Here is a 72,089-nt window from a genome sequence, read left to right as displayed (position 1 = left end):
TATATACATGTACATAATGTGTGTGTGTTTTCATTATTTAGAGTTCAATTTTGAACATATTCGATCAAAACCTAGCATTTTTAGCGTTTTTTATCATCCGACCAGCATAATAATGAGCTGTAATGACAAAATCCGGAGCATTGGGATGCTTCTAGAGAAAATATATGCTTAGGGGTGAGTATAATAATTGTGGCTAATTTTTGCCAGTTAATAAGTATTTTCAATTTATTTTGTTTGATTTTCGTTAATAAAATATCAAAAATTAAAAAATATCGCTCACTAGCACTACAAGAGGCTCTTCATATTAGCGACGCTCACACAGCGACGCTCAAAAAAAAAAATCCCGGCGTCGCTATGAGCGTCGCTATAAGCGTCGCTATGAGCGTCGCAAATTTACAAAGAAATTTGCGACGCTCATAGCGACGCTTATAGCGACGCTCATAGCGACGCCAGCTGGGATAAAAAAAATAACCGAGCGCGCCCAAAAACTTAGATCTCAGATCTGAGTTTTTCGGCGCCCTCAAGCAAAGAGCAGGTAACGCTCTCCCTCTCCCTCTCTCTCTCTCTCTCTCTCTCTCTCTCTCTCTCTTTTTCTTCTACACACACACACACACACACACACGAGGAGAGGAAGGAGAGCCAGGTATGCTCCTTCCCTCTCCTCATTCTCATGTTCCCTTCCCCTCTTTCTCTCTCCCTCTCTCTCTCTCTCACACACACACATACACACACACACATAGTGTTTTTGAGAGAGAGAGAGAGAGAGAGAGAGTACAAACAAAAACAAAAACGCACACACATACATAAACAAAGAATGCACACACACATTGAGAGAGAAAAAGAGAGAGAAAGCATGCATAAACAAAAAACGCACGCATTGAAAGAGGAAAAGAGAGAGAGAACATGCATAAACAAAAAACGCACACATTGAAAGAGGAAAAGAGAAAGAAAACATGCATACGATCCAAAAAAACGCACACACATTGAGAGAGAAAGAAAGAGAAACTAAGGGAGCGTCGTAGGAAACTAATTAAAATTAAAAGACCTAAAGATCTAGCCGACGAGGAGTTGAACTGAAGACCTATTATTCAAGAGGGAAATGGCATAATCAATCTATCATACTTGGCATGGGTGATAGAAAGGTTATACCATTTATCTCTTTTTATTGGCACACACATCCACACACGCGCACACACACAGGAAGAAGAGAGTTATAACGTCGTAGGAAACTATCTTAAAAGACGTTAAAGATTAGGTTATATGTAGACTTACATTAAATTAGATTTAGGTTTATTTTTAACTAGATTTACGTTTATTTAAGCTAGATTTAAATTTACGTTATATTAGATTAGATGCAGGTCTCCATAGACTGCGATGCCTGCATGAAGCGGGTGAAGAAAGCCCTCAATGGAATATAGGGTATTGCTGCCTTCACTCATGGTGGGCTCCGTCGATCCAAAAGTACTGGTGAAATGTCTTCAGAAGACAGGGAAGAAGGTGGATCTTCAGGGCGGCAAGAGTCACTACATCCCCGACACAATGACCATCTAGACAACCTCTAGTCATTAGACTTACGTTAAATTAGATTTAGCTTTATTTTTAGTTAGATTTACGTTTATTTAGATTTACGCTTATTTACGTTAGATCGAGTCCACGCAAGAATTACTTACGGTTTAGGGTTTAGAGTTAGACGAACAGTGAAAAGATCTACTGTGAAAAGATGTTAAGATGAAGTGAAGTGCTACAGCTAGAGAAGAGGCAAAGGGATTTTGTCCACTACATGCAGTATCATGTAGACGTGGGTGTCTAGATTTCTTGTACCCACAAATATAGGTATTGACCAATAAAGACGAGATTATAACCCGGTGGTTCTGATCTCCGTGCACCTCTAGACCGAGGTGTGCGGGGATTGGACATGACTAGAGAATGTGAGGTAAAGAGAGAGAGAGAGAGAGAGAGAGAGAGAGAGAGAGATAAGACGAAGAATGCCAATAGAATATTAAATTTGTTGTCCAGGTTATAAGTTTTTTATCCTCATTATGAGTAGCGACGAGGATGTGGGACCGTCCAACCGAAACACCTATCTCTCAACGAGGGTCTTATGTCCTTGTAATCAATGCAAGCATGCTGTGCGACGGACAAGACGTGTTTCTTTGCAGCACGTTCACGAATTTGGCGAGTTCGATCCATCTATTATAGATCGAGTTGTTGCCAATTATAACTCGTCGGACTCTGACGCTGGCCAACAAGCAGCAATCTTGCAACCCAATAGACGTATTCGCAGGCGCTTTGGTCAAGCAGCATATGTGAGGCCACAAGATGTAGCCTCTGACAGCTCGGGGGATGATCATGCAGAGCACATTCCCAACGAGGCAATGTTTGAGCCCGAGATTGATGAAATGATCGAGACGATCATGGATTCAGAAAGGCTTATCTATGATGATATGAAAAGTGAAGCCGATACATCATTGTATAATGGAGCACGTATGTCTAGATTGAAAGCACTCCTGGTTCTTCTCAACATGCAGGCAAAGTTTGGATGGAGTGACACTAGCGTCACAGCGCTTTTCAGGTGATCTATTACAATTAGTTTACTTTAATAGAACTCTAAATGTATAATGATCTGATAGATTTTTACACGACTGTATCATATTTTTATGTTGTGTAGATTGCTGAAAGAGCACATTCTACCAGCTGACAATGTGATGCCAGATTCCCGAGATGAAGCAAGAAAGATTTTGCGAAACTTGGGGATGGATTACAATTCTATCCACGCTTGTCCTAATGACTGCATTCTTTTCAGAGGGGAATACACAGACATGGAGAAGTGTCCGAAATGTGATTCCGAAAGATATCGAGTAGATCTCCACGGGACAAAAATTCCACAAAAGGTTTTGTGACATTTTCCTTTGCTTCCTCGCATCAAGCATTTCTTCGAATGTAAGTCCATGGCCGCCCTAGCATCATGGCATGAGGAGAATAAATCTTCGGATGGTGTGCTACGAATTCCTGCAGATTGCGCAGCCTGGAAACATATAGATGGAACATGGTCGGATTTTGCCAGGGAAGCTCGAAATTTGCGCTTAGGCCTGGCTATGGATGGCGTAAATCCATTTGGTCAAAGATCAACATCTTACAGTGTATGGCCCGTTGTCATCGTCAACTACAACATTCCCCCGTGGTTGACTACGAAGAAGGGGCACCTATGGCTAAGCTTGATTGTGCCAGGGCGATATAAAGTGGGGAATATGGATGTGTATCTTCGTCCACTATTGGAAGAGCTACAACAATTGTGGATTGGCATAGAGGTGGTGGATATGAGCCGACACACAGGACGACGGAATGCTTTGATCAGAGGTATTCTAATGTGGACCATGCATGACTATCCCGGGCTAACAGAATGCTCAGGTGATCTATTGACACTCCTCTCTCAGACACTGTAAATCTTGTTTTTCCCCATAGTTGATCTATTATCATGTGTATACATGCAGGGCTTCAAACAAGCGGATACAGAGCATGTGTCACATGTGGACCTAAACTGAATGCACGTAGGGCACCCTCACTGAAGAAGCAAATCTACGAAGGTCATCAAGCGTATCTTCCGGAGAATCATGTGTTACGCGACGGCTTTTTGGGAAGAGAGCCACCAAGGATGTCTGCACAAGCATGGTTAGAGCAGAAGGAGATGTGCGATGACGGATTGCCTCCAGGGATGAAGAGACTATCTCTATGGTACAAGTTACCATACTGGCCCCGACTCGTGATCAATCACTTGCTCGATCCAATGCACATATTCAAGAATGTGGGTAATCTACTATGGGACCATTTGACCGGCAAGAAAGATACTTTGGGAGCCAGAGTTGACCTTAGAAATGTGGATCGTATGGAGCAATATTGGCCGCAAACAGCGTCTGATGGATCGATAAAACTTCCTAAAGCACCATGGATTTTCACAGGAGCCCAAGAACGCAAAGTAAAAGAGGCCATTCGATCGTTGCGGACCCCCACTGGCGTAATGCACTCGCTCCGAACGTGTTTTACTAAAGAAGGAAAGCTTACCGGTTTGAAGTCACACGATTGGCATAAAATGTGTCAGGTACGTTCATAGTGGACTTTAATATCATTGCATAAAATGTGGACTTTAATATCATTGCTGCACATACTTTACAGTTTATTTTACCGGTTGCCATTGAGGGATGTTTGTCTCTCGACATCCGTAACACAATCTACAAACTTGCAAAGCTGGTGCAATGGATCTCACAAAAGGAGATCGACGTAGACTCCATACCATTCGCCAAACTAAATGCTGCGGAGCTTGTGTGCATGTTTGAGAAACATTTTCCTACTACAATACTAACCATTCAGGTGCATCTTCTTGTTCACATAGTTGATGAGGTGGAAATAGCTGGCACAGTTCATTCCAGATGGATGTTCTTCTTAGAGCGTTTCATGAAAACGCTTAAGGGATATGTGCGTCAAAAGGCACGTCCGGAGGGTAGCATGGCAGAAGGTTGGTTGGTATCAGAGTCCCTAGTGTACATTGGAGAGTGGCTAGACGGATTTGATAAATCCCGGGACACGCTATGGCGAACCATAGATGATGAGCGCATATCTGGGATTGTCATGTGCAATCTCGGTGTTGAGAAGAAGATGACGGAAGATCTAGAGGCTAAAATCAACCGATTTTGCATGCTTCACAATCCAGTGATGCAAAAGTGGATTTCACAATATGAGGATGCAAAGCAAGAGCGACAAAGGGCACGAATCGAGTGGAGACGGGGAAGACGACCACCGATGCACTATCCAGCGGTTCTGGAGAGCCTACCAACCTTCATGAGCTTAAAATGGTTGCACAACCAATTGAAAAGCGCACAACAATGCGGTGACGAAGTGACTGAAGAAGAGTGGGAGTACTCTCGGGGTTGCGCGACCAAGGTAAGTTTGCAATGTATGACTAGCAAGTGACTTTATTTATAAACGTTTGAACGGCCACTCATAATCTTTGTTCGTTGTAGTATAAGTCATACACAGCAGCATGGTGTAAAGGTCGACATTTTAGGGTGGAACGAATCGACAAAAAGCGTTTTACTCAAGATTGTGGAATCATGGCAAAATTTGAACAGTCTAGTCGACGACGTTCCTCTGATGCAGATCCCGTGGTGGCGGAACTCACTTACTTCGGCACGCTGCAAGAGATTTTGAGGATCGATTATAGAGGATTTTTTGTCGCCTTGTTCGACGTGCAATGGTTCAAGATAATCATGGAGGGTCGAAACGCTATTGTGCGTAGAGGAGAGTCTGGTTTTCTTGAGGTGGATTCTACTAAGAAATGGACTGACCTAAGAGACACTTTCGTACTACCCGAGCATTGTGAACAAGTAAGTATATAAATAGTTAACATCCCCCTTTTACAAGTTATGTGCTTGAAAGCTCTCATGTAAGTTATGTGGCTCTGGCAGGTAGTATTTCATCCTACAAAGTCTACATCAAACTGGTGGTACGTCATAGAGGTAGCCCCTCGTAGTGCAAGGACGTATGAAGGCTACCATGTGCCAATCACAACGACATCAATGGAGGAGATCAGAGAAGATGCTCAATCAGAAGCCGCTGCGGTGGTGCCAGACGAGCATCAAGATGCTACTACTCTATATGGGGTGCATGCAGAGGAGCTACAAAATGAAACAGAGGATATGTGTTTAAACGGAGAGCTCTATATAGATATAGGAAGTTATGCTGAGTTATGCGAGGATGAGAGAGAGATCTCTTAAAGCCACAAATATTGTATTTGAACAATTTTGCTCCGTGCTGTAAAAGCTCTAGCTCTCTAAGTAGCTTCCATGGTGTGTAACGCTCTTTTCTACTCGCGCTCACATCTTTTGATTGAAAATTCTGAGTTTTCGACTTGCCTCTTCTATCACTCGATTCATTGCGTCATTGTATTTATATGCGTCATTACGTCATTGTATTTAATGGTCTTTGCGTCATTGTCTACTCTATTCATTCAATATTAAGTTTAAATATTCGTGTGTTTAATGCAGGTATGGATGATGAGGAGTTTCTTTCTTCTTTGTCACCGCAGCAGAGACAGTGGTACGTGGAGCGTCATCGCTCTGGCGCATCATCGCGCGTTCCTACACCATCCGCATCTCCCTCTCTTTCGGAGCATTCGGCGCGCTCGGAAGCTTCGGCGTCGACGAGACGAGCGTCACACTCGTCTAGACACCGGCGCTCTAGTGGTGGCGGTGGCGGTTGTTGTGGGGATTCCGCCACCGATGCCTCCACACCGCCTCGTGTTCGACGAGGCTCTTTACCCTCCCCTTCTTTGCCCGCCCCCACACCAGCCACAGCATCGCCATCTACGCCAGGTTTTGCACGGCTGACTGTTCCTAGAAGCTACACACCTCTACCTACTCCGCCAGGAGCCACCCCACTCGACACTCCTCGCTTCGGCGCCCAGACGCCGGTGGAGACACCTGACGTCCGTACCCCCATCGACACGCCGCTAGAGACCCCTGCCGGGACACCCAGGTTCACGCGTCACCGGCCAGAGGGCTCGCCTTACTCCGTCGACATCAGCGGCGGCATCATCATGGATGATGACGGCAAGAAGGTGATCTCGCGCATGCGTGGTCTTTGCTCTCAGCTGTTTAGACACTATATACTAAACAAATGGAGTGAAGTACCAAGTGATTTAAAAAACAGAGTCATCAGCATACTTCATGATGAGTTTCCCGTTCCAACACGGGATCAGCGCTTCAATGAAGACCTGATGAAGATTCGAATGCGCGAATACTGCAAACACAAGCGTTCCGAAGTGCAAAAAGCAATCAAGAATGGGTGGAATAGGCCAGATTGGCTGGCCAAAGAAGATTGGAAGAATGCGAAGAAAGCAGCGCGCGAGAATCCCGACAAGTGGAAGCAACAAAAGGATGCAGCCAGAGCGCGAGTAGAGGCAGGGAGCTCGCACCACTTGGGGAGCGGTGGATGGGCATCATTTGAGGCCGATTTTGTAAGTCTTTTCACATTGCTCTTTATGCATGTTCGATAGTTTAGGGTTTATGAGTTTTTTAGTTCTAACATAATGAAATCTTTGTATGTTTTGACAGTGGTCGATGACAGGACGTGATCCCACACCGTACGAGCGCGAGTACGCAGGCAGGAAGGGCTTAAACGCCCTGATGGACATTCTCAGTTCTCGCGGCGGCATGGTTAGTATTAGGGTTTACTCTTTTTTATTTTTTGTATTGTTTTATAAATGTCGTTATATGTTTATATTTACTGAAAACTGTCTTATTGTCTTTTTTTGCAGAATCCGACAGATACGCCGCTTGGACGCGATGAGACGTCTGATTAGACGACGTCAGTTTAGCCGTAGCTAGATAGCATTAGTTTAGGGTTTCTCATAGCTTATGTATCATGAGACGGATTTTATACGTCTTTTTGAACCATGTATATTATTACATTTGTCACCGCAATTCCTTTTGCCAATCAATTCTTTATGCCTATGATGTTGTACAATTGTCATTATTACATTTGCCAATCAATTCAGTTTGTCTATGATGTGTACAATTGTCAATTTTGCAAACAATGCGTCTTGTGGGTGACTATTTTGGGTCTATTATTTACCTTTGCACTTTTTTTAAAAAGTGAATCAAGTACAATATGGTTGATGGGTGGCAGGGCATTCAATGCCCTACCACCAAAAAAATATTCTCTCAGACGTCGCTATAAGCGTCGCTATTTATGGCTCTGTAGCGTCGCTATATGCGTCGCTATACTCTTCTGTGAGAGCGTCGCTATAGGCGTCGCTATGAGCGTCGCTATATAGCGACGCCTATAGCGACGCCTATAGCGACGCATATAGCGACGCTCTCGTAGCGACGCTATTAGCGACGATTTTAGCGACGCCGGGGGTTATAAAAACCCAGTGTATTTCCGTCGCTAACAGCGTCACAAGAGCACACAACCTCTTGTAGTGTAGTGTCGGAATCAAGTTCTGGAAGCAAACGCCGAAGTATCATGATAAGGTTATCAAGCATGAAAGATATGAAGCTAATCTGAAGATGTCGAATTTCAGCCTTAATGATCATGACTACATTTCGCCAAAATCGCATCAAATGGTCATACGACGCCGAAATGACAAGCGGTTCGACCCACAGGTGGTATGCAGATTATATCGGGATCAAAGGTAAGGAAAATCAACCCTATGTCATGAAAATCTCAGGAAGATATAGGTCAGGTAGGCCAAATTCTAGCTCATTGTTCATTTTCACATTTTGAGAGAGAAGAAAAGAGCTTCTTGACCTAGAGCGAGCTGCCACATTTTTACCCCGTACGGACGGTCGAAGCCAGAATTTCATGCCAGATTTCATAGGTGTGTTCCTTATCAAGTAAAGATCAAGTCTATTACGCATGCAAGCGCGAATCATTGCACAAACGGGCGAAGGGATCAAATCAAAGTCGGATCGGGTCAAATAGGTCAAGGGCCCTTAGAGGCATCCAAACAAAACTTTTTCCAGGCACATAACACATCAATGTGCTCCCCACAAGGTCAAGAACAAAGCCATATAATCAAATCACAGTTTGGTGGTGGTACACCGATCGCGATCGGTGTACCTCACTGACAAAATTTGGGACAGAATATGCAAAAAACCTCCCCTCAGCCTCGTCTACAATCTGCAGGTGTCAAAATTCATTTTGGCCTCTGTGGTACGATCATGATCAGCGCCCCCCAGATGCAGGTTTTGCAACTTTTGATTCGGCCCAGGCTTGGAACTCAATTAAACATACACACTCTTGAATTTTCAAGGAAAATGCACAAATTTTGCTCATGGAATGGGCCTAATTTGTCAAACACAACCGAAACGGGAAAATTTGACCTACAACTATCAAAAATCCGGTTAAAAATAATGATGGATAGTTTGAAGGGCATGCCTGTCCGACTAAGAGTCAGTCCATTTGTAGAAACCTCGAATGGATCTCAGAATCTTCTACAAGTACAGATATAATCATTTCAGTCTTGAATGATCACACAAAGGGAGAATTGGGGCCGAACCAATGCCAAAGACCAAAAGGTGACTTAGGGATGCTCAAATATCACATGGGTATCCAAGGAATGCTTGAAAAATGCACAAGTCTGGAAAATCTCCCAAGACGGGGTATGAAGTGCCTGATCAAGTCAAAATCAGATAGTGGAGTAGGCTGATGGTAGCAGCACATCATGGAAGCAGTGGAAGCTCTAAAACTAACTTCAACTAACTCCAGGCTCCAACCAAATTTCATCAGGAAAACCCAATATGGTTAGACTTAGTAAAATAAGGTCAAACAATGAAAAATTGCTCTAATTTGTTCATTTTAAGTCCAAACTTGGAAATAAATCATCAGTGGGCTAGGCAGGCATAGGGGTCCATGACCATCCAGTTTTCACCCAAAAAAGCCCAGGTACTACGATCGCAATTGGTGTACCTCAGCATCAGATTTTGACCAAAATCTAACAGATCCCTTGTATACATCTTGTTCAAGTCACCAACCAAGTTTCAAGCCATTTGGACATAAAAAAACTCATGAAAAGTCAAAGTCTAGTCCAAAACTCCCTTGTAACCCAAAATTGGGACCTATAAATTCAAAAGTGGTTCAAATGAAACACAAAGTGGACCAAAATGACCCTCCAACTATCAGCAAACCACTCATGTGATCAAATCTAATTTTGGCCTCTGTACTGCGATCGTGATCGGTGTACCTCAGGCCAGAATTGGCTCAGATTTTAATCGGTCATAGCTCTAGTCTTCCTAGTCCCATTGGTGAAAAATGGACAAGAATGGATGAAATTTGTTCAAGTTATGATCAGTTTTAACTTTTGAACTGCTTTTTACTAAAAGTCTAAATGCGATTGATTGCGAAAGGAAAATCCTGACAGCTTGTGATTCTACTGACACAGAATTCCTCGCCAAAAGAAAGAAAGACAGTGGACAGCAGCACCATATAAAGTGGAGGAGCTCGCTACAAATGAAAAGGCTCACATCTCGGATGAAATACTAGCTCAGATCCCTGCCCACATATTCATATCAAAGTTTAAGGATGCTGATGGTGACATGGTAAATACAACTATCATGCCACGAGAGATATGGAACCTCCACCGAAGGCCGGAGATAATAGAGGCAATGCGAGCTATGCATTTGGAGCAACTTTTTAGATTACAGCCATGGGGAACAGATTACATGAGGGCCCACGAGCTCATGAGCTCGATAAAATATGATGGGCAGGCAATGCTCACGGACAAGGATGGATCGAAGGTGAAAGTAAAGATCACGAAAGAAATCATCAACGAAGCTTTGCATTTCCTTCCAGGGCAACACGACTTGCTGGCAAAGACAAAGTCATTGGATAATGAGAAAGCATTCGTCAAAGCAAAAGGAAACAAATACAAATACAGTGACATGATATACGGTGAGCTGGAATTGTCGATGAGATTGATCTCTCAGCATTTCAGAGTACAAAAGCCTGCTCGCTACACCGAGCCAATCCTGCACATTGCCGTGGTCATGGCTCTAGCGGTAGCCGAAAATAGAACCATTCGCTGCGACTACGGTTCTTACATTTTGGAAAACTTGATCGAAGCAAATTTGAAAAGCTCGGCAAAAAACAAAAGCTACATGAACGCCGGGCCGATGCTAACAAGAATAGCATACCAAGCTTTGGGAATGATTGAAGATATGCCAACTGCCAGTTCTCAAACGGCCCTGATTCAGAAAGCAAAGCTGGTTGCTCATTCAGTAAGGACGACCCCTGGTGCGACATCATCGCACTCAGCAAAGGCCTCCAACAAAAGCTCGAGTGATGAAGAAAATACGAAGACTGATGAAGAAGGAAAATCTCAAGGGTCGAAAGACAAAGGGCCATCGGAGTTTGAAGAAAGCGAGGAGGAAGACTCCACAAAGCCGCTAGAGAGAAAAAGGAGGGAGAGAAGTGCAGTACCGCAGTCGGACCTTCAAAAAGCATATGTAGAAGCCCAACAAAGAATCGAGGAAAGAAGAACCAAGTTACGGGCTGACAAACAGGCAAGAGCTGCTGTAACACAACAAACACAAAAAACAAGATTCGAGAAGGAAAGGCAAGAAAGAATAGAAAATGCAGCTCGCATACGGGCTGAAAAGCAAAGGTTAGAAGCAGTGCAAAAGGTTGCAGAAGTGGACATTTCTTCGCAGTCCACTGAACGAACGAAGGAGAAAGATGTAGCTGATGAAACAAACCAAGCAGAGCAGCTAAAGAAGATTCAAAGAGAGAGGAATATGGAAGCGCGACAGGCTGCGGATCTGACCCGCCAAAGAATCATCAAGATTTTAAAGAAAAGAAAAGCGGAAGCATCTGCTTCGCAACGAGGGGAAGATGCTTCCAAAAAGAGGCATGTACGAGAAGAAGCAAGCTCACCTCCTCCCTCGCCTAGATCATCGCCTCCTCCCTCGCCCAAATCACCACCTCCTCCCTCACCGAAATCTCCTCCTCCTCCCCCTTCTCCATCAAACAAAAAACCACCACCTCCTCCTCCTTCAACCTCGCAAAAGGATTTTATACCTCCTACAGAAGCAATCGGATACCACAAAGCCTACCAGGCCATTGCTGGTTTTGATTACAGGCAAACTTTAAAGGAATTAGAAAGACAGTTCCAGTGCCAGCACGTGGTGCTGAGTGAAAAGGAAAGGCAGGACAGGAGGCCCAACAAAAGCAAGCATCTGGGCAAGAGGAGTTAGAGAGCCTGAATGTGCGACTAGAACTCACAACGGAGGAAAGAGACCTTGAGTGACAGCAGGCTCAGTCTCTGATCAGAGATTTGGTGGACGTCAGGACAGAATTCACCGCCAAAGAAAAGGAATGCCAAGAATTGACGGCAAGAGTACAGAAAGCAACGGAGCAGCTTGCTTACGAGAGCGCAAGATTTCAAAGAATTAACAGTTCATACAACACTTTCAAGAGCACTCTGACAACCTTGATGGCAAACCAGGAGCCTCTTGGAGCATTGGTCTCCACATCTGACAATGCCACAGCACTGAACACTATAGCGGCACTGAAATTGGAGTTAGAGCAAGAAAATCTTCAAAGACAGCTGCTCATATTAGGAATGGTGGCCCAGACGGTGGCAAATGAGCAAAAGATAAAAGAACTGGAGCAGCAACTAGCTCAAGCAAGTGCCAAATTAGAGACTCAGAAGTAGATCGGTGACACGCTGCTAAAGGAAAAAGAAGATATGATTTTTCAACAACAAATCAGAGCAGGCAAAGCCCAGAGTCAACCGCAACTGCTACCCGAACAACAAGTGCCTGATTTGCAGGAAACATCACACCAAGGGGAACAAGAGCATGAATTTGCTCAGCCAGATCTGGATATTAGAAATGAGCTCAGTGAGATCATTAAGGACATGCCAGAGGGACCAACAAAGGAGTACATGCTCTATGAAAAGAAGATAATGGAGTCAGCGGCCCTGGCCTACTTACAGCCAGAAGAGCAGGTGGAAGGGTTTGGCCATGAGTACCTACCATTTCCTCTGTTATGCCATGAAGAAATTCTGTGGAAGGAAAAGATGCGGCCAGCCCTGCCACGAAACAAAGATGGGGGTTACGAAGGCATTGCACTGACAGCGGAAGAATCCCAGATGCTTGTCGATAACCACCCAAAGTGGAGGCAGAAGTGGTTGGACAAACGGCCACAAGATCTAACTAACTACCACAACACTCCTCAGCATATACAAATAGATCCTACTTTCTGCCCAGTCCCTAGAAGACGCACGTGGAAGGAGTTCGCCACATGGAAAGGCTCAAGGCCACAAAAACTGAACTACCCAGTCTTGACAGCGCAGCAGCCCCCTACAGTAACCTACATGGTCAACACACTGAATTCGACAGTCACCTTGCTGCAGGATGTTCCCGACGTGGCTTGTCAAATGCTAGTAAAGATAGCCCGGATGATCGTCACCTGCATCCAGGTGTTTAAGTACACTGAAGGCAACGATCATCCGTGGAATCTGTTCTTGGAATGGCACAAAGGGATCTGCTGGAATCTCCAGGATTCACCGCCATGACACATTTTGATGGCAATGTACTCCACTCTAATGTACCTGCCCTCACACTACTTGCAGACATTCGAAGAGGCCTTCGTCACAGGATTCTTCGAAATTGACTCGAGGATTTTCCATCCTATGGCGAAGGACCTCAAGGCACGGTACGTAGCATACCAACACACGCTAAGTGAAAATCCATTCAGACAACATCAAGAAGCCCTGGAAGCTATCCTTCAAACAAGAAGCTTTTCAGCAACACTCGCTTCATTGGAGCCACATCAACGGCCAAAGCACTGAACATGCACGAGGGCGTGCAAGGATAAGGAAGGGGGGAGTGTTTGGCGGACGAAGCGACAAGCGGTCGTTTCCAGAGAAAGATCATATTTTTATGAGAAACCTTTGTAAAATTCTTTTGTAAAGAAGCATCTCTAAGCCGAGAACTTGTCAAAGGATTTATGATTATTCTTCTGGGAGAAATTGTATATTAGAGAGTCAGTTAGAAGTTTAGGAGCTTTTGGCCGGACAAACCATTTGTAAAGACCTAAACTATAAAGGTCATTTTTTCTAAGTTTGAACATCATCTTTTTGATGGGAAACTGAAAAGATAGCGTACATTTGAGAGCTCCTTCTCGCTCCAACTTGTAATCTTCACCATTGTGGCTACGGTAATCCAAATTCAGATTTGTTTATTGCATTGTGTTCCTCTTACCTTGCTCTTCCATTCAAGTGTAATCATTCAAAGTTCGGTGTAGGTATTCAACTACGAGTCTGAGACCTTAAATCCCTGTTTTGAGTGTCTATATGCGTGTTTCATGTTGTTTTGACCCTATAAGGGGCATTAGGGACCCTAAAACGACCCATTAGGATCACATGTTCGCTGTTTTTGCTAACTTTGGGACGAACGATCGCGATCTTTGTACCTTTTAAGAATGCTGTGACAATGATAGGATATGTTCTTGATAGTCCCCTGTAGCTTCCCTTCAAGTTTCATGCGATTCCGATATGAGTTGCATGGTGAACGGGCGTGATGACTGTAGAGCTGTGTAGAAGGACATAGGCAGATTACTTGGCTTTAGTGCCTTTGATTTTCTTGTAGAGTTAGTAGTTGCATCTCTTCGAGTTCACTTCATTAGGGTTAACATCCTAATGAGTTTCCATGCCTCATCCAAGTCGCTTCCCCTGTATCGATAATTGTATGTTGATGCTTGAGAGCTATGCTAAGGATGTTCGTCGCGGCGACCCGCAAACAAAGATTGTGTCCAAAGGTCGTCACTAGGGAAATTGGATGCTTTGTGTGTGTACCAAAAAAGTCTTCATTAATCCTACAAAGGAGGGGGCGAGCCCTGGAAGTAGGGGATGAGAGAGAAACACACACACACACACACACACTTATGCTCCTTTACACAAAGGGAATGAGGGACACCCCGGGGGATTCACCATGGAAAACTTACCGCACCATGTAAGTACAAGGGAGGGGTTTTTTTTTACAAGTTACATAAGCATATAAGTTAGGGGCAGGCCTCCAATAATTAATCTCCCAAGATTAAAAATAAGGGAGGGGGGTATCATTTTTATTTTTTTATTTTTTTTGGGGGGGGAGGGGGGGATAAGTGAGAAAAAGGGAAAATGAGAGGAAGTTTTTGTGTTTCAAAATCATAGCTTCCCAAAAGAGTGTGCACTCAAACTTGTGAGTTAATAGCTAGCTACAAAGATACATGCAAGAACTAACATTGCTTTGTATCAATTGCTTGTTTTGTGATTATAGTTCATTTGTTGAGGGATGAAAGCTATAAAGAGTTTCTATAGGTGCAAATTTACACAAAGAACCTAAAACAAATTTATAACCATATTTTTTACGTAATTAGATGGGTCAAAATTGGATGAGTAGCTAGAGTACAGGCTGATCACATACATAATTTGAAAGTCAAACTAAGACACATTGAGGGTATATCTAGTTATCAATAGAAGTGGTTTCTTAGTACGTTGCCAGTCACTATGCTACACACTCTTTGACTAGTTTTACTCAGTTAGATCATGTGAGACCTTGATTTTATATGTAAGATAGGGGTATGATAGCTTTCTTCATGATTGTCGTATAAGTGTAGAAAGGGGGGTCATATTCCCTAATATGATTCGTATATAGGGGTTTTATCAAAGTTTTCCGCTCGCAGGTGGCGTCCCGTTTTGTATATAGAGTGAATCCCCCGGGGAGGGACACATGTCAGCTCCCTAGCGCAGATGACCACAAGGTGTACTCAAATCCTATTGGATGGCCATGGATGTGGACCAATGAGAATTAGGCTAGAGCAAATCTAGTTTAATTAATTTAAAAACACTTAATAAAAGAACCAATAAGAATTAAGCTCTCTAGAAGACTATTGGACAGTCTCCCAAGGGGTCTAATGAGCATTTAGCAACCCAATGGCTTGCCTGATTCCTATTGGCCAGGAGACAAAGGGGTCCAGTGAGAGTTTAGTTGCATTAATTAATTACCTAAAGCTCTCACAAAAGGGGAATGTCAAAAGGCTATCACTTATGCTACTTAACTTTCATTGGCTAAGTTGGGAGAGGTCCAATGAGGTGCTAGCAAGAGCAAATAGCAAGGGGGGTCGACCAAGAGAGAGAGGGGGCTGAATTGAACAAGGCATTATTTCATACACACTCACACGAACTCGTGTTTGAAGCAAGAAGACTCTCTCTCCCCTTCTCAAGCTTTAATGGAAAGCTTATCACCTACTCCAAGCTTGTGAGAAGGGAGGCCTACACCAACAACTCTTGGCTTTGTGATGCAAATCCAACCAAGAGCCAAGATTCAATGCATGCTCATCTCCTCTACCATGCTAATTACTAAGCTATGATATGCTAATATGAGTGATTATGTGAGGAGATGTACATCTTTCTCGTAAGACTACTCCTTCCTCTGAATCTCCTCTCATACCCCGCTAGCTCTCACCGTCTTTGAAGGTGTGTGAGGTCTTGGGTGTGAGACCATGAGGGAATTGGTGTTGTGTTTTATAAATGTTTTGCTTAGTGCTTGAAGCTTCCATCTTCATTGCACTAGCTAGTATTGAAGGAACACAAAGGATTGTATTGTAAAATGTCTGTCTTGATGGGAGAAACCATAATACAAAGCCTTTTGGAGGGGGGATTGGCTCCATGTAAATCCGGTCCTCAACTGTTGTTAATAGCTTAATTTCTCTCTCTTTTGAAGTATTGTTCATGCTATCTAACTAGGTGTTATACTTTTTGTTGCTCTCTCCACCCAAGCACTCTTGTTATTCTCATTAGGAATCTATTCTAATGAAATGCTCACTATGTTCATGCTATTTTCCGCAACACACAAGTTACTAGGCCATTAAATGCTACATGATGCAACATGTTCTTGTGTCAAAGGGCATTTGGAATATTATGCAGGGCATTGATGTACGTCCTGGTTCTAAGGATGTAGGCGATGTTGCACGTCTTGTTGCAAGGATTGCTATTGTTAGAGTTGTTTTGCCTATGGTAGAACAAGCTCATTGGGATGTAAAGGATGCACAGGCTCATGCATTGATTGCATTGTGTGTGAAGCACACCATTACTCCCCACATTCGTTTAGTGAAATCTGCAAAACAGGCTTGGGATATTATGGCTGGTCTTTATGCAAGCCGCAATGAGGCAAAAATTGCATTGCTGCGTAAAGAGCTGGAGCCGAAGATTATGCATGAGAAAGATGATATGGACACTTTCCTTGCTGGTATCAAGGATATCAATGAGCAACTTGTTTCTGCAGGTGAAGTCATTTCAGACATTTCCCTTGTGCAAACTGTTCTTGATGCCTTACCAGATTCTTACCAGACTTTTGCTAGTACTTGGAGACTTATGACCCAAGGAAATCCTGAAGTTGTCAAGTTTGAGGCATTGTTCACATTGCTGTTACAAGAGTCACTTCCTAGAAAAAACGAGACTAGACAGCATGTAGTTGAACATGCTTTTATTGCTTCTCAAAGAAAGGGTGGTAACACCAATGCAGCCACTTCTTATGGTTCTTCTACGAATAGAAAAGCATATGTTCCTAATGCTTCTGCTGGCAACAATTCGTCTGGAAATTTTGGTGATAAGGGCAAAAAGAAGATGCATTGCCATTTTTGTAAAGCTAATGATCACTTGATCAAGCAGTGTCATAAGTTGAAGGCCAGAGAAGCTAAGAAGAAAGAGGGTGGTTCCACTGCAAATGTTGGTTCCACTACAAATGAAGCCATTGTTGGGTCTTTCATGAAAGGAGACTGTAATGCTGATGTTGATGCAGAATGGGATTTTAGTGCAGAGTGCACTTACAATCCTCCTGTCCATGATGCATGCATGCCAATTGCTGCAGATTCACATGTGTGGTATTTTGACAGTGGTGCTACAAAGCACATTACCTCACATCGTGAATTATTCACCTCTCTTGAGTCTGTCCCTCATGGGAATTCAGACACTTGTATCAACAATGCCTCTTACCCGATTCAGGGGGTTGGAAAGATTGTGCTTACTGTGCAAATGGCAGTTCTTTCACACTTGTTGATGCACTTTATATACATGGGATCAAGAAGAATCTTTTGTATGTATCTGCACTTGCTAGACTTGACTTGTAGTCAAATTTATGGATGACATATGTACAGTTCATGATCGCAGTTTTGGTGATGAAATTGTTGCATCTGGCCTTTTGTGCCGTGGACTGTATAACCTCACTTTGTATGACAAGTGTGGACAAAATTTTGCAGATGCAGTTGCAGATTCAAGGGCTGTTTCAGATGCAAAATTGTGGCATGCACGTTTTGGGCATCTGAATTTTTCCAGTTTGCTGCATCTGCAGAAATCTTATATGGTTGCTTCTTTGCTGCCTCTTGAAGCACCTGTCAAACATGTTTGTGAAGGCTGTATTTTGGGCAAGATGCAGCATTCAAAGTTTCTAAAGGATGGTTCAGTTAGGGCCACATGCAGGTTGCAGCTTGTACATAGTGATGTTTGTGGGCCCATGCAAACTCCGTCTTTGGGCAATTACCTGTACTTCGTGACTTTCATTGATGATTACTCCAGGCATGCATGGGTATTTCCGCTTAAAGCGAAGTCCGAAGTTTTTATGTGCTTCAAACAATTTTTGGCTATGGCTGAAAATGTCTCAAAATGTACTATGGGCACCCTCCGTTCCGATCGAGGGGGGGAGTATATGTCTCATGAATTTAATGCATTTCTGGCTAGTCGTGGGATAAAACACCAATGTACAGTGCCTTATACACCTCAGCAAAATGGTGTTGCTGAGAGGAAAAATAGGTCACTAACGGAAATGGCACGATGTATGGTCAAAAGTCAAGCTTTGCCGCATTCTTTTTGGCTTGAGGCCATCATGTGTGCCACTTATGTACTTAACAGGTGTCCTACGAAAGCTTTGTAGTCTATTACTCCATATGAAGCATGGCATGATAGAAAGCCTTCTATTGAGCACATGCGTGTTTTTGGTTGTTTGGCATATGCTTTGGTGCCACAAACACGGCGCAGAAAATTGAATGATAAGGCTATCAAATGTATTTTTGTTGGTTATAGTTCTGAAATCAAAGGTGCCAGGTTGTATCATCCGCAAACAAAGTGTCTTCTGGTTTCACAAGATGTTGTGTTTGTGGAAGATTCTGTTCAGTCCTTGCTGTCATGTACTAGAGTCAGTAATGTAAGCTCACAGGAGATTTATGACACTTTGTTGCCTCTTTTCAAGGGTGGAAGTTCGAATGTAAATTCCAATGAGGCAAATGTACAGCCTATGGGGGTTTTTGAAAATGTTACAAATCAGCCTATTACTGATGCAAATGTACATGCTTTACTTGATGAGGAAAGGGCTGAGAATGAGAAGGCTAGAGGTATGCCTAAATGGTTGGTGCATACTTTGTGTGACAGTAAATTGGATGCACCTTTGTCTAGTCGTACTCATTCAGGTTCTCACCATGCATCTTATGCATCAGATTGTTATGCTTTGGCTGTGTCTAGATTACATGATGTTGAGGAATGTCTGTCTTTTGATGAAGCACACAATTCAAAAAATTGGATGGCTGCTATGCAATCAGAATATGATACACTTATTGAAAATGACACATGGACTTTATGTGATTTGCCTCCTGTCAAAAAGGCCATTGGTACGAAGTGGGTTTACAAGTTGAAAGGCCAGCCGGATGGTGAGATCGATCACCATAAGGCTTGACTTGTTGCAAAGGGTTATGCATAGCAAAAAGGAATAGATTATGAAGAGACTTTTGCTCCCACTTGTCGTATGACTAGTGTGCATTTTCTATGTGCATTGGCAGCTCATTTTGGTTACTGCTTTCTTGAATGGTGACATATTTGAGGAAGTTTATGTAACGCAGCCTCACGGTTTTGTCAAGAAAGGACAAGAGGGCAAAGTGTGCAGATGTAAGAAGGCTTTTTATGGGTTGAAGCAATCTCCTCATGCTTGGTATGAGAAAGCTGACACTCATTTGGTCAAATGAGGCTTTCATAATAGTCCAATAGAAATCACATTGTATGTAAAGTGTGAGGGTGATGTACTTCTCATTGTGGTTCTTTATGTAGATGATTTTCTAATCACTGGACCAAAAGAGAGACATATTGTTGAATTTAAGGCTGATTTGAATGCCACTTTCAAGATGAAAGATTTGGGGCTGCTGCATCATTACTTGGGCATACATTTTAAGCAGTGTGATGGTGGTATTGCCTTTTGTCAGAAAAGTTATATAGAGACATTGCTATGTAAGTTTGGGCTTGAGGATTGCAAACCTAGTGCCACTCCCATGGAAACAGGTATAAAATTGAGTCTTCATGATGCTGGTGATCTTGCAAATGTCACTCTTTACCAAACTGTTGTTGGATGCCTCATTTATGTATGCAACACAGGGCCAGATATTCAGTTTGTAGTCTCACATGTCAATAGATTTATGCATAGCCCAGGGTCTAAGCATTGGCAGGCTGTCAAGAGGATTTTCCGGTACCTTAGTGGCACTTTACATCTTGGCTTGTTTTATCCCAAGGGGGGATCACTGCCGCTAGACTTACATGATTTTTCGGACTCAAATTGGGCTGGTTGTTTTGACATGTGAGTGTCCACAAGTGGTTTTTGTTTCATGCTTGACAGTTCATGTATATCATGGTTGAGCAAGAAGCAACCTATAGTGGCCACTTCTAGTTGTGAGGCTGAGTACAGGGCAGTCTTCACAGCTACGATTGAGTGTGTATGGCTCAGACGCCTTATGGGCTGATTTGGGTGTTGGACATGACACTGCCAACACTATCTACACTGACAATTAGAGCGCATTGGCAATTGCAAGGAACCCAGTTTTTCATGCTCACACAAAGCACATTGAGGTGCATTACCACTATGTCAGGGAGAGGCTCTCAACAGGAGAGATCGGCTTGCATTATGTGCCAACACAGGACAACCTTACAGATCTTTTCACAAATGCATTGTCTTGTGAGAAGCTCGAAGCTTTGGGCTTACTCCCCTTTGTGGACTGATCATGTCCTCAAGGCATGGCACTTCCCTTTACTCATGTGCAAGCTCTGATTCACCGCATCACTCCAGGGGGGATTTGTTACCATATACATGTGGTAGTGATGTGTGTCAACACACTAGGACCGCCGTGGCATTTTTTCCCTCTTTAGGAGGTTTTTCCCCCATGCATTGAATATGCGCCCATCACTCTAGGGCTATCTATCTTTTCATTGCACACTGAGTAATACACTCTCTATTGTGTGCCTTGAGCTTCCTTCATCTTCTCCAAGCTGTGTGTGTTTTCCTGCAACCCTAATTCCAACAGTGACCTATTTTTACTCTCAGCAACACCATTTTGTTGAGGCATTTAAGGCACTTTACATTGGTGTTTTATCCCACGACTAGCCAGAAATGCATTAAATTCATGAGACATATACTCCCCCCCCCCCCCTCGATCGGAACGGAGGGTGCCCATAGTACATTTTGAGACATTTTTAGCCATAGCCAGAAATTTTTTGAAGCACATAAATACTTCAGACTTTGGTTTAAGCGGAAATACCTATGCATGCTTGGAGAAATCATCAATGAAAGTCACGAAGTAAAGGTAATTGCCCAAGGATGGAGTCTGCATGGGCCCATAAAAATCACTATGCACAAGCTGCAACCTGCATGTGGCCCTAACTGAACCGTCCTTTGGAAAATTGAACATGACATCTTACCCAAAATAAAACCTTCACAAATATGTTTGATAGGTGCTTCAAGAGGCGCCAAAGAAGTACCCATATCAGATTTCTACAAACGCAACAAACTGTCAAAAATCAGATGTCCAAAACGTACATGCCAAAGTTTTGCATCTGAATAGCCTTAGAATCCACAACTGCATTTGCAAAATTTTGCCCACACTTGTCATACAAACTGAGCTTATACAACCCACGACATAAAATGCAGATGCAACAATTTCATCACCAAAACTTAGATCATGTATTGTACATCTGTCATCCACAAATTTGACTACAAGACCAAATCTAGTAAGTGCACATACACACAAAAGATTCTTCTTGATCCCAGGTACATAAAGTGCATCAACAAGTGTGAAAGAACTATCATTTGGAGTAGTAAGTGCAGCACAATCTTTTTAACTCCTTGGAACCGGATAAGAGGCATTGTTGGCATAAGTAACTAAATTCCCATTAGGGACAGACTCAAGAGAGGTGAACAAATCACGATGTGAGGTAATGTGCTTTGTAGCACCACTGTCAAAATAGCACACATGTGAATCTGCAGCAAAACTGACATGCATGCACCATGGACAATAGAATTATAAGTGCAGTCTGCACTAAAAGTCCATTCTGCATCAACATCAACATCACCAACATTAGTAGTGGAACCAGCCTCTTTCTTCTTAGCCTCTTTGGCCTTCAACTTAGGACATTGGTTGATCGAGTGATCATTAGCTTTACAATAATGGCAACGTATCTTCTTTTTGCACTTATCACCATAATTTCCAGACAAATTGTTGCCAGCAGAAGCATTAGGAACATGTGATTTTTCACTCGCAAAAGAACCATACGAAGTGGCTGCATTGTTGTTACCACCTTTTCTTTGAGCAGCAATACATGCATGTTCGACTGCACGTTGTCTAGTCCTGCTTTTTTTTTGGAAAGCGACTCTTGCAACAGCAATGTGCATAATGCATAAAACTTGAAAACTTCAAGATTCCCTTGCGTCATAAGTCTCCAAGTACTAGCAAAAGTCTAGCAAGAATCTGGCAAGGCATCAAGAACAATCTGCACAAGGGAACTGTCTAAAATGACTTCTCCTGCATAAATAAGTTGCTCATTGATATTCTTGACACCAGCAAGGAAAGTGTCCATGTCATCTTCCTCATGCATAATCTTCGACTCCAGCTCTTTACCTAGCAATGCAATTTTTGCCTCATTGCAACTTGCATAAAGACCATCCATCCCAAGCCTATTTTGCAGATTTTGTTGAATGAATGTGAGGAGTAATGGTATGCTTCACAAACAACACAATCAATGCATGAGCTTGTGCATCTTTTACATCCCAGTGAGCTTGTTCTGCCATAGGCAAAACAACTCTAACAATAGCAATCCTTGCAGCAAGACCTGCAACATCCTCAACATAGCTTATATCCTCAGAACCAGGACGTACATCAATGCCCTGCACAATGTTCCAAATGCCTTTGACACAAGAACATGTTGCATCATATAAGCCCACATAGGGTAATTGTCCCCATCAAAACTATCCTCATCAGCAAACATCTTGACCACATTTGTGTTGTTGTCAGCCATGGTAAATGTTGCACCTGATGTGAAAATTTCCCAAAAAGATGAGAAGGAAAGTGGGAAGAACACGTGCTATATAGCACAATGAGTAGAAGACCATAAGGGACCTGTTATGCAAAAAAACAACACTGAAAGAATATCTGCACAAAATGACAAAATAGCCTGTTCAGTACTGCCTGTAAAGGAAACGGAGGCCGAAATGAGCCCAAAGCAAAATTTTGTCGACCTACGGACGCTCGTCAGAGCTCACAAAAATTGGAGAAAGTGAGCAGGCGCGTGTTGGAGCTGCTGGCAAGACTAAGCTTGGGAGGACGCAACCTGCTCTAATACCAATTGTTGGAATTAGGGTTGCAGGAAAACACACACAGCTTGGAGAAGACGAAGGAAGCTCAAGGCACACAACAGAGAGTGTTGTACTTAATGTGCAATGGAAATATAGATAGCCCTAGAATTATGGACGTATATATAATGCACGGGGAAAAAACCTCCTAGTGAGGGACAAAATGCCCCGGCGGTCCTGAGTGTGTTCACACACATCACTACCACCACATGTATATGGTAACACAACACAACTACAACTAAAGACATTTTTAGCCATAAGCAAAAATTACTTGAAGCACACACAAAAACACTTCAAACTTTGCCTTGAGTAGATACACCCATGCATGTATGTAATCATCAATAAAATTCATGAACTATGCATTGGACCACAAACATCTATATGGACATGCATATCCATGCACACAATCACATACTCACATGTACATGTATGACCACCGAAATGTCCAAATGGCCACAAATGCATTGGCGGTCCGCGGGAATCCCTAGAGGATTGCGAGAGGTCAAGATGGCCTTCAAATCATATGATGCCACCAACACCAAACTCAAGCCGAAGTTGACCCGGATGATCAACAAGATTATGAAAACAATCAATAGCAACATCAATGCCATATATAGGGCTCTTTTTTCTTGGTTTGCAAAGATTGACAAAGATATGGAACAATGGCAAAGATAGAATGAAGAGTGGAAGCAATAAAAGGAGCAGTGGAAGAAGGAAATGCGGGAATAAAGGAGTAAGCATATACGAGGGAAGATTTGGACGTCTAAGGGTAGAAGTAGCATTACTGAGGGACCAACCACTAAGGCAAGAGGGGGAGATAATGGATGTGGACAAGGAAGCTATCAAGGAGAAGCTCATGAAGGCCATGAATGAGAGCCATGAAGGGAAAATGGAGGCCACTAGGGAGGGATAGGTGGACCTGGTGAGGAAGTACACCCGAAAAGAAGTGGACAAGGAAGCACAACAGGAAGAAATAAAATTGGTGCACACAATCAAAGACGAGAAAATGAGCATTGGGCCCAACATAAGAGTCCAGGGTATCTTAGCAACAACCAACTCTATGCATAAAGGAGATGAAAGATGTTATGGATGAGGCTAGGATATGCACAAGACGTACCTCCCCACTTTGCCAAATCTTAGAGAGGACGAAGAGATTCCATGAAGAAGAGAGATCTCATAGTATAGCCTTGGATGAGGAGTCACACACTACATTCATGTGGAAGAGAATATTATTACATGAGACTATTTGATAAGCTTTCTCTCCGCAATGAAGCCTTGTGGAATGTGCTTATAAGAGGGTATTGTGAACATGGGTGTGAGAAGTAAGATTTGTACAGTTTCAACCAGATGAAAAGTTAGGGCTTTTCTCCTAATGCAATTACTTGCCCTCCTCGGTAGGGGCACCAACAACTAACAAGGAAATGAAACATGGGGCACCTCTATAGCTTGGGCTCCTTGCCTTTTGTGCAAGCTCTACAATCACCATCTCCATAAGAATCTCTCTCTCATTTGTAGAAAGAAGAAATAGAAGGACCATATCTCTCTACTTTCTTACTATATTCTCTTCTCTTTTCACAGTGTACGTGCTTTATATCAAGTTTGTGGTTGAATCCTCTATGTAGCTCTCATCACCGCTATTTTGCAACAAAGCAAGAATCCTTTTGATCACCGATAGTCACTTGTTGTTCATGCATCAACATTGCTTAGATTCAATGAAAGGGTCAATGAACTAGGGCTTTGCTAGATCAAGAATGTTTCTTAGATCTTTTTCTTTTTTTATTAGGCTCATCTACACGATTAGTCCATTGATGGTTGAATGACCTACACAGTTAACATGCCGGGGATCTTGCCATCATGTGCAATACTGAAGAGGCATGGTGCCTAAATTTGTATGATTGATGTTGATGATTTACTACTACCTATCAATATTTGAAATCCTTTCAAAGATTGGTTTCATGGAGGGAGGCAAAGTGGCATGGTCTTATATCTGGCTCAGGCAAGTTAAAGGTGTTTTGGCTTGTTCCTAACAAAGTGAAAATCTCTCTATTTGTTGTAGAAGCGGATGTGATGGGTGGACAGATCGATCCTGCACATTTAGATGAGGCATTTAAAGATTCTCTTTTGTCATCCTTCTGTGTCATCTATGCACTCTATTTCACCCTCCACTTTCTTTCTTACTCTCTCAATTCTTGCAATGCGGTGTATACATATTTTCACCCTCCACTTGATCATTCTTTTGAGTGCAGTTTCATTAATACACATTCAGGGGTAGCACTAGTTGCTAGATACCTCTGGATGTAGTGCGACTCATGGCTTAAACTCCATGCTAAGTCGAGCACACTGAGATCACTTTCACAACTTTGTGTGTATTGAAATTGTATAAAAGTGTAAATTGTATAAGTCTCGTAGAGACCCCTCGGAAGGGGTATCTCTCATTTTGATAGAAGATTGTTCTCATTTCTTAGGAGAAGCTATTGGACTATTTCTATTAATGTTTTGATGACTTATGAAATGATGGGTCGTGATTCATGTACCTTTCAAAATTAGGTTTTTAGGGTCTAGATTTGCTCTAATAGTCCTTGCCTATAGTCTCTGAGAGTTTCCAACAATTTGAGCTCATTTAGCTCAAAAACCATCCAGTGATTGGTTGATGTGAGGATTGACTCTATGCTTGTTGAAATTAATTTTTTATTATTGGCTCATGGATGCTCTTGTGTATCTTCTTGTGTAGGTTCATGGCTGCTCTTGTGTATCTTCTTGCCTAGGTTCACTCCATTGCGATTGACAACCCAACACGTCTCTCGACTCCATCCAAATCGCTTCCTTGAGTATTAGCATATTGTGTATCTTAGTGCTAGATAGCTATGCTATAGATTTGTGTCGCGGTGATCCGCTAACATTGGCATCATGTTAGGGATTAGTGGCATCATGTTAGGGATTAGTTTTATGATGGTCAAGTGACCTTGCCTCTATACTTGTGTTCATCCATACTTTTTAAAAACACATTCCATTTCACTAGCAAAATAGTGGCAAAATAAGGTTTTTGTCACATGAGAGAGTTTAGGAGTCTAGGACTTGCTAGATCTTTCATTTGGTAGCAAAGAGTTTTTATTGATTGAAGGCAAAAGAAATCATCTTAATCGCCAATTTTTTCATTGCTTTCAGAGTGTTGTGAGTTCCATCACCATTAGCTTCGTTTTCAAGTTTTGTTTATTTCTTTGCATTCTTTCATTTCCAATTCATAGTAATAGGTTAAATAGGCAAAAACCCATCAATCTGAGCTAGTCAAATAAAAATGATAGATTCTGATTCATGTAGCTCACAACATAAACGATAAATTTTGTATATATCTTGCATCCTCATCACTTGCTTACACCAATTGCAACAATTGAGATGCAAGAAGATCTTTGAAACCTCTTCAAAATCAAGAGATTGAAAAAAAACATTTAAATCGAGCTCATTAAACGTAAACACAAGAAAATTTTGAGTTTTGGTGTCCAAATCAAAAAAGATTTTGGCAAGCGAAAGACATTGCTTATTTTAAAGGCAAAGGTGATGTTATTATCTTTGGGAATATGAATGCTCGCACAAAAATATTGCAACATGATACTCAATAAATTGATATGCCATACATTTCAAAGGAGTTGGAGGAAGTTCACTTGTATGATCGTACTTCAAAGAAAGAGCTAGATCACTATGAAAAGTTACTTTTACACATGTGCAATAGCACGAGTATGCTCATTTCCAATGGTGTATATTTGTAGAGTGGAACCAATGGATTTACATGTAGAAAACATAATGGGGATAGTGTGATTGACTATATGCTACTCTTTGAATCCATCATGTATATCGCATAAAGAGTTTTACGCTTGGCCAATGGACCCTAGAATCACATCATCGGACCTTATGTATTGACTTGCATGTGGAGAAGCATCTGAGAATGATAATCTCAGCCAAAGGAAAAGAAGTTATCACTTTGTATGAATTTCAAACGGGCACAAATGTATATTGAAATGGTTGAGCAAAAGTTGTGGATGACAAATCTTCAATATGACACACCCTTCTACCGCATATGTCGGAGGTTGGAGACTTGCCAAACACTGTGTGCAAGCCACAAACGGCTTCAAGCACACAACCAGACTATTCTAGTAAGCTCAAAGGGGGGCAATGGTGTGTCACTCACCACTTGCTTGCCACTGTGAAGGATTCCGTGCACCAAAGAAGAAGGAGCCACCGCCGCAATGCTAAATCGCTCTCTCTCTCTCTCTCTCTCTCTCTCTCTCTCAAGCATACACACACACACACACACACACTTGTGAGCACATGATGGAGCAGAAGAAGAAGGAGCCGCCGCCGCAATGCTAAATTGCTCTCTCTCTCTCTCTCTCTCTCTCTCTCTCTCTCTCTCTCTCTCTCTCTCTCTCTCTCTCTCTCTCTCTCTCTCTCTCTCTCAAGCATACACACACACACACACACACACACACTTGTGAGCACATGATGGAGCAGAAGGTAGAGGTAGAGCAAGAAAGTGCAAGCCACAAATGGCTTCAAGCACACAACCAGACTATTCTAGTAAGCTCAAAGGGGGGCAATGGTGTGTCACTCACCGCTCGCTTGCCGCTGTGAAGGATTCCGTCCAGCGAAGAAGAAGGAGCCACCGTCGCCACGCTCAATTGTCTTGCTGCCATAATGCTCAATCGCTCTCTCTCTCTCTCTCTCTCTCTCTCTCTCTCTCTCTCTCTCTCTCTCTCTCTCTCTCTCTCTCAAGCATACACACACACACACACACTCGTGAGCACATGATGGAGCATAACGTAGAGGTAGAGTAAGAGCACTTCTTTAGTGTGCACCTCAAGAATGAGGATTTTAGGTCAAAATGGACCTTTTATATGAATCTGACCCATTCACATATGGGCGCCCACAGTGGCTGGTCATAGCAAAAATAATGTAAAAATGAGATAACTGGTGTTCCTCTCATCAATGATCACCTACGCACCTATAGGACCGACAAGCCCGGTCCATGACTCAAATAAAGTGATAAGATGTTCGTCAAAGGTGATAGGGTGTCCGTAAGTGGTTAACACTTTGCTTTGTTCAACCCTGTAGATCAGCTCAGCATTTTTACTCTTTAGTCCATTCCATCGTCAAAACATAGCTTGGAATTGCCTTCGCGTGCTTCTCGTTGCGGTTTGGTACTTCGGCTGTGTTTTACGCCTTAGATCTACATTTTGGCAGTTCAACCCTAGCTCTACCCCTTGGTGGCCATCTGATTGTACATGCATTTTGATAGATGTTATAGCACTACAGTTTCATTGCCAAAGTAGCCCTTGCATTGTCCATCCGTGTAGATCAGTTCAGCGTTTTCAGTCTTTAGTCCGTTCCATTGCTAGAACATGGCTTGGAACTTCCTTCACATGTTTCTCGTTGCAGTCCAATACTTCGATAGCCCATTAAGCTTCCCCTCGGCCATTCCCTTGATGGCACCAAGTGCTCACACAGCTATCCATCATCACCATCATTGAGATTGTCTTTTTTAGCCCTACTTTACGCAAGAAATCTGTTGTGTTTTACACGTTAGATCTATGTTTTTACAGCTAGCTTTCAGCCCTTTAATCATCTCACATCAAGAGTGGAATTCAGCCCTAGATCTACCTTTTGCCATCTGGTTGTACATGATTTTGACAGATGTTATAACACTATGGTGTCATCGTTAGATCAGCCCTTGTGTTGCTCATCCTTGTAGATCGGTTCATCTTTTTCAATCTTCAGTCCATTCCATCACCAGAACACGGCTTGGAACTACTTTCGCGTGCTTGCCGTTGCAGTCCGGTACTTCGGCAGCCCATCGAGCTTCCCCCCGGCCATTCCCTTGCCTGCATTGAGTGCTCACATTGCTACCAATCATCACGATCATCAGGATCTGCGTTTTTAGCCCTCCTTTATGCAAGAGATTTGTCGCGTTTTATGCCTTAGATCTGCGTTCTTGCAGCCAGCTTTCAATCCTTCATTCCTCTCACATCGGGAGTGCAATTCAGACCCAGATCTACCCCTTGGTGGCCATCTGCCGGTTGTGCATGCGCTTTATTTCTCAACCAATGGAATTTTTTTGTTAGGATTGTAAATAGCCTCCTCTTTTTCATCAACAAGAAGGGGAGGCATCACTAAGGCCTCAACCCTTTGGGGCAAGCCAAAAATCTATTGGTGGACTAAAGGAATGTAATTTCATGATGGTGTATATTAAGGAGATGGTAATCATGCTGATTATTTGGGCTCTTAAAGAAAGGAACCCTTTAATTGGACACTCATGGGGAGAGGCTATTAGTATACCCAAGAAGGACATCTTACAGTAATAAGGTAATATACACGAATTGATGATGGATGGGGGATAAGTTGTCTCTTTAGGACCTCCCTCCCCCCCCCCCCCCCCCCCCCCCCTCTCTCTCTCTTCCTTCTTTCATGTCTTCAGATTTGCTCCACACGGTTTCCAAATATTTCATCTCCTATTTTTCTATTTGCCATTAGCTTCTTGTGCTCCACATGGTAGCTTCTTCTTGGCATCGGATTCATGTGGGTAACTTTATTGTAAGCAAACTTCTTTCTGGTTTTTTGTGGGCAATTAGAGCAATTGAGAGTTGAAGGGGTTGATCTATTGGGCTAAGCACTGGCAAAGAGATGAGTAGGGTGCCATCTAAGGAAGGATAGAGGGGGGGCACTACCGGATCACATTGACAACTTGTAGGCGTGTATTGGGTTTTCTAGCCATCATGTTGCTAGGCAACCTACTTTGCACAGATGTCAAACACTATAAAGCACTACCTCAAGCGTAGATGGAGGTCCTGTCATCTACCACCTCTTTGTGAGAGGTGCAAGTGTCCATTATGCTCAACACCTCATCAGCTTGTTGATTAGTTGGTGGAGTCGCATATGCATTAGATGAGTGAATATTGAGAGCGAAGGCTGCAAGGGAAGAGTGGGTGAGGGCATGATAGTGCATACATCCAACAACTAACTCAAGTGTGCGCTTTCGACCCGAAGTTGCAGTTGCCCCACTTGCAGTGGAGGCATATTAGGCCGCCATGGACGACCGATAATGGTTTGACTTCGGTAGGATTTGGGAGCGAGGGGTTGTTGATGGACAACCTTGGCTATCTCATGAGTTAGGGAACACCATATCCCTGGTAAATATGCTTGCTTTTGATAAGTAAATGAAAAGCTTTAATTTTGTGTAAATGATTTTTGTTAAAGATCTGTAAATGATTCTAATGTTTTCACATTTCCTAAATAAATTCCAAGATGTTTTTATTAATGACATCCCTAGTGATCTACCTTCAAAATGAGGGGATCATGACCATTCAATAGAGCTTCTACCAAAAAGCTCATCACCTAATAAACCTCCTTATCGTGTTTCACAAGCTCAACAAGAGGAGATCATGAGGCAAGTGCATGAATTGGTGGAAAAAGGGATGGTGAGGCCTAGCTCCTCTCCATTCTGTTCACCGGTACTTTTAGTACAAAAGAAAGACGGCACATATCAAGTGTGTAGACTATAGAGCACTATATAGGATCACCATGAAAAAGAAAAAAGATTTTCCATGCTGCGGGTAGAAAATCTATTTGATAATTTACAAGTTTTTGCCTGACAAATGCTTTAACCGCATTCAAACCCATGATGGAAAAAAATCTTCATGCCACTCAAAATCTCTTGAGGAGTACAAGTGACATCTCCAGGTAATCTTTCAAGTTGTCTGAGAGAATAAGCTTTTCATTAATCAAAAGAAAAGTGAATTTTCTGTACAAGAGATTCAATATTTAGGTCACATTATCTCTAAAGATGACACCTGTATGGATCCAACAAAGTTAGAGGTAATAAAAGGATTGCCTAATCCAAGGAATCTACACGAGCTATGAAGCTTTATAGGTATGTGTGCATACTACAGACACTTCATAGAAAAATTGTCACTAATAGCAGGCCCATTACATGACTTAATGAAAAAGAATGTTAAGTATTCATGGACTGCAAAAGAGCAAGAAGCTTTTCAGAATCTTAAGGAGAAGCTTATCTCTCAACTTGGGCTCACACTACTAGATCTCTCAAAGCCATTTGAGATCCAATGTGATGCTTGTGGTGATTGCCTTGGAGCTGTTTTGCTTCAAAAATGGCATGCCATAGCATATGAGAGTCGAAGACTCAACTCCACAAGTATTGGGAAAATACGAAAAAGAGCTACTAGCCGTTCTATATGCACTAGACACATAGAAACACTATCTCTTGGAGACTCCATTCATCCTACGAATATATCACAAAGCCGCAAGAACTTCATGATGCAAACCAAGCTCTTTGACAAACAAATGAGGTGGGCAAATTTTCTTTCGCAATTTAAATTTCATATTGCTCACATTGCTGGCAAGCACAATCAAGTGGCCAATGCACTTTCACAATGGCCAAGGGTAAATGTGGTGTCAATAGCAACTCACAATGATCTATCTTTTATGATAGATGAGTATGCTACTCATAGAGACTTTAAGTATGTAATTAGAGCCTTTGCATTAGGGAAGAAAGAAGAATCATTTACCTTGGAGGATGGTTATCTTCTAAATGGCAATAAGCTATGTGTTACTCACCCATACAATAAGAAATTCATGTATGAATCCAATGCTTCTCCTTATGCGGGGCGGTATGCCAAAAGTCAAAATTTGATCGAGGGAAGCAACTCGGATTGTTTCAGTCGACAGGCTTAGCAAGAAAACACACTCTATGCCTGTCAAAAATACCATCAAGTCACATCAAACAAGAACCCTCTTCTGATCTCAAATTTTCAAGTATCATGGCTTGCCAACATCCATATTGTCAGACAGAGATCCTAGAATGATCAGTAATTTCTGGAAGGGTCTCTTTGAGAATCTAGGAATTAGATTAAATTTCTCTTTGTGTCTATCATCCACAAACAAATGAACAAAGTGAAATAACTAATCGAACGATTATTGATCTATTAAAAGCCTATGTCATGGAAGTAGATCAACGTTCTCAATGACAGAAGTACCTACCTCTTATAGAGTAGGCGTACAATGACATTGTACATACTTCTATAGGGAAAGCACCTTTCGAGGTTAAAGAGGGAAGATCCAAAAGTCGTACATGGGAAGATCTTCATTGTTGATGAATATAACCGAGACTTACAATAATCTGTTCCAAAGATTAAAGAGGTTATATCCATCTTAGAGCAAAGGCAAAAGTTGTTGCTAATAAGTACAAAAGATCCTTAGCCTTTAAGGAAAATGATTGGGTCTTGCTAAAGTTTCTCAAGGCTCATCTAAGGCATGCTATGGGCAAGAATCCTACGGGCCACCAAGAGTATTATGCTAAACTAGCAAAAAGATAATATGGTCCTTTTTAAATTCTTAAGCTAATCAATGAGATGGCTTATCAATTAAAGTTGCTCAACCATTGGCTCATGCACAATCTTTTCCATGGGAGCCTACTTAAGAATTACAAAGGAGCACCACCAAAAGAAGCAATAGTTGCAGACCCTCCAAACCCAAAGATCAAGAAGAGGTACTTCAATCTGAGTCCATCCTATGACATGAAGACAAGGTATTAAGAAATGGTAAGATTCTCCAACGATATCTTATTAATTTTAACAATTATCCTTTTAAAGATGCTAGATGGATGCAAGGAACCTAACTTAAGGATAATATGAACCTTATCAAAGCTTACAATGATGCTTTAGAGTGTAAGCATATGAAAATACATTTTAAATGAACAATGTTTTCGTCTTATAAGACTCTCTCTTTCTTTGATTATGCACAAAATTTAAGAACTATGCATGCTTAGGATCATGTTTGTGGCAATGACATCTCCCAAACACCAAGTAGAACTTGTCCCTCTACATTGGAAGTATGATATGGACTAAAGAGCAGACATGCTTGCAGCAGCTAAGTCTCTCGAGCACCAACAAATGGGTTAGTCATCCATTTTGGAATGATGTCGTAGGGTAAAATGGGATCCTCTACCCGCTAAGAAACATGGACTAATGATTAGGCTTGGTCTTCTCTTGATCTTCTCTACCTCATAGTCAAGGACAACTATGATTTCAAGAGAGAGGTAATGTCATAAAATATAATATCTAACTTTACCAATTGATTTTCTCATATTAAACTGATCATTTAATATTGAAAGATAAAAGGGGAACAAGAGTTAGGATATAGATATGTGTTTCTAGACCTATCTCAGCAGGGGACCAAAAAGAGAGATGGTTGCATCTCAATATGCGTCCAAAAGGAGATGGTCTACCAAAGAGCAATGTGCAATAAGTGCCTCTAGACTTATCTCTGCGTAGGGGACCAAGAGGAGAGATGGTTACATCTCAATAGGGGTCTAAAAGGAGATAGTTTATCAAAGAGCAACGTGCATCTAATGGAGCTCAAAAGACCTTAGGGTTAGCCTCATTAAAGCCTGTGTTAAAATACTTAGACCTACGACCTTTAAGTACTTTAGACCTTAGGCAAGCTAGGCTTGCGCTTGAAGTGCTTAAGGTGCTTGTCATGCTTAATAACTAAGGTGCTTGAGGTGCTTGTCATGCTTGATGACTAAGGTGCTTGAGGTGTTTGTCATGCTTGATGAATAAGGTGCTTAAGGTGCTTGTCATGCTTAATGACTAAGGTGCTTGAGGTGATTTTTGTGCTTGATGACCGAGGTGCTTGACGTGTTCAAGTCAAAGATGAGCCCTAAAAATAGGGGCATGAGAGAGAACACACACACACACACACACACACACACGTGCGCTCAAGGCAAGGCCAAGACTCAAGAGGCATTAAGGCCACATGTCAGGCCCCTCGCAATATTGCCCTCATAATGTGCTTGAATCCTATTGGATGACCTACAGGGAGGTCCAATAAGAATTTAGATTCAATTAAATAATTAAGATCTTTCTTTCAAAGGGGGAAAGGAGGACACTTGTCCAAATGCTACAATTAAATAATTAAGATCTTTCTCTCAAAGAGGGAAAAGAGGACTCTTGTCCAAATGCTACACCCCTTGCTTGTTATGATTAAGGCCATTCATTGGCTAGCCCAAGGTTTGAGCCAATAGGCTTGTAGCAAGAGTAAAGTAGCAAAATCGAATCCTCTCTCTCTCTCTCTCTCTCTCTCTCTCTCTCATATACTCCACAAATCACACACACACACACACACCCATTGTGTGTTGTGCACACAAGTCATCTCCTTCTCCAAGCTTGAGAAGTGGAAAGCCTACACCAACCCCCCTTGGCTATGGAATGCAAATCCAACCAAGAGTTATGCTCAAAGCAATACACCAATGATGCTATGGTGTCGATGAAAAACTGCTTGTCCTTTTGCACGCTTTCCATTCTCCTCATCCCAATTACTCAATTTTATCTTTGTTATACACCCCTAATACGTTTTTAATAAGAGACACAATCATTAAAGTTTGGTAGTTATTTACATTCTTTACATTCCCTCCTTTATGCAAATGCTTGACCCAATTAGTACTCCAATCACAAGGCATACCATATTGAAGTGAAATGTTGAACATAGCACCCATCCACTCATGTGTAAAATCTCCCTTCTATTTAATCATTTTTGGCTTGATACCTTGAAGATCTCCTGCTTTGCGAGTGACCCTTATGTGGATTGTAAGGATGAGTTAGACCCTAATATTGCTTATGGGATCAATGCACTTGAAGAAAGTCCACAATACTATATGGAGGACTATTGGGGACAAGTCAAACATGTCTATCAAGTAGCTGCTCTTGCTGCAAGAGGCCAAAAATATCAATTTCACTGCCAAGAGACCACCTCTTCAATGCTACGAGTGTGGGGGTCCACATTGTGTAGCTGAGTGTCCTATTAGACTACAAAAGAATGCCACACTAATGCAAACCAATCAAACGAGTACGACTACAATGCCGATACTCATGTGTAATCGATGTGGCATAGATCATTTGATTGCCCAATGTCTTAATAATCCAAATGCGCCAAAGATCACGCCATTGAACATAATTGAGGTTACCGAGGAGCCATCACAAAGTACACATGTGATACCAGTAGTAAATGTACTCACACGATTGATGCTCCAAAACCAAAATTATATTTTTGAAGAAAGAGACACGGCATCAATTGCCCATTCTCACAAGAAGAACAACAAAGGAAGAGATTGCAAAAAGCAGCAAAGTCATACCCCAATTCAAAGACCTAGGGACTGGTGACGACCTCGTGTATATGAATGACGATGAAGAGGATTATGATTCAAATGAGACCATGGAGACTAAAGGTCCAATAGGAAAAGGGTAAGAGTGATCGCCAATGAGAGGCACACTCTAACTGGAACATTCAAGGGATTACTTGGCTAAGCATGGGTGCCCAAGTGTGAATGGGGCAAGTTCATATAAAAGTCAACTAAACCTAAAATTCACTCATTCTTTCATTTGTCCAATCGAAGGGTGCTCTTGCTCCATCTCCATCTTCTTCTTCTTCATCTCCTTGTGTGTGTGTGTGTATGCCTGAGAGAGAGAGAGAGAGTGTGTGTGTGTGTGTGTGTGTGTGATCGAGCATTGCGACAACGACACGACAGCAGCGAAGCAATCGAGCACGGCGAAGCGGCAGCTCCTTCTTCTTCGCGGTGAGGAATCCTCCATGACAGCAAGCGTAGAGCGGTGAGTGGCACACCATCGCCATCTTTGAGCTTACTAGTTTAGGCTAGTTGCAGTCTTGGAGTCATCTGTGGCTCGCACATAGTGTATCGGCAAGTTCCTTGCATTGACACGTGCGATAGACGTGCACATAGGCTTCAACAAGCCATGGACAACCCATCCCTCCAAGGTGAAGTACAATAGCAATTACGCATCCATGGGATTCTCTAATCTCCTCACCTAGAAGAGGGAGTGCCTATGAAGCTCCTAGTGAGATTTCTAAAAGAGGACTCTCTACGGTCAGAGAAGAGGAGGATCCATATGAAGGACCCATAAGCTTACAAGTTGACGGGGCAACCCCCTCACCAAGGAGAGCCCAAATCTCAACAGTAGAGCCCCCACCAAAAGAATGAGAAAGAAGTGAATCTCCCGTCACCTCGACGGAGATGGCACCACGAAGACGGTGGGCAAAATGCTCTCCAACACCCCCTAAACGGAGAAGACCATCGGATAGTCCTTCTCACCATAATTCAAAGAAGGAAGAAAGGAAGTATGAGAAGGAAAAGGTGAGAAAGAGGTCACCCTCTTCTCCATCTTCATCATCCTCCTCCTCTTCTGAAGAAAGTGATGGTGCAGCTCCTAAAGAATTCAAAAGGAGAGGCCATAGGAAATCCTATGCCGCTTGGAAGAGGTTGTCCAAGCTCAAAGAGTTCCAGGAGGGAGGAAAGAGTATCTCTTTTCTTACCTACTATGGCACCTTTGGTGCTACGGACAAAGTCTTGGCCTTTATTCAACAATTTGATGCGGCATTCGGAGATGAGGTCTTCACGGAGTCCTCTAAGATACGTCATGTATCCATGCATCTCCAAAAGTCCGTCAGGCAATGGTGGTCTAGCCTACGAGCAAACGGTGAAGCTCCACGAACATGGAAAGATTTAAGATCTTCCATTATGAAGCAGTTTTGGCTAGCGATGCCAAAGACAAAGTGCTCACCGAATGGCGAAGCTTGAAGCACTCTCCCTACAAATCTATTCACAAATACGTAGACAAGTTTTGGGATTTACATCTCAAAGCCACTGTCTACAAAAAGATAGATTTTGGAGAGCAAAACCAACAATTTTGTGCGGGTTTATCTGAAGATATGGCGGAGTATCTCAACTCCCAAAAGGCCTCGCACTATTTCAGCGGTCATACACCAAACTATGGTGGCTTCACGAATCCACTTCCAACAAGGGGCTAAGAAAAATCTTAAGCCCATGGAAATCAAAGACCGTAATGAGCCTAAGGGGAAGGACCATGTCCAAAAGTTTCCCAAGGGCAACTTCAACAACAACAAAGCTAAGGAGAAGGGAGTCTACAAAGGCAAAAATAGACTCTCTCTCTTGAAGAGCTAGAGCGTTATCGCAAGGATAACCGTTGTTTCAAATGTGGGGAGCAAGGGCATGCTTATCGTGCTTGCCCACAAAAGAACACACGCAATGAACCTCCTAGAGCCTCCATAATTGAAGTTCAAGAAGAAGATGCTCAGCGCAAAGGATCTCCTCTATGCCATGCTTGGGGAAACGTAAGAGGACATGACGCTTTCATTCTCTTCGACAATGGCTCTACTCACAATTTCATATCCACGGAGTTGGCCACTAAGCTAGGCATCCAAGCCTTTGAGATGGGAAATACCCCACCAGTCGATGGTGCTTTCAAGGGAGAAGAAGTCCCAGTTACTCCCTTAATCGGGAAATTGAGGCTACATGTCCAAAGTTATGTGGACAAAGAGGATTTCTTCATCTCTCCCCTTAAGCATGAGGATGTAATCCTAGGGGAACCATGGTTTTGCTACAGCCGGAAGCCTGGTTTCCCTGCAAAATACTCGAAAACAGCACATAGCAAGACATAAACCGACTAATCGACATACCTGGCAACCACATAGACGCATAATCGCGAGATACACGAATAGAGGGAGACAGAGTGCGAGAGAGAGCAATAGGGCGCGTGCAGACGCACCTCCTAGAATGGAGTGCTACGTCGGCACGGCGAGAGAGAAGAGGGAAGAGGAGAGAAGAGCAACGCAAGCACTGGGTGCAATCTCCCCCCGTGCAAGAGTGACCATTTCCCTCTTGCACGTATTTAATTTATAGATTCTTGAATGGTCAAAATGAGTACAAACTGGCCGGCCGGACATAATTGGCCAAAGTTCACAAAGAGCACTTGAATAATCAAATATACATAAAATGTAACATCCTTCTGTATAATCCATTATCTGCTGATGCTCTTGCCACCTGTCAGCTGCAATAGATAATAAAATATCAATTCTATAACATACCTCTCCGTTGGAAAGCAAGTGTTCTCAGTTGCAAAGATAAAAATCTGCAAACAGTACTTGTAAAAAACAATGATTAGAAGTCTGTATCAAATAGTAACAAAATTCATAAAATTAGACAATATTGCTTATGCCTTCTGTCATCCACATACTACCTATTCTAGTGTCCCATACCACTAGAATAAGCAGTATATGTCATACCCTGATGAATCAGGATATCATTGGTCACACTCATCATCAATCTAATAATGTCAAGTCTCATCACATAAACACTGCCGTGATAAAAGAATCATCAGGTATTAAATCCCAATCCAATTCCAATTCCACAATATAAGACCAAATCCAAATCACTTTCATGATGTACCCGGGTAACAAAATCATGCCAGTTACAGTGGTGGCCAGCCACTGTAGCATGATTTCGTGGTTGGTGTTGCCTAAATCGGCGAATCTACACCAATAAAACGTGCTGTCTAAATCGGCGAATCTGCACTAATGCTACCTAAATCGACGAATCTGCATTTGGTTAAGAAAATTATGAATCTGCAGTTTGTTGGTGTGCTGCCTAAATCGGCGAATCTGCACTAGGATGAGCATTGACACACTACCTAAATCGGCGAATCTGTGTGCTTTGTGACCAATGGACTAGACAAGACATAAAAAGTGGAAAATAAAAGACCTGTTTGATATGAAATTGGAATAGACTGGAGTGTGGAAGCATGTACCAAATGTTAGCGATCATTGCACACCAACTGAGCTCATGTAAGTAGCAGTGTGACAAGTCATCTCAGTAAAGATTTCAATCAAAGTAAGTACGAGCCATGATATTAGAAACAATTTTGCAACCTATAACATATGCGAACAAGTAAAGAAGCTCCCTCTTCTAAAAATAACCGATGATATTCTTACATATTGGAAAATTGCTTAGTTATAGTCTTGTGAAAACGCATGTAAATAGAGTTACTTGAAAGAAATTAATAGAATGAGCATGGATTTATCAAACTGTTATTAAACTATAGGATTGTCGTATAGGAAGTTGGTGTAATAGGTGATGGATAATTTGTAGACCTTAACATAAGAAAGGAGGTAGAATAAGCGAAAGGTTGGTGTATTTGTATATGGTCTATATATACATAGAGACAGATTACGTAGTAGATGATCTTCGTAGATAACAGTACCTTGATAAATTTCATACCTGGAGGGTTGCAGAGATGTTAGCATTGTATCGAGCTTTATCTGCAAAAGTGTTTCTCAAAGACAAAGCACTTACAATTTCTTGTTCAATTTAAGAACAATATAATCGTACAGTAAATAAATTGTGGTGATAGAATTGATGCAAAGTTGGATTATTTGTTAGTAAAAGAGGATGAAAGCAGGCAAGTTTGAGTACAAACAAACGGATAATGAAGGTGCTATATAAATTTGTTGAGTGGTGTGCAAAGCTGAGATAGCTAGTGGATAGCAGTCTTAGGGCAAAGCAATACCAAGCTCCATGAATAACTGTTTTGATGGGTTACAAGGAGGTCGCCTAATGGAAAGGTGTTGCTATCAGATCCTTGCACAAAAGTAAAAATTCCTCAATAATTGTAGTCTTCTATCAATGAGTATTAGAAACATTGGGAGGGGTGGGATGCAGAAACAAATAGATGAAACAATATCGAATAATATGCAACAATAATTTCACTACCCATTAAATCATCGTCATCGTCGTCAATGCTCTAGCATTGTTGCAGGAAGTATTGCATCTAGAGTGTCGTGATTGTCCATTGTTGTAGGTAGTGGTATTGGGGGGAAGAGAGAGAGAGAGAGAAATGAAATGAAAAGTTATATTACTCGTCTTTAAAAGCCATGGGGTCAAACTCGTACAATCCTTATGGATCTAATACAATGTCGAGTACAAAATAAAATGAAGTGTAGTGAAAAATTGAATTAAAAGACTAAAATCAATATCAGCAGACTGAAATCATCATCATCATGATCATCTCAATGCCCGGGATGGTTGGCAGGCGACATTATCATAAGAAGTTGGTCACTGAGGAGCGTTGTCGATGTCCGAATATGCTTGGTAACCTGGTGATGCCCGAAAGGCTATTGTATGCTTATTGGAGAGCTTCATCTGTGTCCGTCGTTACAAAGAATCGTAGTGGGAGAGGGAAGAGAGAGCGAAATGAAATGAAATGTTTTATCATCTGGCTTCCAAAGGCCTATGGGAACAAACTGATAGAATACTTATGGATCTAATACAATGTGGGGTACAAAATCAAATGAAATAAAGTGAAATTCTTAAAAATAAGACTAAACCTTTAAAAATAAAAATAAAAATAAATCCTACGATCGTTTATTGAAATCAATTTGAGAAAGTATCGCAGTAGTCGCTGATGAGTTTCGTTAATGTCCGCCTCTGTAAACAGTCGACTTGCAGAAGAGAGGGAGAGGAGAGTGCTCCCAAGCGCCCAGGGGCATGCCTTGCTGATGCTTCTTGGAAGGTGTCCATCTCCTCAAGCTTTCTTCTCCCTTTAACTAGTTATGAGAGAACTCTTTCTACAATAGGTTACATAAGCAATGGATACAAAGAAGTCATTGCTTTCAAAACAGAAAGCAACAAATTAATGCAGTCTTGTGCATAATGTAAACAAAGCCACTGGTAGTACAGTAACCTCTGCTAATATATTTCTGTAAGCAATTCAGCTGAAGCATTTTCCACATTGGGCAAGCCCAATTCACAGCATTGCCATTCCATAATCTTGCTGCAATTACTGCTATTGGAACATAAACTAGCCTCGTGGGAAGAAACGACACTTTCCTATAATTCCTTGCACATCCACATCTGTAGGTAACAAATTCCTGAAAGCATGGAGCATGCTTGAATGATCAAGCCAGGAAAGCAAATGATAGCACATTAAAGGTTGAACACTGCTGGCAGACACCTACCACATAAAGCTACACACAAATTAACACATTGTACTTCAAGGACAGGCAGCCGACATAAGAAAACCAGCAGCAATGGAAATCAAGTCATATAACATTCCCACTATAGGCAAACACAAACAGCTGATACCAATTTCTATGAAGATAATAACCTTCATCAGATAAAAATGTCAAAGCCGCCGAACAAAAGACTCTCCAAGGTGATGTGTGTGCATGTATATCTTACATGCGAATCCATGAAATATGAATGACATATAAGGAAATGGAACCTTACCCTTTACTGATGGAAAAGGCTAAGAGTAAATAGTTTGTCAGCATTTCTATGTTTCCCATAGAAAGTTCCCAATGGCAAGCTCGCGCATATCAGCGAGAGTGGAAGGGATAGGCAGACCATACTCTTCCAGCAAAAGAGCGAGCCTCCACTCTCGCTGATATGCGCGAGCTTGCCATTGGGAATCGAGGATAGTGCAGGGGCATCTGGAAAACGGAAGGCATGGAAGCGCTGGTCACTCCAAACGTGGAAGGGTAAGGCACTCGCAACCTGGGAGATGAGCAATCTCGTGTTGCTGCTCCAAATGAAACAGATGCTGCTGAGAATTTGAGCGTTTCTTTTCTGAAAGAAGCTTCTGGACAGACTTCTCCAGGGAGGAGACGCGTTCCAGAAGCTCACCATAGCCAGAACTTGGGGGAGGGTTGCAGATGATGATGGCCTGACGTCGTCTTGTGTATGTGTGTCTGTGTGTGGGAGCCGTTGTTGAGAGTCAAGAGAGAAACACGTAGCTAATGTTAGCATGCACAGAAAAAAAAGAAAAAGAAAGAGAGATTGGATGGCCAATATCAAAGAGAGAGAGAGAGAGGAGCATTGACCGACATGGATCAAAGAGAGAGAGGTGTGTGTGAAGTTGCATGGCCAACAAGAGGTGGTGGCAGAGAAACTGTGAGAGAGAGAGATCAGTGGGTGTCCTTGTGTAGGGGAGCGAGCTGCTACTCAATTACTTGCAGCCATCTGATGTGTGTGTGTGTGTGTGTGTGTGTGTGTGTGTGTGCAGTGCAACTATGAGAGAAAAAGAGAATCAAGTTGCAATAGGAACTGGCCGATGACGGCTCCAGTGCATGTGTGGAGAGAGAGGGAGAACTACAGAAAGTGTCGTCACCTCTGCATGAGGGTGGTAGCGGTTTGTGTGGCTGGGGGACGCCATATTGCAGACCACGAATAAAAATAAGTGGGCGAGATTGAAGTTTGGCTGCGTGTGAAGAGGAGAGAGAGAGTGTGTTGGGCAGTGGTTGGCTCGTGTCTGCCTTGCGAGTCTGCATGTTAATTAGCACCGCAGAGCGAGAAGGGTGTGGGGTTGCATGGTTGGTGAGAACTGAGAGAAAGCGACAGAGCTGCGGGTGTTTGTGGTCGTTATTCAACCCGAGAGAGAGATTGAGGGAATCTGCACTGCCACTGACTCACACATTGTTCTTTGTTGATGGTGACGTCTAGCAATTTTGTCGTTGGTCCTGCGCCGTCGTTGCTTGTTAGTAAAGGGAAGCTCAAGGGATTTTTCCCTTGTAGAACAATCTCATTGTGAATTCTGAGGACGGTATAATACTCGGCATAGGTGCTAACGATTGTGCTTATCTCCTCGTCATCATCAGCTCCACGATCAAGTTTGAGGACAGCTCAAAGGTTCACTCGGGATCCTTAATCGTCCTCTGCCTCTATTCTTGTCTGCGTTCAACTTTTCTACGACCTTAAAATTTCTCCTCGTAATCCTATAATGTAAATTGTCGCTAAGCCCTCTCGAGTAAGATTCTGCTCTGCTTAATATCGACCTACTAAATGCTATGTATTACTCCTCTTTGTCGTAACTAGTCATCTCGACATGATTTTTAGTTTAATCCATGTTTTATGTGTTTAATTAACACAATATTTACATTAACAAGCACTAAATTATGGCGATAAAGAAGGGACTCTATTTTAATTTCAAAAATTCACTAATTATATCATACAATCAACATTAATCAGTACAAAGTGAAGCAATTCATGGAATCTACAAACACAAGAAAGAAAAATACTTAGCTGTTGTTTATCGATCATAATCATTAGTCTTTTAGCGTAGCCTAAGCTCTGATACCACTGCCACAGCCGGAAGCCTGGCTGCCCTGCAAAATACTCAAAAATAGCACATAGCAAGACATAAACCGACTAATCGACATACCTGGCAACCACATAGACGCATAATCGCGAGATACACGAACAGAGGGAGATAGAGTGCGAGAGAGAGCAATAGGGCGCGAGCAGACGCACCTCCTAGAATGGAGTGCTACGTCGGCACAGCGAGAGAGAAGAGGGAAGAGGAGAGAAGAGCAACGCAAGCACTGGGTGCAATCTCCCCCCGTGCAAGAGTGACCATTTCCCTCTTGCACGTATTTAATTTATAGATTCTTGAATGGTCAAAATGAGTACAAACTGGCCGGCCGGACATAATTGGCCAAAGCTCACAAAGAGCACTTGAATAATCAAATATACATAAAATGTAACATCCTTCTGCATAATCCATTATCTGTTGATGCTCTTGCCACCTGTCAGTTGCAATAGATAATAAAATATCAATTCTATAACAGGTTTGATCGCATGGTGGCCAACATCAAGTTTCCTGAAAGGCAAATTTGCTTTAAGTACAAGGACAAAGACACGTACATATATGCTAACGAGTCAGGTAACACTATACCTCTTGTACATAAGCAAGCTTTTGATAAGTCAATAAAGAGCTCTATTTTTGTGTACATGATATTTGTAAAAGACTCTCAAAATGAACCTAATGTTCTGTCAAATTTAAAAAAAGGAAATAAAAAAGAATTAGGTTATCTAATTTACCTGATGAATTCCAATATATTTTTATAAATATGTTTTAAATGATCAATATTTTTGTCTTATAAAACTCTCTTTTTTTCTTTATTGTGCACAAATGTTAAGAAGTATGCATGCTTACGATCAAGTTTACGGAGACGACGTCTCCCAAGCACCAAGTAGAGCTTGTCACTCTACTATGGAAGATTGATAGGACTAATACGTAGACATGCTTGCGCAGCTTCGGCTCTCAAGCGCCAAATGGATTAGTCATCCATTGTGGAAGGGTGTCGTAGGGTAAAATAGGGATCCTATACCCGCTAAGCAAAGGACTAATGACTATGCTTTATCATCTCTACCTCATAGTCGAGGACAACTATGATTTCAAGAGAGAGGTAATGTCATAATAACTAATATCTAATTCTCCTAAATGATTTTCTCATGTTAAACTGATCATTTAATATGGGGAAGTATCAGGGGAGAAAAAGCTAGATTATTAGTAAGGCTAGCAGACTGGTCACATACGGGGCCCACAGTAGGGATCCAAAGGGGTACCATCTGCAGAAGAGCAATGTGCAATGAATGGACTCCAAAGACCTTAGGGTTCAACCCATTAAGACTTCCAAAAGGTTAAGTTTTAAAATTTCAAAGTGTAAGTCCAATGGTCAAATGTTAACGGAATTGGATGCTTTGTGTGTGTACAAAAGTCCAATCAGCTAGAGAGAGGCGAGCTCGGAAGATGACAAAGCTTGTGAAGTGACTGGACACACACACACACACACACTATACACCTAAGCTTGTGAAGTGACTGGACACACACATACACACACACACACACACACACACACTATACACGTAAGCTTACCCTTTCCACAAAGTAAACAGGACACATGTCAAGCATGCAAAGAAACCTTCAATTCTTGCCTGAATCCTATTGGATGGGCAAAGAGGTGGACCAACGAGGATTGAGCTAGTGTAAATTCAATTTCTTATTTTAGAAATTCTTGATAAAAGAACCAATGAGAATTAATCTACCAAAAAGACTATTGACAGTCAAAAGGTCCAATGAGAAATAAGCAACCCACAAATTTGCTTAATTCCTATTGGCCAGAAGACTAAAAGGTCCAATAACAATTTAGATAATTAAATTAATTATCTGAGCTTTTACAAAAGAGGAAAGGGGTGGACACTTGTCACGGCTCTTGACTGGGCCTCTCAAATACTATTGGCTAATCTTTTCACCGGCCAATAGGAAGCCAACATGAGTAAAAAGCTTGCTCAAATGCTATTGGCTAAGGTTTTCAAGGGCCAATAGGAAGCCATCATGAGTAAATTGCAAGAGGGGTCGACCAAGATGAGAGCGGGGGCTAATTTGTAAAGGCATAATTCCACACACACTCACACAACTCATGTGTAGAGCAAGAAAGTCATCTCCTTCTCCGAGCTTTAATGGAAAGCTCATCTTCTTCTCCAAGATTTGAGAATGGAGGCCTACACCAACAACTCTTGGATATGGAATGCAAATCCAACCAAGTGCCAAGCTTCAATGCCATGCTTCTCTCCTCTATTATCTAATTACTAAGCTAAGATAAGCTACAAGAGAAATTAAGTGAGGAAATACTTCTTTCTCATAAGAATACTCCTTCTTCCTCTAAATCTACTCTCATACCCCGCTAGCTCTCCCCATCTTCGAAGGTGTGTGAGGTCTTGGGTACTGCTTACAAAGTGGCTATTTAATTGTACACCATTCAAGATGGTATATGGCCAAGAAGCATTTATGCCATGGTTTTTGTAATTCATAGTCTCTGCGAATAGCTTCACAAGAAGGTTGGGATGGTAACCCTTTAGTTGAGCGTATATATATCCTTGAGCGGTTAGATGAAGAAAGACAATTGGATGCGCAAAATGCACTTGTGGAGAAAGATAGGAGAAAAGAATGGTTTGACTGTCATTTAAAGAACAAGGATATCAAGGTTGAGGATAAAGTCCTTATGTATGGAGTGCGTAACGAGAAGAAAAAGTTGAAATATGCGAGAAAAGGACCTTATAGAGTATGCAAAATCACGCCACAAGGTACCATTCATGTGGAAACTGTTGATGGAGTTGAAACCATTGGATTCCTCAATGGGAGTAAATTCAAAATATACTATGATCCTTTAAGCCAAGAGGAACTACGTACCATCCATCAAAAAAAGGTAGCCAAGGCACAAGCAGAATTGAAAAAGATACAAGCTCAAGCTGAGGCTAAGGAGCGACAACAACATATTAGACGCCAACAAGAGGCCAATCTTGGAGTTACACATGCATTTCAAGTTGAAACAGATAATGATTGGTTGGACTCTGACACGATACCCTATTGAGTTAAATAGCACCTATGGGAAAGTGCTATATAACACCTTATTGGACATATGTGCTAAATATAATCTATTATCATATGGAGTGTGGTGTCAGTTAGAAAAGCCAACTCTATCTGAGAGTACATCCAAGTCAAGAGTATCAACAAGAAAAAAACATTGTTTTTGAAAGCTGGTACTCTTCTGTCAGTTATGACAACGGAGTCATAGCTCAAGCCTTTCTGGTCATGCTACTAGAACTATGGAAGGCAATAGAAACCTAGGACGCAAGTGGATGTTAGCGACCAAATGCACTATTGATTGGGGGACTGGGAGTGTCACAACACAGAAACCAACTCTTGGCCTTACACTCAAGCTATAGTCCCTGAGATATCACCTCTTGAGGAAATACAACCCAAACATTGCATGTCCAAGGGTTGAACCATATGTACCTATAGCCCAACCCTCTAGAGCTTCAACTTCTGTAGTTGAAACAAAGCATGAGACACACAAGACTCATCGTAATATAACAAAGAAAACATACAAATGGGTCCCTAAAGCTTCTTTAGCGACCATTTTTTATGCTAAAGAAGAGAAGCCTTGTAAGAAACACCCCACTCGCTCTAAAAAATGTAAGAAAATGTTGCATTGGATTCCTAAATGACTATTGGAAGCCCAAGGCTACTATGAAGGTAATGATCAAATCTGGGTTCCTAAACGTAAATTGTGTTCTTACATGTCACCTATAGACCCATGTGAGTCAAATCTTGTAACAATAAAGCCGATTGAAGACTGTGGGAAGGGAAAGATCACAGAATACTATACACCTGATATGGAGCTAGTTTGGGTACCCAAGCGAGAACGACTTGTATCACTCGGCTCAAACATAGAAAAGAAAAATGAAGCTTCTTGCTCTTCATGTAGTTCTTCTACAGAAACACAAACTTCTTCCAACTTCCATCTACCACCAAAATTATACAAAAAAACAAGGAAAAACTAGCACCTCCCACTGTAAATTCATCACCTAAGACAACAATTCAAGTAAAATCATGGGAGAGTACCTTACCACCCTTGCAACTAGATGAAACACCTAGGGTGGTGAAAAAGTATCGGTCAAAGTCTTCAGCCATTACAACTTGGAACAATTGGTTTCAAACGGTGACAACATCGTTCCAAAAGGTATGATCTACCCAAGGAAGGGGGAAGTGTTTGCTAGCATCCATCATTCACTTGCTCCCGTCTTAACCTTCCTCCCTGACCTCTCAATCTCTCAATCTTAGGGAATGTATATATATAGGCCTATACTCAAAAAAAAAAAAAGTGCAAGAGCCACCAAACAAAAAGTTGAAAACTTACAAATTATAGTACATGACCCAAAAATCATAATAACACATTATGCACAAGGACACAACCTTTTGACATGACCCTTACAATAATTGCACACTAACCAATATCTATTTGTGTGTACAAATATGGCTAGTACGCTAGAGTCATCCACTCCTACCTTGGGTGAGAGGTACCCCTCTTTGCTTTTCACAAGTGTTTCACATAGTCTACCCAGTGCTTGCCTGTGAATGGGATTTGGTAGATACACTAGCGTGTGATAAAAATTTTGAGGTATTAGAATGGTTGTATCTTGACCATGACTGATCTCTACTTAGTAGAGAATGTCTCTCCAATTGCACAAACTTACCCTTTTGAGCAAGATGACTATACACGCCTAGTGACATTGTTAGTGAACATATGTGCATCTAATGAGGAGGAAGATTTACATGATTACACGGATGGACGTACGGTCTCACTGATGATGACTTTATTATTCTTGATGATGACGAAGATAGAGGTTTAGACTTAGGGCTACCCGTCCATCTATACAATATCTTGTTCCCTTGACCCTCTAGGGGGTGCAAATACTTAGGTTAGGGTTCTTTATATTGTTTTGATTGTGTTCAGTAAAGGTTGGTGCCTCTTCCCACTGATGTGCCTCCTAGAGGTATTCCTTGTGTTTTCTAATGTGTACAGAAATGCATTATAGTAATTGGAATTTTGAACTTCATGCAATCTTTGTTTAGTTCACTCTTCGAATCAAGCGCTATCATCAACACGAACAAGTGTTTCATGTCCATTATCATTGTCTCTTATCTTTTATAGCATCCATGTTTATATGCTTTAACTCTGATTGGTAGCACAACATTCAACACATTTGCTTAGTATTAAAACATTAGATTTAATATAATTTTATGTCATAGTCTCTTGTTTAGGTTTATAAATCAAGAAGTCTGACTAAGCTAGTTTCACCAAGATAGACATTAGACATCTTCTCTTAATACCATGGGAAATGCCTTCCCAATTGTCAATGGTTACTTTAGGTTCTTAATTTGATATTATGAAGCATTGTGTATAATGTACTAGTACTTTCTAGTGGTCTTAATCTCTCTTGACCTTTAGCTTAAGTATTAAAAAGAAAATTTACTATTGTGATGAGCCTGGGGAGGGTAACACTGTCAATATGACCCCCCAAAGTTACAGAATTGAAATGCAATGAAAAATAAACAAATAAAAAAACAAAAGTGCCAAAAATGTAGAATCTGAAGCTGGAAGAGAAATCCCAGCTTGATTTGGTACTTCACTCACATGTATTGCATATGGTACTAGAGCCTTAGAGGTTCCCAATGTGGGTGCTTTTTCTTGAAAAGCAAAAAGACCAAGGCATACAAAATAATCACACACATCAAAAATTGAATCAATGTGGAAAAAACTTTGGGGATCAAACAAAGGGGATAATTTAGGCGATGATTTCATATGCAACTTTTTTTATCATAGCTTAACTAGAAGATCTTCTAGGTATAGCCTCTAGTCAGCCCTTGGACATGAAATACTTTGCTCTCGCGATTAAACAGCTTAAGTGACCAGAGAGAATTAAGAAGCTTGCCCATAGTATTAATAGTTGACCTCTAGTGCCTCTCGATCGTTAAATTAGAGACCCTAGACTTGTTCATTTTTTTACCTTTACAAATGCTTATGTGTTTGATTATATTACAATTTAATGTTTACTGCTGAAAAATTATTTACTATTCTGTTACCAATCAATATGTGTGCATATTCACAGCATATGCTTTTTAATTATATGAGAATGCAATTACTGTGCCATTTTTGGTTGATTTTGCAGTGTTTGAAGAAAGCTAAAGACATTCAATCTCAGATGCTCTTCCACCTCGACGAACGGGCTTCACATCACTAGCTTCCAAGGACAGAATCTACATTAGGAAGGGAGGCATGTTAACCACTTACGGACACCCTATCAGCTTTGACGGATGCTTTATCACTTTATTTGAGTCATGGACCGGGATTGTTGGTCCTATAGGTGTGTAGGTGATCGCCGATGAGAGACGCACCACTTATCTCATCTTTACATTATTTTTGCTATGACTGGTCACTGTGGGCACCCCTGTGTGAATGGGTCAGATTCATATAAAAGGTCCATTTTGACCTAAAATCCTCATTCTTGAGGTGCATGCTAAAGAAGTGCTCTTGCTCTACCTTCTTCTCCCTCGTGTGTGTGTGTGTGTGTGTGTGTGTGTGTGTGTATGCTTGAGAGAGAGAGAGAGAGAGTGATCGAGCATTACGACAGCATCGGTGATGGCGGCGACTCCGTCTTCTTTGCAGCACATAATCGTTCACGACGACAAGTATCGAGCGGTGAGTGACACACCATCGCCCCCCTTTGAGCTTACTAGAATAGTTTGGTTGTGTGCTTGCAGCCATTTGTGTTTCACACACAGTGTTTAGCAAGTCCCCAGCCTCTGACACGTGTGGTAGAAGCGCACACAAGGGCTGATTTGGTGATGAAAGCATAGTGTTATAACATCCATCAAAACGGGTTTATGACCGGATGGCCACCAAGGGGTAGATCTATGGGTGAATTGCACTCTTGATGTGAGAGGAATGAAGGGCTAAAAGCTGGCTGCAAAAATGCAGATCATGCATAAAATGCTCTTGCATAAATTAGGGCTGAAAATGCAGATCTCGATGATGGTGATGATGGATAGCAATGTGAGCACTTGATGTCGGCGAGGGAATGGTCAACGGGAAGCTCAATGGGTTGTCTAAGTACCGGACCACAATGGGAAGCATGTGAAGGCAGTTTCAAGCCGTGTTTCGGTGATGGAACGGATTGAAGATTGAAAACACTGAATTGATCACGCATGTTCGACACGTCACAAGTAGAGCGCATAGATCAAGGGCGGCCAACTAGTGGCGCATTCATGGCAAGGATACGTATGACTATGGGATGGGTATGTTCATCCACAATTTACTTACAACCCTTGGTGCCACGTGCAGAGAGTGTGTCAGACCCACAGCTATCTGCTTCGCCCTCGTAGAGCTTAACTCCAACCATAACCATACCTGACACGCCACACTATTCCTTCAACAACTCATTCACGAGATCAAGAACAAGTAAGTCTTATTCAATCGATACTTTTTCATTTGAGTCGTGTATGGGCAAAAAGAAAAACAGTATATGAAGGAATCCATGGACAAGATGCACGCTCACACATAGAGCCTTAAGGAGTCGCTAGGTCTCATACCACACACCAAAATAGCAAAGTATGTATTCCAAGAAAGTGAGCTGAAATTGCTCAAACTATGGGGTCTAGAGGTGATTAAGGAAGCCGGAACACTTCCTTTCAATGGGCATATTATGCAATAGGTGCTCAATACGTACAAGGCTATAAAAAGTAATGTAGTGATTAAGGAAGCCGGAACACTTCCTTTCAATGGGCATATTATGCAATAGGTGCTCAATACGTACAAGGCTATAAAAAGTAATGTAGTGATTTAGGGCCAACCGACTGCTGGCGAACTAGCCCACATTTTCAAACTCCCTAATGACGAAAAAGCCACACCAGCGACTGCTTAGGACGTAGTCTCAATATCTAAAAGAAGACGATCGTGCCAAAAAGAAAAGAACATATGGGTCTCCAGGTATTCGAGTGGTGGCACTGGAACATATAGCAGTATACATGTTTATTGCTGAGATCATCAGCTTGAAGAACAATCCCACACACTTGTCTGAGAAATTGTTTGCAATGCTACTGGCTAAAATATTAGACCCAGAGGCTAATATCAACATTGCATAGATTTTGTTCAGCTGTGTCATACAGCATACTGCCAAGGCTAAATCCACAAGCCTATTTAAAACTTGGTACGTCTGGCAGTTTGTCTCTACTGGGCAAGTCAATTTGTAGTACCTGTCATTATTAACACAATATGGGACAAGGTGGATGCTTCTAGAGCCAATAAAATCAATTTAGGTTCATCTGATGAGGAAATTGGGTTTGATAGAGCTGACTCACATCAGACTAAGTCATAGAGAAAGGAAAGCTCATCAAAGCCTTTTGGGGACAGAGACAAGTGCAAAGAGTTGGTCGGGGAGAAGCACCCGACTATTGACACAAATACTGGTTCTGTCATAAAAACTAATATCTAATTCTCCCAAATTATTTTCTCGTCTTACATTGATAATTTAATATGGGGAAGGACCAAGGGAGTAAAAGCTAGAATATTGGTAAGGTTGCCATACCAATCTCAGCAGGGATCCAAAGGAGAGAAAATAGGGATCCAAAGGGGGGCAGTCTGCAAAAGAGCAATGTGCATCACTGGAGTTTAAATGACCCAATGTTCAGCTCCATTAAGACTCCATAGGCTAAGGTTCCAAAAATTAACTAATAAGTCCAATGGTTAAAAGTGGAAAATATTGGATGATTATGGGAAAACTAAAAAGTCTTCCCACATCCCTAGGAAGGAGGGGGCGAGTCCTAATGGTAGGGGATGAGAGAGAAACACACGCGCACACACACTCCCAAGCTCTCCCCAAAGGGAAGAATGGACACATGGCAAGCTCCTAGCCCAGTTGTCCCCAATCTCCCCTCAAATCCTATTGGATGGCTATAGAGGTGGACCAATGAGAATTAGGCTAGAGTAAAATTAGTCTAATCAATTTCAAAATGCTTGATAAAAGAACCAATAGAAATTAAGCTCCCTAACTAGACAGTCTACCAAGGGGTCCAATGAGCATCCAACAGCCCAATGGCTTGCTTGATTCCTATTGGCCAGAAGACTAAAACACTAGGTGTGTTTTTCAAGCATAATTTGGTGCATGAAGCTTCCACCTTCATTGCACCCAGGAGTTTTGTCAAGGAACACAAAGATTGTATTGTACAAAAGTCTCCTTTGATGGGAGAAGCTATAATACAAAGCCTTTTTGCAGGGGGGACTGGCTCCATGTAAATCCGGTCCTCAACTGTTGTCAATTGTTCTATTTCTCTCTCTTTTCAAGTATTGTCTATGCCAAATTAACTAGGTGTAAATTGCTATGTTTCTTTCTCAAACTAAGTACTCTTTCTATGCTCATTAAGAACTTATTCTTAATGGAATATCACTATGTTACCAATTTTTGCTACACACAAGTTACTAGTGCATTAAATGTTACATTGGTATCAGAGCTATTGGTTTCTCTTTTCTTGCTCAAGAAGAGAGGTCCTCAAGCTTGCTACAAATGGTTGGTGTTATTAATTGCAAAAGAGTAAGTAGAATATGGATTTTTCATCCTTGAAGCACTCCTGCTTTATGTAGTTAACAGGGATACCGTCGAGAGCTATGGTCTTAATAATGGAGTCCTACGGGGCTTGACCATTATTGAGCTATTAGAATCTTGACAAGAACCAGTGTTGTCTTGGCTCTGTTGAACCCTCTCTTCTATTCCTTGCAATTAATAATATTCGAGCCACTGGTATGATGCTTGAGTGCTTATCTTTGAAGGTAAAGAGGAGTAGCAACTAGGGCTTGAAGTGCCAAAGTACAAGTAAGAATTTACACCCAAAATTTGCTAGTATGGCTGACAAGGGAAAAGAGATTGAAATGAATGTTGATAGCTTTGATTTTGCTAATGAAAGAGCAACTAATGATGCCCTATGCTTGTAAACTATCTTGTTTCTAGGCTTCAACAAGCCCTGAACAATCCATCCCTCCAAGGTGAAGAGCTGTAACAATTGCGTACCCATGGTATTCTCCAAACTCCCCACCAAGAAGAGAGAGTACCTAGGAAATCTCCTCGTGGGACTTCCAAAAGAGGACTCTCTCCCATAAGGGAAGAAGAGGAGGATCCATACGAAGGGCTCAAAAACTTACTACTCGATGAGGCATCTCCCTCCCAAAGGACAACCCAAGTTTCAACGGTAGAGCCCCCACCGAAAGAATGAGAAAGAAGCAAGTCTCTTGCCACCTCGGTGGAGATGGCTCCACTAAGACAGTGGAAAAAATGCTCTCCAACACCCCTAAACGGAGAAGACTATCACATACTTCTCTACACCATGTTTCAAAGAGGGAAGAGAGAAAACAAGAGAAGAAAAAGGCAAGAAAGAGGTCACCCTCTTCTCCATCTTCTTCATCCTCTTCCTCTTCTGAAGAAAGTGATGGTGTAGACAAGGAGGAACAAGGGAAGAAAAGGCAAGAAAGAGGTCACCCTCTTATCCATCGTCCTCATACTCTTCCTCTTTTGAACAAAGTTATGGTGCAGCTCTCGAACCACCCAAAAGAAGAGGCCATAGGAAATCCTATGACACCTAGAAGAGGTCGTCCAAGCTCAAAAAGTTCAAAGAGGGAGGAAAGAATATCTCTTTCCTTACCTACGATAGCACCTTTGCCAAAAGTTTACCAAAGGCAATGCCAACAACAACAAAGCCAAGGAGAAGGGAGTTTATGAAGGTAAAAATAAACTCTCTCTTGAAGAGCTAGAGCGTTATCAAAAAGATAATCATTGTTTCAAGTACAGGGAGCAAGGGCATGCCTATCGTGCTTGCCCCCACAAGAATACATGTAATGAGCCTCCTAGAGCTACCTTGGTCAAAATTCAAGAAGAGGATGCTCATCACAAAGGATCCCCTCTACGTCATGCTTTGCAAAAGGTAAGAGAACATGATGCTTTCATTCTCTTTGACCCTGGTTCTACTCACAATTTCATATCCACAGAGTTGGCCACCAAGCTAGGCATCCAAGTCTATGAGATGGGACATGCTGATGGTGCTTTCAAGGGGCAAGAAGCCTCAGTCACTCCCTTAATTGGGAAATTAAGGCTCCATGTCCAAAGCTATGTGGACAAGGAGGATTTTTTCATCTCTCCTCTCAAGCATGAGGATGTAATACTAGGGGCACCATGATTTGATCGCATGGCTACCAATGTTAAATTCCCTGAAAGGAAAATCTACTTTAGGTTCAGGGAAAAAGATATGTACATAGATGCTAAGGAGTTGGGTAGCACCATAACCACTGTACATAAGCAAGCTTTCAATAAGTCAATAAAGAGCTCTATTTCCAAGTACATGATTTTTGTTAAAGATTCTCAAAATGAACCTAATGTTTTAGCAAAAGAAGATATAAACAATCAAAAGGAATTAGAGTTATCCAATTTCCTCAAGGGATTCCAAGATGTTTTTATTGACGACATCTCTTGTGAGCTACCTCCCAAACGAGGAGATGATGACCTGAGCTACCTCCCAAACAAGGGGATGATGACCATGCAATTGAACTTTTTCCAGGAAGCTCACCGCCTAATAAACCTCCTTATGGAGTTTCTCAAGCTCAACAAGAGGAGATTATGCGGCAAGTGAGTTGGTTGAGAAAGGCATGGTTAGGCCTAGCTCATCTCCATTTTGTTCACCAGTGTTATTAGTGCAAAAGAAAGATGGCACATATCGTATGTGTGTTGACTATAGAGCACTAAATAGGATCATATCAAGAATAGGTTTCCAATTCTACGGGTAGAAGACCTATTTGATAAGCTACAGGGGTCGACGTACTTCAATAGGATTGACCTAAAAAGTGGCTACCAACAAATAATGATAGTTGATCAAGATATTGTAAAGACCGCATTTCGCACTATGTTTGGCCTTTACCAGTACATTGTCGTGCCTTTTGGCTTGACCAATGCACTAGCCACATTTAACCGTCTGATGGAGAAGCTATACATGCCTCATCGAACCTTTATTGGAGTGTTCTTTGATGATATAATCATCTACTCTAATTCCTTAGATGAACACAAGCAACACCTCTAGGTATATTTTAAGTTTTATGAGAGAATAAACTTTATATGAATCGAAAGAAAAGTGAAAATTTCTTACAAAGAGAATCAATATTTAGGTCACATTATCTCTCAAGATGGCATCCAAATGGATCCATCAAAGTTAGAGGTAATAAAAGGATGGCCTAATCCAAGGAATCTGCATGAACTAAGAAGCTTTATAGGTATGTATGCATACTATAGACGCTTCATAGAAAAGCTCTCACAAATTGTGGGACCATTACATGACCTAACAAAGAAAAGCGTTAGGTATATATGGTCCACCAAGGAGAACAATGCTTTCGAAAAGCTTAAAGAAAAGCTTATCTCTCAACCTGTACTTTCTCTCAAAGCCATTTGAGGTCCAATGCGACGCATATGGTGATTGCCTTGGAGCTGTTTTGCTACAAGAAGGGCACGCCATAGCCTGCGGAAGTTGAAGGCTCGATCCTGTTGAGCAAGCTCCAGGGATATATGAGAAGGAACTCTTAGTAGTTCTACATGCTCTAGACTCGTGGAAGCACTATTTATTGGGGACTCCTTTCATTGTGCAAACGGATCACCAAAGCCTTAAGTACTTCATGATGCAGACCAAGCTCTCTGACAAACAAATGAGGTGGGAAAATTTCCTTTTGCAATTTCATTTTCATATTGCTCACATTGCTGGCAAGCATAATCAAGTGGCCGATGCACTCTCAAGACGACCAAGAGTGAATGCGGTATCCATAGGAACTCACAATTATCTATCTTCTATGATAGATGAGTACACTATCGATCCCGATTTTAGAGATGTGATTTCAGCCCTTGCACTAGGGAAGAAGGAAGAACCCTTTACCCTACAAGATGGTTATCTTCTCTATGGCAATAGACTATGCGTTACTAACTCACTACGTGAGAAAGTAATGTATGAATTTCATGATCCTCCTTATGCGGGGCATAAGGAGGAGCATAGAGGGATTCAGTCTACCCTAAAAGGGATAGAAACATACTTCTATTGTCCTGCCATGAAAGCAAACGTACGAGAGTATGTTTCAAAATGTGTGGTATGCCAAAAGACGAAGTTTGATAGAGGGAGGCAACCTGGATTGCTTCAACCTTTGCCAATCCCTAATTCACCGTCGGAGAGCATATCCATGGATTTTATCTTTGGATTGCCCAAGTCTATCCGTGGGAATGCAAGAATATGGACGATAGTAGACATGTTTAGCAAACAAGCACATTTCATACCTGTCAAAAAGAGTATTAAGGCCCATCAAATGGCAACCCTCTTAATATCACGAATCTTCAAGTACCACGGCTTGCCAATGTCCATAGTGTTGGATAGAGATCCTAGAATGACCAATAATTTTTGGAAGGGTCTCTTTGAGAATTTAGGTACAAGGCTAAACTTCTCTTTGGCATATCACCCACAAACGAATGGCCAAAGTGAAATAGCTAACCTAACAATTCTTGATCTACTAAAAGCTTATGTCACAGAAGTAGATCAAAAGTTCCAATGGGAGAAGTACTTACCTTTAGTGGAGTATGCTTACAATAACACTGTACATACTTCCACAGGAAAAGCACCTCTTGAGGTGATGGAGGGAAGATAAAAAAATCCCCTCTTGCTCAAGGTACATGGGAAGATCTTCGGTGCAGATGAATATAACCGAGACCTACAAGAATCCTTTCAAAAGATTAAGGATGCTATATCCATCTCTCAGCAAAGGCAAAAGGCTGTTGCTGATAAGCATAGAAGAGCCCTAGCCTTTAAACAAAATGATTGGGTCTTGCTCAAGTTTCCCAAGGCTCGATTAAGGCACACGACGGGCAAGAATCCTACAGGACACCAAAAGTACTATGCTAGGTTAGCAAAAAGGTACTATGGCCCCTTTCAGATTCTTAGACCAATCAATGAGATGACCTATCAACTCAAGTTGCCCAACCATTGGCTCATACACAATGCTTTCCATGTGAGCCTACTAAAGCCTTACAAAAGAGAGCCACCTCAAAAAGCAACCATTGAAGACCCATCGGAGATCGAGGACCAAGCAGAAGTGCTGCAGCTCGAGTCCATTCTCCGACATGAAGAGAAGGTATTACGAGGCAATAAGACTATTCGACGATATCTTATCAAGTTTAAAAATTATCCTTTTGAAGATGCTAGATGGATGCAAGGCATACAATTAAAGGATAACCTAAACCTTGTCAATGCTTACAATGATTCTCTAGGGTAAGCAAATGTAAATATGTATAAATGAACAAAGTTTTGTCTTATAAGACTCTCTTTTTCTTTATTGTGCACAAATGTTAATAAGTATGCATGCTTAGGGTCATGTTTGTGGAGATGACGTCTCCCAAACACCAAGTAGAGTTTGTCACTCTACTATGGAAGGTTGATATGGACTAATGTGCAGACATGCTTGTGGCAGTTAAGGCTCTCAAGCACCAAATGGGTTAATCATCCATTTTGGAACTGTGTCAGAGGACCCAAGACCATGATGTTGCTCAGAGAACAGGGCAGATGGGCTCCGAACATGGTATGAAGAGGCAACTGTAGAATGGCCGGTGTGGAATCGAGTAGTGCAAGATGCACAACACAAGACCGTGGCCAGTGAACTAAGGGAGGATCTCTATAGATTTCAGTTGTTAATGGGTCAATGGAAAATTCAAATCAAACGGCTCATTCGCATCACACATCAGCTTCTACAATTGACAATTGAGGCTTGTAAAATTCCACAGAAGGAACTGGCTAGTAAGGCGAGCTCTGAACCACAATTCAGAGAAATGGCTGAGATTTTGTTTGAAGCCCGCATCAAGTGCAACTAGCCACTTCCTCAGGGATGGATGCATACGGCCTCCTATGGTCACAAGCTGGCTAGAACTCGTATGACAAGAGGCAAGCGCACCCTATATGATGCTGACATTAAGACTTGGGATGCACTGACACCTTATGAAGTTGAAATGACAACAGTTAGGAAGGACTAGCTGGAGCAAGAGCCACTGTTCAGACTGATTTAGAAGGGAAATGTTGGACCCACTACTTTTGAAGCATCCCAAGCACCATTTAAGAGGAAGAAGGCACATGACAAGAAGAAGGTTCACTGGGTGAGGTAGTCAACCGTTGCTTCGGAGGAGGGTGCTGACAAGGAGGCGATTAAGGAAGCTGGAGATGCGTGGTATAAGACAATGATTGTCCACAACCGGCACCTTTGGAGTCCTATGATGACATAGGAGAGCTGGCTGTCCAGCTACAAAAGAAGCAACAAGCAATTAAGAAACCTTATTGACACCATCACTAAGCAATTGGAAAACAATCTGAAAATCGTTCAACGGAAATTTTGGTATATACCAAAGTTCAAGAAAGGAGGAATGTAGAAGGCGGGAACCGATCTTAAGCGGGACTTACATGCGAGAGAAGTTTCTAGGAGCAGTAACCAGCGAGTTACCACAGTAAGTGACAGTGCACAGTCAGTCAAATACCAGTCCGACAACCTATAAATAGGACCCATTACTCATGTTGTATAGCTTTTGACTCTTTAGAATCTTCACTAGTTTATGTGCGGAGCTACTTGTGCTCTTGTAATCATTTTGGTGCGCTCTCTCTCTTCTGTAATGATAAAGCTAGCTTCTGGGATATCAATTGCTTTCCAGTGTATTCTACATATCTGAAATACAATCCCAGTTCCATTTTTCTAAACAATATTGTGTCTTTCAGTTCCAATGTTTCATCTTTCGGTGATGGTGTTTCCTATTTCACTTCCAGTATTGTTTTCCAGCAATCGTTGAGTCTTTGAGTCTACCATCTTTAGTTCTAAGTAATAACCTTGAATAGCTGTCTACATGCATCCAGCTCATTCCAATAAAGTATCATCATGGATATACTAGGGGAGACTTTCCACATCCTTATATAGAGGCCATCTACATGCTATATAAAAGAGATGTTTGCTTGACTTTATATCATATTTTCATGGCAAGCCTCGTGATTTTTTTTTTTTTTTTTTTGGGCATTAGCCCCAAAGAGATCTTTAATCAATAGAAAAGAGGAGGCAAACTCTAAGGCCTTTGCACTTCGAAGAGGAGGCAAACTCTAAGGCCTTTGCACTTCGGGCAAACTAAAAAAAACATGACAGATTGTTGTCATAGGCTTTGTATAACTTCTCTTCTTACTCTATCGAAGACAACACTTTCACTGGAGGCGACGAGAGTTTCACTCATAGGTTGAATGTAGAATACATAGAGAGACTGCGCACATGCCATCAAGAACTAGTGGGTACCAATGCTATGTGTCGGCCTCCGTCGACTTTCAGAATGCGCACATTTTTGGTAATTACCTCCGACTGCAGACCGCGAAAAGTCAATTGATCCCATGAAATCCGTGAAGATGTGCGACTGAGCAACAAGATTTCATGCAAACGGCAGGCAATCTGTGGAGCACGGCTAGGCGTGGTGTATGAAGTTCTGATGAAGGAGATGGCTGGCGTGGTGGTGGGGCTGCCGCACTTTTTCATCGGCGCATGTGCGCACCCTAATTGAATTGAGCTTACCGACGGGCAGTGAGCCAAGTTTGGACCTTGGCGGTTATTTGCATAATCGGGAAAAAATGCAAGGATGTGGTGACTGGTCATTAAATGGAGGGAGCCTGGGCCTGCTTCAAGCGCCGCGAGGCTTTCACCAACCACGGCCGGCTCCTGGTGGTCCAGACAAACCCAAGGGCCAAGAGGGTCTCTTCTCGTGTTGCAGAGTGCAGACTCGCGCAACTTTGTGGAGTCAAAACTCAACAGTTCTCTTTACCCTGCGCATGCATTTCCTGCCACTCCACGTATGCTCCAGACTCCAGCTGCTCTCTCTCTTCAGACTTCGAAGTTCGGACTCCTCTCTTCTCCCTCCTTCCGTCACACACACACCCACTCACTCCGACACAAACACCCGCTCCCCCCGCCTCTTAATGCAGCCACCCTCAATCTCTCATTCATTTCGAGCTCGTGAAGCCCAAGAGCTTTCTCATCAGTCCGCGTCTTCCGCCTCTCTCTGCTGATCGCAGCATCTCTCTCTCTCTCTCTCTCTCTCTCTCTCTCACATCAGGGTTCTCTCAAGTTCCAAGCTCGTTGCGTGCTCTGCCTTTGCACAGGTACTCCAAGTCTCCAACCGCCGACACAATTAGCCCCACTTATCCTAATCTTGCTAGTAGCCACTGTGCTCTTCGAGCCGCGGTAACGAGAACAGGCGGTCTCTTTCCATTGTTCCACAAGTCAAGTTTGTATCCTACATGCAGTGCACACGCGTACGACAGCAGCCGCTTGAAGGTAGCTCCAGGGGCTTCTGGCAATGTACATCCATACTCTAGCAGCTACCCTGCTAACATATTGCAGGTTCAAACCCTCTCTTCCTAGTCCATTGTGGTGAAAGTCATGCAATCTTAGCAGCCCTCGTTTTGGGTGGCGCGCGCAGAGGAATTATCTTGTGCGAAACATGCCGCGGAAGGCGCATGGCGGGCAGCATGAGCCTTTCTATGATGACTACTACGTGGGCTCCCTCACGCAGCCATACCCTCCACCCCAGACACAGACACGCATCCATAACGTCGCGTTTGATATGCAGCAAAATGTGTCCAATTATCCCAGGCCGGGGATTGGCTTGGCAAGATCTGATAGCTCTAACTACAGCCTTCCTCGTCATTTGGGCGGCTTGAGCCCCCTTAGCCAGACCCTCTGGAAGAATGTGAAGAACCACAAGCCGTCTCCAATTGCGCAGGGGGGCGATGCCTCCGCCTGGCTCACATGGAAAGATCTCACAGTGTGTGTGACGAATGCTAGCGGAGAGACTAATGCAGTGCTTGACAACCTCAGTGGTTATGCTGAGCCAGGCTACATGATGGCCATCATGGGGCCTTCTGGGTCTGGAAAGTCTACTCTTCTTGATGCCCTTGCAGGTGATGGTCATACTGAGGATCTCATTGTAATTTTGTCTACTTTCAACGCATATCATTGCATTCTTTTCTAGCGATCGGGATCCTCATCCCCATACTTTTGACATGCAAGTGTGTCTGCCTCTTCTACGATGTACATTCTTCCTGCTTTTACATGAAATTCATTTCTTTCTGCTCAAGCAAAGAGTATGCCGTGCCCCTCGTTAGCTATGGACATTCGTGATGACTGTTGGATGAGCAGACAAAAGCGCTTGCAATTAACTTACAGATGATGTTTTGAGGTTGTTCCTGCTTGTTGTTGCGGAATAAGTCAACGATATGAGTGCAGCATTGTAAGATCAGTTGCTATGATCGACTCCACTTACCACCCTGTTGAAGTCAATATAGCCATAAGTATTCTTGGATGTAATGTCTCTTCACGTTCCTAAGGTGGTGGATTGGACATGCAGGGCGCCTGGCAAGAAATGCATCAATGACAGGGGAGGTGCTTTTGAATGGCAGACAAAGAAAGCTCTCATATGGAGCTGTGGTGAGTGTGTGTGTTTCTGCATTGGGGTTGGCGATGGTTTCTTCTGCAGGACTCTCATGATTGCATGTGATGTACTGGAATATAGGCATTTGTCACACAAGAGGATATCCTCATTGGAACCCTCACAGTCCGAGAGACAATTCGATACTCTGCTCATTTGCGATTACCAGACAAGATGCCAAAAGAGGAAAAAGAAACCATTGCGGAGAGCACGATCTTGGAAATGGGTCTTCAGGACTGTGCGGATACGCCAATAGGGAACTGGCATATGCGGGGTCTTAGTGGAGGTGAGAAAAGAAGAGTGAGCATTGCTCTGGAGATCCTTATGAGGCCCCGGCTTCTGTTCTTAGATGAGCCAACTAGTGGGCTGGATAGGTAACTGCAATGCACCTTGTTTTAACTTCTTACTTTTGTGATTTTGCATTTCTGTGGGAAGCCTAGACTCTGTTGTATCCTTTGTATGGTGTCCACCTCTGTGAAACTAAATGCGCAGGTTTGTTTTTCGCTGCAGTGCAGCTGCATTTTTCGTGATGCAGACATTAAGGAGTTTGTCTAGGGATGGTAGAACCGTGTTGTTTTCTATCCATCAACCAAGTAGTGAGGTCTTTTCACTCTTTGATAACCTCTTTCTTCTGTCAAGTGGGCAAGCTATCTACTTTGGGGAAGCTCCCCGAGCACATGAGGCATGTCTTCACATTTTTCTTCTAAAACAAGTGCTCCTCGCTTCTGGGTTCCCCCTTAAGAGGTTTTAATACTTCCATTGTTTACGTGCAGTTTTTTGCACAAGCTGGTTTTGCTTGTCCTCCAAGGCGGAATCCCTCCGATCACTTTCTCCGCTGTGTCAACTCAGATTTCGATAGAGTGAAGAAAAGTTTGAAAGCCTCATTCCGACAAAGGGTACTGTTTCTAGCTCTATCAATGTAGCTCTGATTTGTTATTCTTGTGATGACCTCGTGTAAACCTGTGCTCATTATCAACATTTGCGTTTTTGTTCAACATACCATGTGTCTTTCTTATTTTTTTCATAACTACCAGGAAAATGCTGTCGAGGATGCATCAGAGAGGTACTCCACATTTGAGGTCATTGAGATGCTAACAAGTGCTTACAACACATCAGAGCATGCCATGTTAACTGCGGCCAAAATTTACGAGATTTCAAACGTAGTAAGTTCCTTCCCTTCCAATGCCTGTTCAAGGTTGACACCTTTTTGCTTTGTATGTTTTAGAGGCATGGAGTAATTTTTGGCACTGCTTGCTGTAAGACAGAAGGGTACAATACTGGATTCTAGCGGTAGCCAGGCGAGCTTTTGGATGCAGGCAAAGACGCTCACCAAACGGTCTTTTGTGAATATGTCCAGGGATATTGGGTATTACTGGCTGAGACTTGTTATATACATTTTTGTTGCCATCTGCGTTGGGTCACTCTACTACAAAGTTGGCACAAGCTACCATTCTATATTGGTATGTGCAGTTTTGTATTGAAATATCGCAAAGATCTTGCAACTATGCTGCAATAGTATGGAGGGTCTGTCTTAATTAGATGCAATTTTTGTTCGTTACAGGCGAGAGGCGCTTGCACTTCGTATGTATCAGGGTTTGTGACCTTCATGTCCATTGGAGGGTTCCCATCCTTTATAGAAGACATGAAGGTTTGTTTTTGTTCTGATTTGATCGATGACATTCTAGTGCTCGGAGACATTCAAAATGCATGGGTTAGGGCATGTTTTGAAGGTTTCAAAGTTTGTTTCTGCTCCAGGTATTTCAGCGGGAGAGACTGAACGGGCATTATGGTGTAATGGCGTTTGTTATTGCCAACACCCTCTCCTCTTTACCTTATCTTTTTGCAATAGCCACAGTTACTGGGACCATAACGTATTTCATGGCTGGCCTGCATCCTGGTTATGAACATTATCTCTTCTTCATCATTGGGTTATTTGGGTGTGTCACCGTGGTGGAGAGCTTGATGATGGCTGTGGCAAGTGTGGTACCCAACTTTCTCATGGGCATTGTCACGGGCGCTGGAATCATGGTGTGCTATCAGCTGGTTTTTCTTTTTTGCATAGAAACATGGATGTATTTTTGATCTCTGTCAGCTCTGTCTGAAAAGCATTGATGGTTGTCTGGGCAGGGTGTCTTCATGTTGGTAGCTGGTTTTTTTCGACTACCCAATGACCTGCCCAAAATCATTTGGAGATATCCAATGTCTTACCTCAGTTTTAACTATTGGGCCTTGCAGGTAAAATGTTTAGCCTGGTTTTAGTTTTCAACTTCTACTCTAGGTCACTCACTACTTTATTGTGGACAACACCTGCGTATTTTGTCAGTGAGAAAGGTACAACATTTATGTGTGGAGAGTGTGTTTGCGTCTGGCTGGGGGTTGCGGGTGTATAAGCTGATATTGCTCTACCTAAGTGCATGTGGCACCCTCTGCTCGAGTCTGGGTTTTTCCTCCATTTCTTAAAAAAATGGCTATACCTAGTGCATGCGACACCCATGAGTCGGTTTGCTCGCGTCTGGGGTTGTCCTTGATTTCTTTAGGCACATTGGCTAACATTAGGTGATGTCCTGGCTATCTCAATATTTGCTTGTGAGCTAAACACTGAGCATGTGTTGTTCCTTATTGTTATTTAAAGTCGATGCTGAACATGCACAAACCTCAACAGGACATATCTATGTCATTCCTTATTGTTATTTAAAGTCGATGCTGAACATGCATAAACCTCAACAGAACATATCTATCGATCCGATTGCGCTAAAGTTCAGAATTTTTCCTTAATCTTCTGTGCAGGGGCAATACAAGAATGACCTTTTGGGGCTTAACTTTGACAATGTCAGTCCTCTTCTCCCTCCCATTACAGGAGAGCAGATACTCCGCGAAAATTTCCAGATGAACCTAAGCTGGAACAAGTGGTGGGATACTGCCATGGTCTTCGCCAATATCTTTGCATACCGAGCAATATTCTTCATCAACATTAAGCTGTCTGAGAGAGTCACTCCACATATTCGTGCATTCTATTCGAAACATACGGCTCGATGGAGAGTGCGGAGGCCTTCTGCAAAGACAATCATACCTGTGAAGACATCACCGGAGTCCAGTAGACGATGAATGTGAGTCTGAAAGTGAGCATGTAGAAATACAAGAGAGCATTGACAGAAGCCAGTCACGAGGGACAACTTTTTGATACAGTTCTATTCAGCCATACAGATGGCATAGTATTCTTTCCCATTGATACTCAATTTTTTGGGGAGCCCAGCTGATTGCAACTGAATCAGATGCTTTGAAAGCATATGGTGTGTTTGTATTTCTCTCTTGGCGCCGGAGGGATTGAGTCTCCATAATATGCTAGAAGGGCCTTGTCTTCTGACAGGAGGAAGAGGCCCGATCATATTGTGTATATATTATCTGTATAAGTCTGAAAGTGGGCTTTCTACGTGTGTGTGTGTGTGTGTGTGTGTGTGTGTGAGAGAGAGAGAGAGAGAGAGAGAGAGAGCACACCGAGGGTGCCTTCAGCTTTTCCCTCTGGGTTGGCAATCCAGTAGTCCCAAGCAAATTACCCTTTCGCAACTGCACCTCCTTCTTTGGCTTCTTTAGTCTAAGTAGAAAACATGAATTTTTCTGTCGTGTGCGCACACAAATGATTCACAAATTTCAATGTAATTCTGTGAGTTTAGTCTACTATTTAGACTAATTATAGCCACCTTTTTCTCGATTTTGCCAACCGTTGTGCTTTGAATGTCACATTACACTCTTACAGTAATTGGGCATTCTGTGCTCCAACTTGTATACTGAGCAGAACTCGCAATTTTTAAATTTTTGGTGTTGGTCGCAAGCATAGGTTCTTCGATTTTGGGGTGCAGTAGTGGGTAATTTTGTTGATTTAGGCAGCCTCTCATGGGCAGATTCTGTGTGGTACAGGGTTGTTACCATTATATGACAGCTCGTGGGCTTGCAATACAAGGGTTAGAATGGTTAAGTACTTGCTTTCGGTGGTATGAGGCTGGCTGGTACTTTGGTCCCAATGTAGTTTGACTGAGTGTATAGCTTTGCACCCAAATCAGCTGCCAAATTTTTTCTAGAAACTCTGTGCACTTGAGGAGCATACTAGCTAGTGCAGGAAACCTTGGCTATTGAATGGTTGTTCTGCAAATCGATGATTCGTAACACGGGCATGTACAATTGGAAGAAATTGGCTTTGAACATTGAAGAGGAAATAGTATTCTTTAAACCGCTGTTTCAGAGTTCACTATTGTAATCCAAAAATTCCAATTTTGAAAATGCCAATCGGGAGGCTGATTTTGGTCTTTCAAAGCTCATTTCAAGGGTTAGAAATTATGGCGGTTCTTGTAGATGACCCAGATTAAGTATATGGATACGTATTTTTGATAAATTAGGTCGAAATGAGAATGTATATGCTCCAAATGTGAGGAATAGCCATGATATTGACAAGAATTTTTTCTATTATGCCCAGTCGTACACCTAATGTCTCTCATATGAGAAAACATTGTTTAGAAGTATGTGTAGTTGTGTAAACATAGCTAATTTTTATTGTAAGTATTGCTTAAAATAGCATGTGTGTCTGCATACCAGCATGCAACCTTGGGGGGTTCACCTTTCTAAAATCACCTTTATTACATGTGCTCAAGAGGCACTTTGAAGTCCCTTTACACTTCACCATGAATTAAATGACCCCTTTTCTTCATACACCTATCACATTTGCTTGAAATCCTATTTTCAACCCCTCCTATACATGTAATGTTGCAACACTTTGAAATTATAAAGTGTTAATAAAGTTATAGCATCTCAAGTGAATAGCCCAATGTGCTCCACTCAATATTTACTTGTCTTTAGGTTTTTACTTTACTTATTTGGCAAGATTTTGGGTAGGGTGATTCATTTAAGGGGGTACTCAAGGCCCCTAGACCAATGTGTAAGCACCCCAAACCTCCATTGTATTGTCGTCTATTTCATTGCTCAATGGTTCAACTCTCTCTCTCTCTCTCTCTCTCTCTCTCTCTTTCTTTTTGCGCCTTACTGTACACTTAATTTGACATGATATCAAAGCTTAGGAGGGAGAATTTTCTTTTGGGTTACTATGTTTATGCATACGTCCAATGTAACTAGTAAATGTGTCCACCCAAGAAGTTCAAAAAGATCATAATGGAAAGGTTGTGGTATATAGGTATCATTCTTCATTGACATCACAAATTTTTAGTTTGTTTTGAGGAGGCTTCACAATCAGATGTTCTATACATCCAAATATATTTATTTGCTGTAAGCCATGCAAAAATTTCTAGCTAACCTATCATGGTTGAGTTAAACTCCTCAACAAGTGCTTTAGTCACATCTCAATAGGAATGATCTTTTAGGCTTGCTTTCGTAGTTGTTTTGTCATTCCTCAAGTAGATGTGATCATAATCCCAATTTTGAACCATTTTAAGTTCATAGTATGGACATCCCTAAATACTATCAAAATTGTTGTCTTTACTAAAGTTTACAATGGCAAGCATGTGTTCATATTCATTCCTAACTATCTATTCAATATTTCCATAGGCTTTACATAGCCATTTGCTAATTGCAATTTCCTGCATGTCTTACATAGAGCTGATTTTTTCCATTTTATGTTATAGCAATGGCTACACCCACCCCATTGTTAAGAATAACCAAAGTTTTAAAGTATTTGTACTTCATAGGCAAGGTTGTGTTTTCTTCTTTTCCTTCACAATAATCACCCACTTTGTTTATAGGCATTGGCTTTGTGTTCTTTTTCTCTGTGCTTTTTGTTTCCTTTGACACTGATTCCACCTCTGCTAGCATTATCATACATTGAATAGGACTAGACGACAACTCTTGTAAACTCCTTGAATCAATCATTTTTGGCATTTCTTTTTCTGTTGTGAGGCTACAACCTTTCATTCCAATTTGGATTCATGCTCTCCCATATATGATGGTAGAGTTTTCAATAAGTGCGATTTACTCTCTATGGAGTCCCCAGATCCAACATTTCCATAAAGTGATAAAGTCAAAGTATTCGCATTCATGCTTTAGGTTTATCTCACAAGTAGGAGCATATTTGTACGTTGCACTTCCTTTCTTAGCACTTTTAATCACTTCCCATACCTCATTTGGCCATGGCTCCTCTATCTCTAGGATAGGTGCTACAAAAAGTGATCTTAAATCATCTATGATGTTTACAACCACTCGGTCATCTAATTGAATCTTTGGATTGTTGACTATTTGTGGTAGAGTTTCTACTTCCATTTCTTTTTGCGATTGTGGTTTGATTTATTTTTTTTGAAGGGATGTTTTAATAGTAGTCTCGTTACATGTTTCAAGTTCAACTCGATGTTTCAAGCTACTCTATCAAAGCTTTGGTAGTCTCAATTAGCTTTTTACACATTTCCTACCTTTTATCTCTCAACTTCTGGATAAAAATCCTCTTGAGCTCATGGTTGGGGGTCAATTTTACTCCATTAAAGGGGATTCTTCCTCTGGTGTTGCTTCAATTGTTCATAATCTTGAGAGAGATTTGCTCCCACAAGGGTCTACTCACGTTTTTGCTTTGCTTTCAAATTTTTCCTTTTACTTTCCAAGGACGGAAGCATTGAGCGGTGAGTGACACACCATTGTTTCTTTGAGCTTGCTAGGAATGTTTAGTTGTGTGCTTGCAGCCTTTTGAGGATTGCACATAGTGCACATGCAAGTTCCTAGCCTTCGACACATGCGACAAAGCGCACATTTTTGGCACCGTTGCCGGGGATTGCCTTGCACTAAGCTTCAGGCTCAGTGCTGTCTCTGGAAGCTTTTCTTTCATCTATTTTCAGCTTTTGTTTGAGTTTGTGTAGATCTATTCTGTGGCTGTAATGCGCAGGTTTAGCAAGTTTGTTAGAATCTGTTAATGTTGAAATGCACTCTTTTGATTCTCAACATCCCTAGCTTGGGTTGAGCTCTTGCTATTATATTTATTTCAACAATTTGCTTGACGTCTGACCCACTTGAGCTAGGTAGGATATCTATCATGCTCATTGTTGTTTTTCTTGCTCTATCAAGATGTTTTACGCAATTGTGAATGAGATGTGCCTTGGCCCAATTTGAAAAAATCCCAAATATTTTCACTGTTTCCTTTTTATATGGACCCTTTTTAAGCCAATGATTGCCTCCATACTCATAGCATGGTTTATATGATGAGGTTGTTGTGGTGGTGGATAATTTATGGGAGGTAAATTATATGGAAAATTATATGGCCACTCTCTTTCAAAGTTATGATTGTAGTACCACTCATTTGTCTCATGTTTGTCCCATTTTTATTCAATTGCGCACCATTTATATTGTTGTGGCATATTTGCAACAAGTGGTTGTGGTTGAGTGTAGCACTGGGTTGTCGAAAGATCACCCCCACAAATGTCACAATTTCACATTTGAGGTTGTTTAACATCTCGTACTATTTTGAAGGCCTAGTTCATCTTTCTGGATATCTTTTCTATTAAATGGTCAACATTGGCTAGCAGTTGGGGCTGTGTTGGTTTTTTGAATTGTAGTCTCACTAGTAGCGGGACTTGCGTCATTGGTTGTGGTATCTATTTCCTCTAAAATCTCACCATAAGCTTTTCAATTGTCCACAAGATACAAAGCTTCCTTTATTACTCCTTCTAGAGACGCAAAACCCTTTAGATGAAGTTCCTTTTTGAGTATTCATTTTTTAGATTTTCAATAAAAGCACTACTAATTGATTTTGTTGTGGTATCTCTTGTGGTGGCCATCTCTAAAGGTATTGTTTGAATCTCAATGAGGCTTCTTTAACCTTCTCATATCCTTTTGATTGAAAGCACATATCTATGACACAATATTATGCTTTATTCCCCGTTTTGAAAATTCTTTTATAAAATTTGTTAATACATTCTCTATCATGGCAAAAGCTTCTCAAGTAAGTGGTTGGAATCAAGTCAAAGCCGTTTCTTCCAAGGCCAAGTCAAATCCCTCATATTGAGTGTAGAAATCATGTGCTTGCTTTGCTCTCAAGACTTTCTTAAAAAGAGATACATGTACATGAGGATCACCGAATTCACCATAGTTCATGTTTATCATTTTGCTTCTTGAGATGGTCTCATTTGTCATGGTTCACCACATATCTCATCATTTGTGGGTCTGTCCCCTATTTCTTGTCTTGGAAGAAAATCCTTGTAGAATCCTCTCTATCACATACTCAAGCATGGTTTTCAGAACTCTATCTCTGGATGATAGTTCTCTTCGCCCCATTATGGTAGTATTACCCCCCATTTGGCTTATGAGATTCGGATCTCCACTCCCTTGAACAACATTTTGAGTGTTTGAGATTTTGTAGCTTCAATTCTCAAAACATGTGTATATACTCGAGACTCATTGAATCCCATTCTTCCCAGAAGTTGTGTCTCAAATATTTGTGCCCTAGTTTCAAATATCCATGGTACACTCACATGTGACTATATGTAGTACGCACAAATCAGAGTACCCATATAGGTATATTTTTCCAACTCGGTTATATCGACATGTTTGTACTCTCATCCATACTTATCGATTATCAAAACTTGCACTATATGTAGAGGTTCTATACACTTATAGAAGTTATAATGATCCTCATTTACAAACCTAAATATGCCCATATAAGTGTAATCTGTTGAGACTCTCATTGCTTTGTTTATTTTGATGAATCTCACGTTGACTTTATTGATTAGAGGATGTTTCTCCTTTGGTTCCTCTTTGATTTTTTCCTTTATGCCTATAACTTCCCATTTACAAGCTACTTTTTTTCTCTCAAATTCACACTTAAAGGTGTTGCAAGATTTCTTATTATGCATATGTATCATATCTCTGAACTGAGTCGAAAATCCTAGTGGTGGATGATTTGACATAATTGAGGCTTACTCAATAATCTCAAGATAGTGACTATCTCACTTTGGTTTAGTAAAAATAGCTCCTTTTTGTCGGCCCTCAAGTCTTAGGATTTCATAAAAGTTTGAGATTGGGAATGCTATTTTAGTGTGTCCTATTGCTTTTTTCCTAGCTATACTTGATTCAATTTGGACTTGCGTATCAAACGTTAGTAATTTTGGTGAGTTGCACTTAAACAACACACAAAATAGTTTCAACACCACAATTTTGTTTTGTTTGTATCTTGATCTCTAGTGGTCTTTTTAGCCAAAACTTGAAATACAGGATGTACTCAAGTATGTCTATATGCCTTTTAAGTTAGATAGCCCCATTATGAAGGATATCATGGATCACAATCCATCATTTTTTAGATATGAGGAATTTGACTACATATTTTTTTTCACAATGATGAGTTATATCCCTTGGGAAGCTTTTCTCAACTTGGATCTCTTTTCCTTACTTACAAAAGGTATTTTGTATCAAACTGTCGAATTCCATGTCTATGCGTGGATGACACTTGTCAAATTCAGATTGGAAAGCATTAATACTTTTCTTTAGGGCTAGCTTTGATATGAATTTTGAAATTGTTGAAAATGTTGGATTGCACTATTAAAAAATAACAAGATTTTGACTTGAGATTTTGCCACATGACTACCCACTATGTCTAAACCTTTGTGAAATAGATCTTCTTTCAAAATGTTGTCAACCATGGATCACGATTCATATTCCTTAACATCTAAACTTGATCTTTGGGTAGCTTGTCACATACATTATTTCTACAATCTACATCCACAATCTTTTGCAATTTGAGCTCCTTTTGATGATCAAATCTCAGTTCTTTGGTTTGTACTATGGATTTTGTTCATCTGTCTATTTTTGAAAATTCTCCTTTACTTTAAGCCTTTTTTGATGACTAAACCCCCTTGCCATGCTTCTCGCTTTGTACAGTGAGTACCTTGTTGGCTAAACATCACTCCGTGGATCGCAATCCCATCATTGGCATGATCTACCTTCAATATTTGTATTACCAGTAGAGGAAGTCAATGACAACTACAAAAAAAAGGTTGATCTCTATCCACGCAAGCATAAAAGGGGAATCATGGTGAGGAATGTAGCAACCAACTACAAAAATGGGTGCTCTTTTTGGTGTCCTAATTTTCAGCCACACATAACGTTGTGCTTGTCATCTTTCACAATTGATACAAAATATTCCAATCCTTTCTTAACCATACATTCTACCCCTCCTTGCCCTCTTCATTGCTTGAGATTATTTGACCACATCAATGAATGTACACTGTAATCCTCCAAATGTTAATCCTTTGTGTATCATGCTCCCAAGTTTCAACAAGAAGTTCAACATCGTCTTTGCTTGTTAGTTCATA

General features: G+C 41.7%; 1 protein-coding gene and 1 pseudogene across 2 annotated transcripts; one reads left to right on the top strand and one right to left on the bottom strand.

Annotated features, from left to right (window-relative positions):
• Window positions 1–12,260: 12,260 nt before the first annotated feature.
• LOC147446746 (uncharacterized) lies at window positions 12,261–42,240 on the bottom strand (annotated as a pseudogene).
• Window positions 42,241–59,975: 17,735 nt separating this feature from the next.
• LOC147446745 (ABC transporter G family member 11-like) lies at window positions 59,976–65,235 on the top strand. Of its 2 annotated transcripts, XM_086525923.1 has the most exons (13): window positions 59,976–60,166; window positions 60,476–60,716; window positions 60,796–61,276; window positions 61,723–61,802; window positions 61,888–62,177; window positions 62,314–62,485; window positions 62,577–62,699; window positions 62,838–62,966; window positions 63,069–63,263; window positions 63,365–63,451; window positions 63,559–63,831; window positions 63,931–64,038; window positions 64,591–65,235. In XM_086525923.1, exons 1-13 carry the CDS (start codon window positions 59,976–59,978, stop codon window positions 64,906–64,908), a joined length of 2,688 nt encoding a protein of 895 aa, XP_086382049.1. In that variant the 3' UTR covers window positions 64,909–65,235. The 2 variants fall into 2 exon arrangements, with proteins under 2 accessions (XP_086382049.1, XP_086382048.1); XM_086525922.1 differs by lacking the exon at window positions 59,976–60,166 and having other exon boundaries at window positions 60,679–61,276.
• Window positions 65,236–72,089: the final 6,854 nt, after the last annotated feature.

The sequence above is a fragment of the Adiantum capillus-veneris genome, chromosome 12 (assembly GCF_014529385.1).
Source record: "Adiantum capillus-veneris isolate H3 chromosome 12, ASM1452938v2, whole genome shotgun sequence".
In the NCBI taxonomy this organism is placed as follows: Eukaryota; Viridiplantae; Streptophyta; class Polypodiopsida; order Polypodiales; family Pteridaceae; genus Adiantum; species Adiantum capillus-veneris.
This window is presented reverse-complemented; position numbering and strand designations above follow the sequence as displayed.

Excerpts from the sequence above, each read along its gene's own strand:
- LOC147446745 (XM_086525923.1), top strand. The coding sequence starts at position 59,976 with ATGGAGGGAGCCTGGGCCTGCTTCAAGCGCCGCGAGGCTTTCACCAAC. Across the intron at positions 60,717-60,795 it reads ACCCTGCTAACATATTGCAG|AGGAATTATCTTGTGCGAAA; the intron begins GTTCAAACCCTC and ends TGGCGCGCGCAG. Across the intron at positions 63,832-63,930 it reads TCACGGGCGCTGGAATCATG|GGTGTCTTCATGTTGGTAGC; the intron begins GTGTGCTATCAG and ends TTGTCTGGGCAG.